The sequence below is a fragment of the Nothobranchius furzeri genome, chromosome 9 (assembly GCF_043380555.1).
Source record: "Nothobranchius furzeri strain GRZ-AD chromosome 9, NfurGRZ-RIMD1, whole genome shotgun sequence".
NCBI lineage: Eukaryota > Metazoa > Chordata > Actinopteri > Cyprinodontiformes > Nothobranchiidae > Nothobranchius > Nothobranchius furzeri.
Genome location: NC_091749.1, coordinates 22,179,184 through 22,251,272, shown reverse-complemented (window position 1 = coordinate 22,251,272; position 72,089 = coordinate 22,179,184).

Sequence of the window (72,089 nt, the reverse complement as noted above, 5' to 3'; positions counted from 1 at the left end):
CACCTGGGACATTGAGAGACAGATCCACAAGGCCCAGGAGACTGAACCAGACCCGGGTGGGGGTCCCCCTAACCGACTCTATGTCCCCGCAAGTGTCCGGTCCCAGGTCATCCGGTGGTCGCACTGCTCCAGGTTCTCCTGCCACCCAGGGGTGAGTCGTACCATAGCCTTTGTTCGCCGTTACTTCTGGTGGCCTGGCCTGAATAAGGATGTCACGAGCTATGTTACTGCCTGCACTACTTGCATTCGTAGTAAGAACTCTCACCGTCCACCTGCTGGGCTCCTGCAGCCTCTTCCAGTTCCAGCCCGACCATGGTCCCACATCGCGCTGGATTTTGTAACAGGTCTCCCCATCTCCAAAGGCAAGTCAGTCGTCCTCACTATAGTAGATCGTTTTTCTAAGGCATGTCACCTGGTCCCGCTGTCCAAACTACCCTCAGCTGCTACTACCGCTCGACTTTTGTTTCTCCACGTGGTCCGACTACATGGCATCCCATCTGAGATCCTTTCAGACCGCGGACCCCAATTCATCGCCAAAGTGTGGAAGGACTTCTGTCGCTCCATTGGGGCTGAACCCTGTTTGTCTTCTGGCTTTCATCCCCAGACAAACGGCCAATGTGAGAGGCTCAACCAGGAAGTCGAGGACACCCTCCGTTGCCTCTGTGCCGATAACCCTACATCATGGAGCCTCCACCTTCCTTGGGTTGAGTACTCTCACAATACTCACGTCTCTGCCGCCTCAGGTCTGTCTCCATTTGAGGCCTCACTCGGGTATCAACCACCTCTCCTTCCTGGCACCTTCCCCGATTCCATCACTCCCTCTGTCCGTTCTCACATGATGGCCTGCAAACGAGTTTGGAACCATACTCGGTCCGCCCTGCAGCGCACCTCAGCCCAAAACAAGAGGTATGCTGACCGGCGTCGCATTTCAGCCCCCGCATACTCCGTTGGTCAGGAGGTCTGGCTGTCATCCCAGCATTTCCCGCTCAAGGGCGCTCCCAGGAAATTGTCTCCCCGGTTTCTGGGCCATTTCCCTATTGCTGCTATCATCAGCCCTTCAGCTGTCCGTCTGAGACTCCCTAGCCACCTTCGTGTTCACCCAGTTTTTCATGTTTCCCAGATCAGACCGGTATCCTCGAGCCCCCTGTTCCCTCCTGCCGATCCCCCTCCGCCCGCCCGGGTTGTTGATGGCCATCCCGCCTTCTCTGTGTCCCGGATCCTGGACGTCCGACCTCGGGGACGTGGTCGCCAATACTTGGTCGACTGGCTGGGTTATGGTCCTGAGGAACGCTCCTGGGTTCCTCGTTCTGCTATCCTGGATCCGTCCCTCATCCGTGACTTTGAGCGGTCTGTTGCCTCGACCTCTCGGGGTCGGCCGCCGGGTGGCGTCCGTTGAGGGGGGGGTACTGTGAGGTTCTGTGTGTGTGTGTGTGTGTGTGTGTGTGTGTGTGTGTGTGTGTGTGTGTGTGTGTGTGTGTGTGTGTGTGTGTGTGTGTGTGTGTGTGTGTGTGTGTGTGTGTGTGTGTGTGTGTGTGTGTGTGTGTGTGTGTGTGGTTCCTCACCTCTTCTCCTCAGGTGTGACAGGCAGGCCGCACCAGGTGCCATTGATCAGAGGCAATCAAGGTGGAGCACTTAAAGCTGGCCGGAGGAGGAAAGCAGATGCCAGATGATTAAGCCACACAGCTTGGTAATCAGGTCAGCTCTGTGTTTCCTTGCGCTTCCCAGTGTTTCGCTCACAAGTAATGTTTTGTCTCGCAGTAGTCCCGACCTTCTGAGTTCCCAGGATCTCCCAGCGTCTTCCCTGAACCGTGGTGTCTGCTTCACCCAGTGCTCCTCCTGGCTGCGGTGCTTCAGCCTTTTCATCCACGCCCTGTTGGATCCTCCTCTTCTCCACCTGCCTGTCCACCCTCGAGCCTCCAGCAAAATCTCAACCTCAGCCTGCCACACTCCCACACTGGACCTCACCTCCTCTCCAAACACTCCTCGCCACGCAGACCAGTAAGCTCACCCCCTTCAATTCTTTTATCGGAACAGTCTCCTTGCTCCTCGACTCACCTTCTGTTTCCCCTTCAGAACCGCCTCTGCAAACCCGTCCAGAGTTCCTGCACCATTTTGAGAACCCGCTGAACTTTTCAATAAAACTGTTAAACTTTCTCCTGTGTCCGGGTGTGTTCGCTCCAGAGTCTCCTAGAATCATGACAAGTAATGGCGAAAGGTCAAAGTTTGAGGCTTAGCCACGCCCACACCTTTCAACTTTTGAAAAATCCGACGGTTGAATTTTTTCCCCTATGTCTTAAGAGTACATAGCAGAAGCTTGAAAGCGATTGGTGAAAAGGGTGACGGAGCATCACTCTTTAAACAACGTGTGCGAAAACCACTAAATCGCGTACTTGGACCAAAATGGCCGACTTCCTGTGCAACTTTGCACTTGGCTCCAAGAGACTTTTTTGTAGGTCCTGAGACACCACATTAGTGTACCAAATTTCGTAATCCTCAGTCAAAGCATGGCTTGGGGCTGGCAGTTTTAATGGTCCTAGGGGGCGCTATTTCAGAAAATAGGCCACTCCCACAAACGTCAGCTGTCCATTTCTATTGGGGGTCAGACTAGGATCACTCACAACAAATTTCGAGGTGATATCTCGATAACTGAAGAAATGAGAGGCAAACGTATTTCCATGGCGTGATGGCGATTTTCGCCATGCTCCCGAAGCCCCGCCTTTTTTCGAAACCTGCCAGTACTGGAGACCAAGTAACCTCAAGTTGTCTACTGCTATTTGCCAGAGATTCCTGGTGATTGGGTAAAAGGAGTCCAATAGGGAGCTGTGAAAAAAAGAGTGGCATGGCGAAAGGTCAAAGTTTGAGGCTTAGCCACGCCCACACCTTTCAACTTTTGAAAAATCCGACGGTTGAATTTTTTTCCCCTATCTCTTAAGAGTATATAGCAGAAGTTTGAAGGCGATTGGTGAAAAGGGCGACGGAGCATCACTCTCCAAACAATGTGTGCGAAAACCACTAAATCGCGTACTTGGACCAAAATGGCCGACTTCCTGTGCAACTTTGCACTTGGCTCCAAGAGACTTTTTTGTAGGTCCTGAGACACCGCATTAGTGTACCAAATTTCGTACTCCTCAGTCAAAGTGTGGCTTGGGGCTGACAGTTTTAATGGTCCTAGGGGGCGCTATTTCAGAAAATAGGCCACAACCACCGGATGTTCGCATCAGTTTTTATGGGAGGCTGGACTAGGATCACTCACAAGAAGTTTCGTGACGATATCTTTAGAAATGACGAAATGGGAGGCAAACGTAAGGCCACGGTGGTACGCCTGATTTCGCCGTGCAGCCGCAGCACCGCCCTCTGGCGAAAACTCCCATAAAGTGACGCCAAGCAACCCCCACTTGTCTTGAGTTACCAGCTACAAATTTGTGGTGATTAAGTGAAATGGGGCAATTTGGGACCTTTCACAGTAAAACTTGACCTTTTTGGTCCTGAGGGGGCGGGGCTTGTGTGATGTCATCATCCGACCATTCAATTTACTTTGTGGGTGGATGACGAATGACCACAAAGAGTTTGGTAACTCTATTCCATTCATTTATGAAGTTATAGCAATTTAAAATTTTTTGGCGAGTAGTCAAACTTCGAGGCCTGGCCCCGCCCCTTCAGTATTTACGAAAAGTCAATTTTATTGTCTCATTTTGTTCGCCCATCTCTTCTGAGCAATTTTACTAAATTTTTGAGATGATCGTGCGAAAAATGATCGAGCAATCCAATCAGAAACGGACCCTAAAAACGGCCAAAACGGCTAAAAATCGCCATTTCAATCCAAAATGGCCGACTTCCTGTTTGATATTGACCATGCTTGCAAGAGACTTTTCTGTGCGGACTGTTGAGGACTACAAGTGTCCCAAATTTCATAACTGTACGATAAACTAAGCTTTATAGAGAGGGGTTTTTTTCACTTTGTAGGGGGCGCTGTTCAGCCATTTTCATAGCAATTTTTTTGGGACCTTTAAAATATCAAATTTTTCACCAGGCCTGACAAGTGTGCAAAGTATTGTGAGTTTTGGGGTATGTTAAGGTCCCCAAAAAGCCGTTCAAAGGGGCACGAGAATAATAAAAAAAGAATAATAATTAAAGCTGCAAGCAGCGTCGTTCGGCCCTCGCAGCTCCGCGCCGCTCCGGCCTGGCCGGCAGCCCGGGGCACCAGGGCACGTCCGCAGAACACAAACGTCGACCACCCCAACACCAGAAACTGCTAACGGCCACCTTGTCCGCAACTCACCCTGACTCAGCATCCCCTTTGAGCCCACCATTATATTTTATGTCTCACCACTAGGGAATCCTCTATCTTTACCACACTGGTGGTGTGATGACAGTGACCAACTTTAATGCTATTCTGACCATGTTTTTTAAAGTTATCGAAGGATAACGTTATCTAGGTGGCGCTGTGACCAACTACAGAAAAGTCCCATTGAGGTCAGCTTTGGTGACATTATATAACATTCACCAACCGTTTGTGCCTCATTGGCTAAAGGGCATGATTGTTCATTGCCATATTCAGTTTCGGGCAAATCGGAGGCCGTTTGTGGAAGTTACAGTCAAATGTAAGGTCATGGCGTCACGCCAGCATTCACCATGGCATCAAAGCCCCTCCCTTTCTGGAAAGCTATCAGATCTGAATGGTCTTTAAAACATCATGAAGACACTGTATGACCTGAGTGTCATTTTCACTAAATTAGAGGGGACAAATATGGGCATTTCACCATAAAACAATAGACTTCCTGTTGTCAGGGGGCGGGGCTTAGGTGATGTCAGCTGTCCACATTGTCGTTGTCTTGAGATGTGGTCAGTGATCACACAGACAAAGTTTGAATTAGATCTGATCATGCACATGGGAGTTATTAAGTCAAGTAATGTCATGGCGAAAGGTCAAAGTTTGAGGCTTAGCCACGCCCACACCTTTATACTTATTTAAAATCCGACGGTTGAATTTTTTCCCCTTTGACTTAAAAGTACATAGCATAAGTTTGAAGGTGATCGGTGTAAAGGGCGACGGGCCATCAATGTCCAAACAACGTGTGCGAAAACCACTAAATCGAGTACTTGGACCAAAATGGCCGACCTCCTGTGCGAAATTGCGCTTGGCTCCAAGAGACTTTTTTGTAGGTCCAGAGACCCTACATGAGTGTACCAATTTTCGTAATCCTCAGTCAAACCTTGTCTTGGGGCTGACAGTTTTAATGGTCCTAGGGGGCGCTATTTCAGAATATAGGCCACGCCCACAAATCTCAGCTGCCCATTTCTATTGGGGGTCAGACTAGGATCACTCACCAGACATTTTGTGGCGATGTCACGATAATTGAAGAAATGAGAGGCAAACGTATTGCCATGGCGTGATGGCGAATTTCGCCATGCTCCCAAAGCCCCGCCTTTTTTCAAAACCTGCCAGTACTGTAGACCAAGTGACCTCAACTTGTCAGCTGCTATTTGCCAGAGATTGCTGGCGATTGGGTAAAAGGATTTCAATAGGGAGCTGTGAAAAAAAGAGTGGTGTGGCGACAGGTCAAAGTTTGAGGCTTAGCCACGCCCACACCTTTATACTTATTTAAAATCCGACGGTTGAATTTTTTACTTTATGTCTTAAGAGTATATAGCAGAAGTTTGAAGGCGATTGGTGAAAAGGGCGATGGAGCATCACTGTCCAAACAACGTGTGCGAAAACCAGTAAATCGCTTACTTGGACCAAAATGGCCGACTTCCTGTTCGAATTTGCACTTGGGTCCAAGAGACTTTTTTGTAGGTCCTGAGACACCACATTAGTGTACCAAATTTCGTAATCCTCAGTCAAAGCATGGCTTGGGGCTGACAGTTTTAATGATCCTAGGTGGCGCTATTTAAGAAAATAGGCCACGCCCACCGGATGTTCACATCATATTTTTTGGGGGGCCGGACTAGGATCACTCCCGAGAGGTTTTGTGGCGATATCTCAAGAAATGATGAAATGGGAGGCAAACGTAAGGCCACATCGGTACGCCTGACTTCGCCGCGCCGCCGCAGCCCCGCCTTCAGGAGAAAACTCCCATAAAGTGACGCCAAGCAATCCCAACTTGTCTTCAGTTACCTGCTACAAATATGGGGTGATTAGTTGAAAGGGCGAATTTTGGACAATTTCCCAGTAAAACTTGACCTTTTAAGTCCTGAGGGGGCGGGGCTTATGTGACATCATCAACCAACCATTCATTTTTCTTCGGGGGGTGATGACGATTGTCCATAGAAAATTACTTTAACTGTAATTCTTTCATTTATGAAATTATAGCAATTTGAATTTTTTTGGCGAGTGCTCGAACTTTGAGGCCTGGCCCCGCCCCTTCAGCATTTACGAAAAGTCAATTTTATTTTCTCATTTGATTCGTCCAACGCTTCTGTTCGATCGCACACTATTTTTGAGACAATCGTGCGAAAAATGACCAAACTGTTCAACCAAATATAGAGCCTAGAAATGGCCAAAACGGGGTAAAAATGGCCACTTTAGTCCAAAATGGCCGACTTCCTGTTTGATATTGGCCATGGGTGCAAGAGGCTTTTCTGTGCGTATTGTAGAGTTCTACAGGTGTACCAAATTTCATCACTCTACTATGAAAAAAGGTCAATGCGGAGGGGTATTTATAATTTTCCAGGGGGCGCTGTTGAAACATTTTTATACCAACTTTCACGTTGCCAGTGAAATACGTAAATTTCACGCACTTTCTATATTGGGCCAGAATTTGGTGAGTTTTTGGATATGCTAAGACCCCCTAAAGGCCGTCCAAAGACGCGGAAGAAAAAAAAAGAAAAAAGAATTAAAGCTGCAAGCAGCGTCGTTCGGCCCTCGCAGCTCCGCGCCGCTCCGGCCTGGCCGGCAGCCCGGGGCAATAGGGCACGTCCACGGAACAGAAACGTCGACCACCCCGACACCAGAAACCGCAAACGATCACCTCGTCCGCACCTGACCCTGACTCAGCATCCCCTCTGAGGACACCATTATATTACACGTCTCACAACTAGGGCATACTCTACCTTTACGACTCTCGTGGATCTGATGACACAGACCAACTGTAATGCTTTTCTGACCACGTTGTTTGAAGTTATTGTAGGTTAAACTTATCTAGGGCCGCTGGAAAGCTTTCAGATCATGACAAATATGGGCATTTCACCATAAAACAATAGACTTCCTGTAGTAGAGGGCGGGACTTAGGGGATGTCAGCTGTCCACATTGGCATTGTCTTCAGATGTGGTCAGTGATCACACAGACAAAGTTTGATATAGATTAGATCATGCACATGGGAGTTATTAAGCCAAGAAATGTAATGGCGAAAGGTCAAAGTTTGAGGGTTAGCCACGCCCACACCTTTCAACTTTTGAAAAATCCGACGGTTGAATTTTTTCCCCTATGTCTTAAGAGGATATAGCAGGAGTTTGAAGGCAATTGGTGAAAAGGACGATGGGGCATAATACTCCAAACAATGTCTGCGAAAACCACTAAATTGAGTACTTGGACCAAAATGGCCGACTTCCTGTACGATTTTGCACTTGGCTCCAAGAGACTTTTTTTCCTGAGACAACACATTAGTGTACAGAATTTCGTAATCCTCAGTCAAAGCATGGCTTGGGGCTATTAGTTTAAAAGGTCCTAGGGGGCGCTATTTAAGGAAATAGGCCACGCCCACAAACTTCAGCTGTCTATTTCTCTTGGGGTCAGACTAGGATCACTCACCAGAAGTTTCGTAGTGATATCACGATAACTGAAGAAATGAGAGGCAAACGTATTTCCATGGCGTGATGGCGATTTTCGCCATGCTCCCAAAGCCCCGCCTTTTTTTGAAACCTGCCAGTACTGGAGACCAAGTGACCTCACGTTGTCTACTGCTATTTGCCAGAGATTCCTGCTGATTGGGTAAAAGGAGTCCAGTAGGGAGCTGTGAAAAAAGAGTGGCGTGGCGACAGGTCAAAGTTTGAGGCTTAGCCACGCCCACACCTTTCAACTTTTGAAAAATCCGACGGTTGAATTTTTTCCCCTACGTCTTAAGAGTATATAGCAGAAGTGTGAAAGCGATTGGTGAAAAAAGCAACGGAGCATCACTCTCCAAACAACGTGTACCAAAACAACTAAATCGCGTACTTGTACCAAAATGGCCGACTTCCTGTGCGACTTTGGACTTGGCTCCAAGAGACTTTTTTGTAGGTCCTGAGACTCCACATTAGTTTACCAAATTTCGTAATCCTCAGTCAAAGCATGGCTAGGGGCTGGCAGTTTTAATGGTCCTAGAGGGCGCTATTTCAGAAAATTGGCCACGCCCACAAATTTTAGCTGTCCATTTCTATTGGGGGTCAGACTAGGATCACTCACAACAAATTTCGAGGTGATATCTCGATAACTTAAGGAATGAGAGGCAAACGTATTTCCATGGCGTGATGGTGATTTTCGCCATGCTCCCAAAGCCCCGCCTTTTTTCAAAACCTGCCAGTACTGGAGACCAAGTAACCTCAAGTTGTCTACTGCTGTTTGCCACAGAATCCTGGTGTTTGGGTAAAAGGAGTCCAGTAGGGAGCTGTGAAAAAAAGAGTGGCGTGGCGACAGTTCAAAGTTTGAGGCTTAGCCACGCCCACACCTTTCAACTTTTGAAAAATCCGACGGTTGAATTTTTTCCTCTATGTCTTAAGAGTATATAGCAGAAGTTTGAAGGAGATTGGTGAAAAGGGCGACGGAGCATCACTCTCCAAACAACGTGTGCGAAAACAACTAAATCGCGCACTTGGACCAAAATGGCCGACTTCCTGTGCGACTTTGCACTTGGCTCCAAGAGACTTTTTTGTAGGTCCTGAGACACCACATTAGTGTACCAAATTTCGTAATCCTCAGTCAAAGCATGGCTTGGGGCTGACAGTTTTAATGGTCCTAGGGGGCGCTATTTCAGAAAATTGGCCACGCCCACCGGATTTTCACGTCAGATTTTTTGGGGGGCCAGACTAGGATCACTCACAAGAAGTTTCGTGACGACATCTTTAGAAATAAAGAAATGGGAGGCAAACGTAAGGCCACGGCGGTACGCCTTACTTCGCCGCGCCGCCACAGCCCCGCCCTCTGCCGAAAACTCCCATAAAGTGACGCCAAGCAACCCCCACTTGCCTTGAGTTACCAGCTCCAAATTTGTGGTGATTAAGTGAAATGGGGCAATTTGGGACCTTTCACAGTAAAACTTGACCTTTTTGGTCCTGAGGGGGCGGGGCTTGTGTGATGTCATCAACCGACCATTCAATTTACTTTGTGGGTCGATGACAAATGACCACAGAAAGTTTGGTAACGCTATTCCATTCAATTATGAAGTTATAGCAATTTAAATTTTTTTGGCGAGTAGTCAAACTTTGAGGCCTGGCTCCGCCCCTTCAACATATACGAAAACTCAGAATCCTTATCTCATTTTGTTCGCCCATCCCTTCTGAGCAATTTTACACAATTTTTGAGACGATCGTGCGAAAAATGATCGAGCAATCCAATAAGAGACGGACCCTAAAAACGGCAAAAACGGCAAAAAATCGCCATTTCAACCCAAAATGGCCGACTTCCTGTTTGATATTGACCATGGTTGCAAGAGACTTTTCTGTGCGGACTGTTGAGTACTACAAGTGTACCAAATTTCATAACTGTACGATAAACTAAGCTTTATGGAGAGGGTTTTTTTTTCACTTTGTAGGGGGCGCTGTTCAGCCATTTTCTTTGCGATTTTTTTGGGACCTTTAAAATATCAAATTTTTCACCAGGCCTGACAAGTGTGCAAAATATTGTGAGTTTTGGGGTATGTTAAGGTCCCCAAAAAGCTGTTCAAAGGGGGCACGGAATAACAAAAAATAATAATAATCAGAGCAAAAACAAGAGGCCTTCGCAGCGCTTTCGCTGCTCGGGCCTAATTAAAGCTGCAAGCAGCGTCGTTCGGCCCTCGCAGCTCCGCGCCGCTCCGGCCTGGCCGGCAGCCCGGGGCACCAGGGCACGTCTGGCAGAACAGAAACGTCAACCACCCCGACACCAGAAACCGCAAATGGCCTCCTCGTCCGCACCTCACCCTGACTCAGCATCCCCTCTGAGCTCACCATTAAATTGAATTGTAAGGTTACGGCGTTACGCCAGAATTCGCCATGGCATCAAAGCCCCTCCCTATCTGGAAAGCTATCAGATCTGAATGGTCATTACAGCATCATGAAGACCGTGCATGACCTTAGTGTCATGTTGACTAAATTAGAGGGGACAAATATGGGCATTTCAGCATAAAACAATAGACTTCCTGTATTCAGGGGGCGGGGCTTAGGTGATGTCAGCTGTCCACATTGTCATTGTTTAAAGATATGGTCAATGATCACACAGACAAAGTTCGAAAAAGATCTGATCATGCACATGGGAGTTATTAAGTCAAGTAAAGTAATGGCGAAAGGTCAAAGTTTGAGACTTAGCCACGCCCACACCTTTCAACTTTTGAAAAATCCGACGGTTGAATTTTTTCTCCTATGTCTTAAGAGTAAATAGCAGAAGTTTGAAGGCGATTGGTGAAAAGGGCAACGGAGCATCACTCTCCAAACAACGTGTGCCAAAACAACTAAATCGCGTACTTGGACCAAAATGCCCGACTTCCTGTGCGACTTTGCACTTGGCTCCAAGAGACTTTTTTGTAGGACCGGAGACACCTCATTAGTGTACCAAATTTCGTAATCCTCAGTCAAAGAATGGCTAGGGGCTGACAGTTTTAATGGTCCTAGGGGGCGCTATTTCAGAAAAATGGCCACGCCCACAAATTTTAGCTGTCCATTTCTATTGGGGGTCAGACTAGGATCACTCACAACAAATTTCGAGGTGATATCTCGATAACTTAAGAAATGAGAGGCAAACGTATTTCCATGGCGTGATGGCGATTTTCGCCATGCTCCCAAAGCCCCGCCTTTTTTCAAAACCTGCCAGTACTGGAGACAAAGTAACCTCAACTTGTCTACTGCTGTTTGCCACAGAATCCTGGTGTTTGGGTAAAAGGAGTCCAGTAGGGAGCTGTGAAAAAAAGAGTGGCGTGGCGACAGGTCAAAGTTTGAGGCTTAGCCACGCCCACATCTTTCAACTTTTGAAAAATCCGACGGTTGAATTTTTTCCCCTATGTCTTAAGAGTATATAGCAGAAGTTTGAAGGAGATTGGTGAAAAGGGCGACGGAGCATCACTCTCCAAACAACGTGTGCGAAAACCACTAAATCGCGCACTTGGACCAAAATGGCCGACTTCCTGTGCGACTTTGCGCTTGGCTCCAAGAGACTTTTTTGTAGGTCCTGAGACACCACATTAGTGTACCAAATTTCGTAATCCTCAGTCAAAGCATAGCTTGGGGCTATTAGTTTAAATGGTCCTAGGGGGCGCTATTTAAGAAAATAGGCCACGCCCACTAAATTCAGATATCTATGTCGCTTGGGGGTCAGACTAGGATCACGCACCAGAAGTTTCGTAGCAATATCACGATAACTGAAGAAATGAGAGGCAAACATACTTCCATGGCGTGATGGCGATTTTCGCCATGCTCCTGAAGCCCCGCCTTTTTTTGAAACCTGCCAGTACTGGATACCAAGTGACCTCAAGTTGTCTACTGCTGTTTGCCAGAGATTCCTGCTGATTGGGTAAAAGGAGTCCAGTAGGGAGCTGTGAAAAAATGAGTGGCGTGGCGACAGGTCAAAGTTTGAGGCTTAGCCACGCCCACACCGTTAAACTTTTGAAAAATCCGACGGTTGAATTTTTTCCTCTTTGTCTTAAGAGTATATAGCAGACGTTTCAAGGAGATTGGTGAAAAGGGCGACGGAGCATCACTCTCCAAACAAGGTGTGCGAAAACCAGTAAATCGCGTACTTGGACCAAAATGGCCGACTTCCTGTGCGACTTTGCACTTGGGTCCAAGAGACTTTTTTGTAGGTCCTGAGACACCACATTAGTGTACCAAATTTCGTAATCCTCAGTCAAAGCATGGCTTGGGGCTGACAGTTTTAATGGTCCTAGGGGGCGCTATTTCAGAAAATAGGCCACGCCCACCGGATGTTCACATCAGATCTTTTGGGGGGCCAGACTAGGATCACTCACAAGAAGTTTCGTGATGATATCTTTAGAAATGACGAAATGGGAGGCAAACGTAAGGCCACGGCGGTACGCCTGACTTCGCCACGCCGCCACAGCCCCGCCCTCTGCCGAAAACTCACATAATGTGACACCAAGCAACCCCCACTTGTCTTGAGTTACCAGCTACAAATTTGTGGTGATTTAGTGAAATGGGGCAATTTGGGACCTTTCACAGTAAAACCTAACCTTTTTGGTCCTGAGGGGGCGGGGCTTGTGTGATGTCATCATGCGACCATTCAATTTACTTTGTGAGGTGATGACGAATGACCACAGAAAGTTTGGTAACTCTATTCCATTCAGTTATGAAGTTATAGCAATTTAAAAAATTTTGAAGAGTAGTCAAACTTCGAGGCCTGGCCCCGCCCCTTCAGTATTTACGAAAAGTCAATTTTATTGTCTCATTTTGTTCGCCCATCTCTTCTGAGCAATTTTACAGAATTTTTGAGATGATCGTGCAAAAAATGATCGAGCAATCCAATCAGAAACGGACCCTAAAAACGGCCAAAACGGCAAAAAATCGCCATTTCAACCCAAAATGGCCGACTTCCTGTTTGATATTGACCATGCTTGCAAGAGACTTTTCTGTGCGGACTATTGAGTACTATAAGTGTACCAAATTTCATAACGGTACGATAAACTAAGCTTTATGGAGAGGGTTTTTTTTTCATTTTCTAGGGGGCGCTGTTCAGCCAATTTCTTTGCGATTTTTTTGGGACCTTTAAAATATCAAATTTTTCACCAGGCCTGACAAGTATGCAAAATATTGTGAGTTTTGGGGTATGTTAAGGTCCCCAAAAAGCCATTCAAAGCGGCACCGGAATAATAAATAAAAAAAATAATAATTAAAGCTGCAAGCAGCGTCGTTCGGCCCTCGCAGCTCCGCGCCGCTCCGGCCTGGCCGGCAGCCCGGGGCACCAGGGCACGTCTGGCAGAACAGAAACGTCAACCACCCCGACACCAGAAACCGCAAATGGCCTCCTCGTCCGCACCTCACCCTGACTCAGCATCCCCTCTGAGCTCACCATTAAATTGAATTGTAAGGTTACGGCGTTACGCCAGAATTCGCCATGGCATCAAAGCCCCTCCCTATCTGGAAAGCTATCAGATCTGAATGGTCATTACAGCATCATGAAGACCGTGCATGACCTTAGTGTCATGTTGACTAAATTAGAGGGGACAAATATGGGCATTTCAGCATAAAACAATAGACTTCCTGTATTCAGGGGGCGGGGCTTAGGTGATGTCAGCTGTCCACATTGTCATTGTTTAAAGATATGGTCAATGATCACACAGACAAAGTTCGAAAAAGATCTGATCATGCACATGGGAGTTATTAAGTCAAGTAAAGTAATGGCGAAAGGTCAAAGTTTGAGACTTAGCCACGCCCACACCTTTCAACTTTTGAAAAATCCGACGGTTGAATTTTTTCTCCTATGTCTTAAGAGTAAATAGCAGAAGTTTGAAGGCGATTGGTGAAAAGGGCAACGGAGCATCACTCTCCAAACAACGTGTGCCAAAACAACTAAATCGCGTACTTGGACCAAAATGCCCGACTTCCTGTGCGACTTTGCACTTGGCTCCAAGAGACTTTTTTGTAGGTCCGGAGACACCTCATTATTGTACCAAATTTCGTAATCCTCAGTCAAAGAATGGCTAGGGGCTGACAGTTTTAATGGTCCTAGGGGGCGCTATTTCAGAAAAATGGCCACGCCCACAAATTTTAGCTGTCCATTTCTATTGGGGGTCAGACTAGGATCACTCACAACAAATTTCGAGGTGATATCTCGATAACTTAAGAAATGAGAGGCAAACGTATTTCCATGGCGTGATGGCGATTTTCGCCATGCTCCCAAAGCCCCGCCTTTTTTCAAAACCTGCCAGTACTGGAGACAAAGTAACCTCAACTTGTCTACTGCTGTTTGCCACAGAATCCTGGTGTTTGGGTAAAAGGAGTCCAGTAGGGAGCTGTGAAAAAAAGAGTGGCGTGGCGACAGGTCAAAGTTTGAGGCTTAGCCACGCCCACATCTTTCAACTTTTGAAAAAACCGACGGTTGAATTTTTTCCCCTATGTCTTAAGAGTATATAGCACAAGTTTGAAGGAGATTGGTGAAAAGGGCGACGGAGCATCACTCTCCAAACAACGTGTGCGAAAACCACTAAATCGCGCACTTGGACCAAAATGGCCGACTTCCTGTGCGACTTTGCGCTTGGCTCCAAGAGACTTTTTTGTAGGTCCTGAGACACCACATTAGTGTACCAAATTTCGTAATCCTCAGTCAAAGCATAGCTTGGGGCTATTAGTTTAAATGGTCCTAGGGGGCGCTATTTAAGAAAATAGGCCACGCCCACTAAATTCAGATATCTATGTCGCTTGGGGGTCAGACTAGGATCACGCACCAGAAGTTTCGTAGCAATATCACGATAACTGAAGAAATGAGAGGCAAACATACTTCCATGGCGTGATGGCGATTTTCGCCATGCTCCTGAAGCCCCGCCTTTTTTTGAAACCTGCCAGTACTGGATACCAAGTGACCTCAAGTTGTCTACTGCTGTTTGCCAGAGATTCCTGCTGATTGGGTAAAAGGAGTCCAGTAGGGAGCTGTGAAAAAATGAGTGGCGTGGCGACAGGTCAAAGTTTGAGGCTTAGCCACGCCCACACCGTTAAACTTTTGAAAAATCCGACGGTTGAATTTTTTCCTCTTTGTCTTAAGAGTATATAGCAGACGTTTCAAGGAGATTGGTGAAAAGGGCGACGGAGCATCACTCTCCAAACAAGGTGTGCGAAAACCAGTAAATCGCGTACTTGGACCAAAATGGCCAACTTCCTGTGCGACTTTGCACTTGGGTCCAAGAGACTTTTTTGTAGGTCCTGAGACACCACATTAGTGTACCAAATTTCGTAATCCTCAGTCAAAGCATGGCTTGGGGCTGACAGTTTTAATGGTCCTAGGGGGCGCTATTTCAGAAAATAGGCCACGCCCACCGGATGTTCACATCAGATCTTTTGGGGGGCCAGACTAGGATCACTCACAAGAAGTTTCGTGATGATATCTTTAGAAATGACGAAATGGGAGGCAAACGTAAGGCCACGGCGGTACGCCTGACTTCGCCGCGCCGCCACAGCCCCGCCCTCTGCCGAAAACTCACATAATGTGACACCAAGCAACCCCCACTTGTCTTGAGTTACCAGCTACAAATTTGTGGTGATTTAGTGAAATGGGGCAATTTGGGACCTTTCACAGTAAAACTTAACCTTTTTGGTCCTGAGGGGGCGGGGCTTGTGTGATGTCATCATGCGACCATTCAATTTACTTTGTGAGGTGATGACGAATGACCACAGAAAGTTTGGTAACTCTATTCCATTCAGTTATGAAGTTATAGCAATTTAAAAATTTTTGGCGAGTAGTCAAACTTCGAGGCCTGGCCCCGCCCCTTCAGTATTTACGAAAAGTCAATTTTATTGTCTCATTTTGTTCGCCCATCTCTTCTGAGCAATTTTACAGAATTTTTGAGATGATCGTGCAAAAAATGATCGAGCAATCCAATCAGAAACGGACCCTAAAAACGGCCAAAACGGCAAAAAATCGCCATTTCAACCCAAAATGGCCGACTTCCTGTTTGATATTGACCATGCTTGCAAGAGACTTTTCTGTGCGGACTATTGAGTACTATAAGTGTACCAAATTTCATAACGGTACGATAAACTAAGCTTTATGGAGAGGGTTTTTTTTTATTTTCTAGGGGGCGCTGTTCAGCCAATTTCTTTGCGATTTTTTTGGGACCTTTAAAATATCAAATTTTTCACCAGGCCTGACAAGTATGCAAAATATTGTGAGTTTTGGGGTATGTTAAGGTCCCCAAAAAGCCATTCAAAGCGGCACCGGAATAATAAATAAAAAAAATAATAATAAACAGAGCAAAAACAAGAGGCCTTCGCAGCGCTTTCGCTGCTCGGGCCTAATAAACAGAGCAAAAACAAGAGGCCTTCGCAGCGCTTTCGCTGCTCGGGCCTAATTAAAGCTGCAAGCAGCGTCGTTCGGCCCTCGCAGCGAAGCTGCTTGCCTTCCTTCCGCTCCCCCTCCGCTCCATCCCCGACGCTCTCCAAACCCAGCTCCGTGCTTCTCCATCCTGGCCGGCAGCCGGGGGCACCATGGCACGTCTGGCAGAACAGAAAGTCAACCACCCCGACACCAGAAACCGTGAACGGCCTCCTCGTCCACATCTCACCCTGACTCAGCATCCCCTCTGAGCCCAGCATTACACGTCTCACCACTAGGAGATACTCTATCTTTACCACACTGGTGATGTGATGTTCAGTCTCGGGCAAATCGGAGGCTGTTTGTGGAAGTTACAGTCAAACGTAAGGTCACAGCGTCACGCCAGAATTCGCCATGGCATCAAAGCCCCTCCCTTTCTGAAAAGCTATCAGATCTGAATGGTCATTACAACATCATGAAGATAGTGCATGACCTTAGTGTCATGGTGACTAAATTAGAGGGGACAAATATGGGCATTTCACCATAAAACAGTAGACTTCCTGTAGTCAGGGGGCGGGGCTTAGGTGATGTCTGCTGTCCACATTGTCACTGTCTTCAGATGTTGTCAGTGATCACACAGACAAAGTTTGAAACTGATCTGATCATGCACATGGGAGTTATTCAGTCAAGTAATTTTGAGGCTTAGCCACGCCCACACCTTTATACTTATTTAAAATCCGACGGTTGAATTTTTTCCTCTATGTCTTAATACTATATAGCAGGAGTTTGAAGGTTATCGGTGGAAAGGGCGACGAGACATCATTCTCCTAATAACGTGTGCGAAAACCACTAAATCGAGTACTTGGACCAAAATGGCCGACCTCCTGTGCGACATTGCGCTTGGCTCCAAGAGACTTTTTTGTAGGTCCTGAGACACTACATTAATGTGCCAAATTTCGTGATCCTCAGTCAAAGCATGGCTTGGGGCTGACAGTTTTAATGGTCCTAGGGGGCGCTATTTCAGAAAATAGGCCACGCCCACAAACTTCAGCTGTCCAATTCTATTAGGGGTCAGAGTAAGATCACTCATCAGAAATTGTGTGGCGATGTCACAATGATTGAAGAAATGAGAGACAATCGTATTTCCATGGAGTGATGGCGAATTTCGCCATGCTCCCAAAGCCCCGCCTTTATTCAAAACCTGCCAGTACTATAGACCAAGTGACCTCAACTTGTCTGCTGCTATTTGCCAGTGATTTCTGGTGATTGGTTAAAAGGAGTCCAATAGGGAGCTGTGAAAAAAAAGAGTGGCGTGGCGACAGGTCAAAGTTTGAGGCTTAGCCACGCCCAAACCTTTATACTTATTTAAAATCCGACAGTTGAATTTTTTCCCCTTTGTCTTAAGAGTACATAGCAGAATTTTGAAGGCGATTGGTGAAAAGGGCGACGGAGCATCACTCTCCAAACAACGTGTGCAAAAACCACTAAATCGAGTACTTGGACCAAAATGGCCGACTTCCTGTGCGACTTTGCAATTAGCTCCAAGAGACTTTTTTGTAGGTCCTGAGACACCACATAAGTGTGTAAAATTTCGTAATCCTCAGTCAAAGCAGGGCTTGGGGCAGACAGTTTTAATGGTCCTAGGGGGCGCTATTTGAGAAAATAGGCCACGCCCACCGGATGTTCACATCAGATTCTTTTGGGGGCCGGACTAGGATCACTCCCAAGAAGTGTCGTGGCGATATCTCTAGAAATGACGAAATGGGAGGCAAACGTAAGGCCTAAGCGGTACGCCTGACTTCGCCGCACCGCCACAGCCCCGCCTTCTGCAGAAAACTCCCATAAAGTGACGCCAAGCAACCCCAACTTGTCTTCAGTTACCTGCTACAAATCTGGGATGATTATTTGAAAGGGCGAATTTAGGAAAATTTCCCAGTAAAACTTGACCTTTTAAGTCCTGAGGGGGCGGGGCTTATGTGACATCATCAATCGACCATTCATTTGTCTTTGGGGGGCGATGACAATTGTCCATAGAAAGTTACTTTAACTGTAGTCCTTTCATTTATGAAATTATAGCAATTTGAATTTTTTAGGCGAGTGCTCGAACTTTGAGGCCTGGCCCCGCCCCTTCAGTATTCACGAAAAGTCAATTTTATTTTCTCATTTTAATCGTCCATCGCTTCTGTTTGATCGTACACTATTTTTGAGACGATAGTGCAAAAAATGACCAAACTGTTCAACCAAATATAGACCCTAGAAATGGCCAAAACGGGGTCAAAATGGCCACTTTAGTCCAAAATGGCCGACTTCCTGTTTGATATTGACCATGGGTGCAAGAGGCTTTTCTGTGCGTATTGTTGAGTTCTACAAGTGTACCAAATTTCATCACTCTACTATGAAAAAAGGTCAAAGCGGAGGGGTATTTTTAATTTTCCAGGGGGCGCTGTCGAAACATTTTTTTACCAACTTTCACATTGCCAGCGAAATACGTAAATTTCACGCACTTTCTGTATTGGGCCAGAGTTTGGTGACTTTTTGGATATGCTAAGACCCCCTAAAGGCCACCCAAAGACGCGGAAGAAAAAAAAAGAAAAATAATAAATAATAATAATAAACGGAGCAGATACAATAGGCCTTCGCAGCGCTTCGCTGCTCGGGCCTAATTAAAGCTGCAAGCAGCGTCGTTCGGCCCTCGCAGCTCCGCGCCGCTCCGGCCTGGCCGGCAGCCCGGGGCACCAGGGCATGTCTGGCAGAACAGAAACGTCAATCATCCCGTCACCGGAAACAGCAAATGGCCTCCTAGTCCGCACCTCACCCTGACTAAGCATCCCCTCTGAGCTCACCATTAAATTGAATTGTAAGGTTACGGCGTTACGCCAGAATTCGCCATGGCATCAAAGCCCCTCCCTTTCTGGAAAGCTATCAGATTTGAATGGCCATTACAGCATCATGAAGACAGTGCATGACCTAGGTGTCATGTTGACTAAATTAGAGGGGACAAATATGGGCATTTCAGCATAAAATAACTTCCTTTAGTCAGGGGGCGGGGCTTAGATGATGTCAGCTGTCCACATTGTCATTGTTTACAGATATGGTCAATGATCACACAGACAAAGTTCGAAAAAGATCTGATCATGCACATGGGAGTTATTAAGTCAAGTAATGGCGAAAGGTCAAAGTTTGAGGCTTAGCCACGCCCACACCTTTCAACTTTTGAAAAATCCGACGGTTGAATTTTTTCCCCTATGCCTTAAGAGTATATAGCAGAAGTTTGAAGGCGATTGGTGAAAAGGGCAACGGAGCATCACTCTCCAAACAACGTGTGCGAAAACCACTAAATCGCGTACTTGGACCAAAATGGCCGACTTCCTGTGCAATTTTGTGATTGGCTCCAAGAGACTTTTTTGTAGGTCCTGGGACACCACATTAGTATACCAAATTTCGTAATCCTCAGTCAAAGCATGGCTTGGGGCTATTAGTTTAAATGGTCCTAGGGGGCGCTATTTCAGAAATTAGGCCACGCCCACATATTTCAGCTGTCTATGTCTCTTTGTGGTCAGACTAGGATCACTCACAAGAAGTCTCGTAACGATATCACGATAAATGAAGAAATGAGAGGCAAACGTATTTCCATGGCGTGATGGCGATTTTCGCCATGCTCCCAAAGCCCTGCCTTTTTTTGAAACCTTCCAGTACTGGATACCAAGTGACCTCAAGTTGTCTACTGCTATTTGCCAGAGACTCCTGCTGATTGGGTAAAAGGAGTCCAGTAGGGAGCTGTGAAAAAAAGAGTGGTGCGGCGACAGGTCAAAGTTTGAGGCTTAGCCACGCCCACACCTTTCAACTTTTGAAAAATCCAACGGTTGAATTTTTTCCTCTATGTCTTAAGAGCAGATGGCAGAAGTTTGAAGGAGATTGGTGAAAATGGCGACGGAGCATCACTCTCCAAACAACGTGTGCAAAAACCACTAAATTGCGTACTTGGACCAAAATGGCCGACTTCCTGTGCAACTTTGCACTTGGCTCCAAGAGACTTTTTTGTAGGTCCTGAGACACCACATTAGTGTACCAAATTTCGTACTCCTCAGTCAAAGCATGGCTTGGGGCTGACAGTTTTAATGGTCCTAGGGGGCGCTATTTCAGAAAATAGGCCACGCCCACCGGATGTTCACATCAGATCTTTTGAGGGGCCGGACTAGGATCACTCACAACAAGTTTCGTGACGATATCTTTAGAAATGACGAAATGGAAGGCAAACGTAAGGCCAAGGCGGTACGCCTGACTTTGCCGCGCCGCCACAGCCCCGCCTTCTGCCGAAAACTCCCATAAAGTGACGCCAAGCAACCTCCACTTGTCTTGAGTTACCAGCTACAAGTTTGTGGTGATTAAGTGAAATGGGGCAATTTGGGACTTTTCACAGTAAAACTTGACCTTTTTGGTCCTGAGGGGGCGGGGCTAGTGTGATGTCATCATCCGACCATTCAAATTACTTTGTGGCAGGATGACGAATGACCACAGAAAGTTTGGTAATTATATTCCTTTCAGTTATTAAGTTATAGCAATTTAAAATTTTTTGGCGAGTAGTCAAACTTCGAGGCCTGGCCCCGCCCCTTCAACATATACGAAAAGTCAGAATCCTTGTCTCATTTTGTTCGCCCATCCCTTCTGAGCAATTTTACACAATTTTTGAGACGATCGTGCGAAAAATGATCGAGCAATCCAATCAGAAACGGACCCTAAAAACGGCAAAAACGGCAAAAAATCGCCATTTCAACCCAAAATGGCCGACTTCCTGTTTCATATTGACCATGCTTGCAAGAGACTTTTCTGTGCGGACTGTTGAGTACTACAAGTTTACCAAATTTCATAACTGTACGATAAACTAAGCTTTATGGGGAGGTTTTTTTTTCACTTTGTAGGGGGCGCTGTTCAGCCATTTTCTTTGCGATTTTTTTGGGACCTTTAAAATATCAAATTTTTCACCAGGCCTGACAAGTTTGCAAAATATTGTGAGTTTTGGGGTATGTTAAGGTCCCCATAAAGCCGTTCAAAGCGGGCTAAGAATAATAAAGAAAGAAAGAATAATTAAAGCTGCAAGCAGCGTCGTTCGGCCCTCGCAGCTCCGCGCCGCTCCGGCCTGGCCGGCAGCCCGGGGCACCAGGGCACGTCTGGCAGAACAGAAACGTCAACCACCCCGACACCAGAAACCGCAAATGGCCTCCTAGTCCGCACCTCACCCTGACTCAGCATCCCCTCTGAGCTCACCATTAAATTGAATTGTAAGGTTACGGCGTTACGCCAGAATTCGCCATGGCATCAAAGCCCCTCCCTATCTGGAAAGCTATCAGATCTGAATGGTCATTACAGCATCATGAAGACCGTGCATGACCTTAGTGTCATGTTGACTAAATTAGAGGGGACAAATATGGGCATTTCATTATAAAACAATAGACTTCCTGTATTCAGGGGGCGGGGCTTAGGTGATGTCAGCTGTCCACATTGTCATTGTTTAAAGATATGGTCAATGATCACACAGACAAAGTTCGAAAAAGATCTGATCATGCACATGGGAGTTATTAAGTCAAGTAAAGTAATGGCGAAAGGTCAAAGTTTGAGACTTAGCCACGCCCACACCTTTCAACTTTTGAAAAATCCGACGGTTGAATTTTTTCTCCTATGTCTTAAGAGTAAATAGCAGAAGTTTGAAGGCGATTGGTGAAAAGGGCAACGGAGCATCACTCTCCAAACAACGTGTGCCAAAACAACTAAATCGCGTACTTGGACCAAAATGGCCGACTTCCTGTGCGACTTTGCACTTGGCTCCAAGAGACTTTTTTGTAGGTCCGGAGACACCTCATTAGTGTACCAAATTTCGTAATCCTCAGTCAAAGAATGGCTAGGGGCTGACAGTTTTAATGGTCCTAGGGGGCGCTATTTCAGAAAAATGGCCACGCCCACAAATTTTAGCTGTCCATTTCTATTGGGGGTCAGACTAGGATCACTCACAACAAATTTCGAGGTGATATCTCGATAACTTAAGAAATGAGAGGCAAACGTATTTCCATGGCGTGATGGCGATTTTCGCCATGCTCCCAAAGCCCCGCCTTTTTTCAAAACCTGCCAGTACTGGAGACAAAGTAACCTCAACTTGTCTACTGCTGTTTGCCACAGAATCCTGGTGTTTGGGTAAAAGGAGTCCAGTAGGGAGCTGTGAAAAAAAGAGTGGCGTGGCGACAGGTCAAAGTTTGAGGCTTAGCCACGCCCACATCTTTCAACTTTTGAAAAATCCGACGGTTGAATTTTTTCCCCTATGTCTTAAGAGTATATAGCAGAAGTTTGAAGGAGATTGGTGAAAAGGGCGACGGAGCATCACTCTCCAAACAACGTGTGCGAAAACCACTAAATCGCGCACTTGGACCAAAATGGCCGACTTCCTGTGCGACTTTGCGCTTGGCTCCAAGAGACTTTTTTGTAGGTCCTGAGACACCACATTAGTGTACCAAATTTCGTAATCCTCAGTCAAAGCATAGCTTGGGGCTATTAGTTTAAATGGTCCTAGGGGGCGCTATTTAAGAAAATAGGCCACGCCCACTAATTTCAGATATCTATGTCGCTTGGGGGTCAGACTAGGATCACGCACCAGAAGTTTCGTAGCAATATCACGATAACTGAAGAAATGAGAGGCAAACATACTTCCATGGCGTGATGGCGATTTTCGCCATGCTCCTGAAGCCCCGCCTTTTTTTGAAACCTGCCAGTACTGGATACCAAGTGACCTCAAGTTGTCTACTGCTGTTTGCCAGAGATTCCTGCTTATTGGGTAAAAGGAGTCCAGTAGGGAGCTGTGAAAAAATGAGTGGCGTGGCGACAGGTCAAAGTTTGAGGCTTAGCCACGCCCACACCGTTAAACTTTTGAAAAATCCGACGGTTGAATTTTTTCCTCTTTGTCTTAAGAGTATATAGCAGACGTTTCAAGGAGATTGGTGAAAAGGGCGACGGAGCATCACTCTCCAAACAAGGTGTGCGAAAACCAGTAAATCGCGTACTTGGACCAAAATGGCCGACTTCCTGTGCGACTTTGCACTTGGGTCCAAGAGACTTTTTTGTAGGTCCTGAGACACCACATTAGTGTACCAAATTTCGTAATTCTCAGTCAAAGCATGGCTTGGGGCTGACAGTTTTAATGGTCCTAGGGGGCGCTATTTCAGAAAATAGGCCACGCCCACCGGATGTTCACATCAGATCTTTTGGGGGGCCAGACTAGGATCACTCACAAGAAGTTTCGTGATGATATCTTTAGAAATGACGAAATGGGAGGCAAACGTAAGGCCACGGCGGTACGCCTGACTTCGCTGCGCCGCCACAGCCCCGCCCTCTGCCGAAAACTCACATAATGTGACACCAAGCAACCCCCACTTGTCTTGAGTTACCAGCTACAAATTTGTGGTGATTTAGTGAAATGGGGCAATTTGGGACCTTTCACAGTAAAACTTAACCTTTTTGGTCCTGAGGGGGCGGGGCTTGTGTGATGTCATCATGCGACCATTCAATTTACTTTGTGAGGTGATGACGAATGACCACAGAAAGTTTGGTAACTCTATTCCATTCAGTTATGAAGTTATAGCAATTTAAAAATTTTTGGCGAGTAGTCAAACTTCGAGGCCTGGCCCCGCCCCCTCAGTATTTACGAAAAGTCAATTTTATTGTCTCATTTTGTTCGCCCATCTCTTCTGAGAAATTTTACAGAATTTTTGAGATGATCGTGCAAAAAATGATCGAGCAATCCAATCAGAAACGGACCCTAAAAACGGCCAAAACGGCAAAAAATCGCCATTTCAACCCAAAATGGCCGACTTCCTGTTTGATATTGACCATGCTTGCAAGAGACTTTTCTGTGCGGACTATTGAGTACTATAAGTGTACCAAATTTCATAACGGTACGATAAACTAAGCTTTATGGAGAGGGTTTTTTTTTTCATTTTCTAGGGGGCGCTGTTCAGCCAATTTCTTTGCGATTTTTTTGGGACCTTTAAAATATCAAATTTTTCACCAGGCCTGACAAGTATGCAAAATATTGTGAGTTTTGGGGTATGTTAAGGTCCCCAAAAAGCCATTCAAAGCGGCACCGGAATAATAAATAAAAAAAATAATAATAAACAGAGCAAAAACAAGAGGCCTTCGCAGCGCTTTCGCTGCTCGGGCCTAATTAAAGCTGCAAGCAGCGTCGTTCGGCCCTCGCAGCTCCGCGCCGCTCCGGCCTGGCCGGCAGCCCGGGGCACCAGGGCACGTCCGCAGAACACAAACGTCGACCACCCCAACACCAGAAACTGCTAACGGCCACCTTGTCCGCAACTCACCCTGACTCAGCATCCCCTTTGAGCCCACCATTATATTTTATGTCTCACCACTAGGGAATCCTCTATCTTTACCACACTGGTGGTGTGATGACAGTGACCAACTTTAATGCTATTCTGACCATGTTTTTTAAAGTTATCGAAGGATAACGTTATCTAGGTGGCGCTGTGACCAACTACAGAAAAGTCCCATTGAGGTCAGCTTTGGTGACATTATATAACATTCACCAACCGTTTGTGCCTCATTGGCTAAAGGGCATGATTGTTCATTGCCATATTCAGTTTCGGGCAAATCGGAGGCCGTTTGTGGAAGTTACAGTCAAATGTAAGGTCATGGCGTCACGCCAGCATTCACCATGGCATCAAAGCCCCTCCCTTTCTGGAAAGCTATCAGATCTGAATGGTCTTTAAAACATCATGAAGACACTGTATGACCTGAGTGTCATTTTCATTAAATTAGAGGGGACAAATATGGGCATTTCACCATAAAACAATAGACTTCCTGTTGTCAGGGGGCGGGGCTTAGGTGATGTCAGCTGTCCACATTGTCGTTGTCTTGAGATGTGGTCAGTGATCACACAGACAAAGTTTGAATTAGATCTGATCATGCACATGGGAGTTATTAAGTCAAGTAATGTCATGGCGAAAGGTCAAAGTTTGAGGCTTAGCCACGCCCACACCTTTATACTTATTTAAAATCCGACGGTTGAATTTTTTCCCCTTTGACTTAAAAGTACATAGCATAAGTTTGAAGGTGATCGGTGTAAAGGGCAACAGCCCATCAATGTCCAAACAACGTGTGCGAAAACCAACTAAATCGAGTACTTGGACCAAAATGGCCGACCTCCTGTGCGAAATTGCGCTTGGCTCCAAGAGACTTTTTTGTAGGGCCAGAGACCCTACATGAGTGTACCAATTTTCGTAATCCTCAGTCAAACCTTGTCTTGGGGCTGACAGTTTTAATGGTCCTAGGGGGCGCTATTTCAGAATATAGGCCACGCCCACAAATCTCAGATGCCCATTTCTATTGGGGGTCAGACTAGGATCACTCACCAGACATTTTGTGGCGATGTCACGATAATTGAAGAAATGAGAGGCAAACGTATTGCCATGGCGTGATGGCGAATTTCGCCATGCTCCCAAAGCCCCGCCTTTTTTCAAAACCTGCCAGTACTGTAGACCAAGTGACCTCAACTTGTCAGCTGCTATTTACCAGAGATTCCAGGTGATTGGGTAAAAGGAGTCCAATAGGGAGCTGTGAAAAAAAGAGTGGCGTGGCGAAAGGTCAAAGTTTGAGGCTTAGCCACGCCCACACCTTTATACTTATTTAAAATCCGACGGTTGAATTTTTTCCTCTATGTCTTAAGAGTATATAGCAGAAGCTCGAAGGCGATTGGTGAAAAGGGCGACGGAGCATCACTCTCCAAACAACGTGTGTGAAAACCACTAAATCGCGCACTTGGACCAAAATGGCCGACTTCCTGTGCGACTTTGCACTTGGCTCCAAGAGACTTTTTTGTAGGTCCTGAGACACCACATTAGTGTACCAAATTTCGTAATCCTCAGTCAAAGCATGGCTTGGGGCTGACAGTTTTAATGGTCCTAGGGGGCGCTAATACAGAAAATAGGCCACGCCCACAAACTTAAGCTGACCTTTTCTATTGGGGGTCAGACTAGGATCACTCACAACAATGGTCGAGGTGATATCACGATAAATGAAGAAATGAGAGGCAAACGTATTTCCATGGCGTGATGGCGAATTTCGCCATGCTCCCAAAGCCCCGCCTTTTTTCAAAACCTTCCAGTACTGGAGACCAAGTGACCTCAACTTGCCTGCTGCTATTTACCAGAGATTCCTGGTGATTGGGTAAAAGGAGTCCAATAAGGAGCTGTGAAAAAAAGAGTGGCGTGGCGAAAGGTCAAAGTTTGAGGCTTAGCCACGCCCACACCTTTATACTTATTTAAAATCCGACGGTTGAATTTTTTCCTCTATGTCTTAAGACTATATAGCAGAAGTTTGAAAGTGATTGGTGAAAAGGGCGACGGAGTATCACTCTCCAAACAACGTGTGTGAAAACCACTAAATCGCGCACTTCGACCAAAATGGCCGACTTCCTGTGCGACTTTGCACTTGGCTCCAAGAGACTTTTTTGTAGGTCCTGAGACACCACATTAGTGTACCAAATTTCGTAATCCTCAGTCAAAGCATGGCTTGGGGCTGACAGTTTTAATGGTCCTAGGGGGCGCTATTTCAGAAAATAGGCCACGCCCACCAGATGTTCACATTAGATCTTTTGGGGGGCCGGACTAGGATCACTCACAAGAAGTTTCGTGACGATATCTTTGGAAATGACGAAATGGGAGGCAAACGTAAGGCCACGGCGGTACGCCTGAATTCGCCGCGCCGCCACAGCCCCGCCCTCTGCCGAAAACTCCCATAAAGTGACGCCAAGCAACCCCCACTTGTCTTGAGTTACCAGCTACAAATTTGTGGTGATTAAGTGAAATGGGGCAATTTGGGACCTTTCACAGTAAAACTTGATCTTTTTGGTCCTGAGGGGGCGGGGCTTGTGTGATGTCATCATCCGACCATCCAATTAACTTTGTGGGTGGATGACGAATGACCACAGAAAGTTTGGTAACTCTATTCTATTCAGTTATGAAGTTATAGCAATTTAAATATTTTTGGCGAGTAGTCAAACTTCGAGGCCTGGCCCCGCCCCTTCAACATATACGAAAACTCAGAATTCTCATCTCATTTTGTTCGCCCATCCCTTCTTAGCAATTTTACACAATTTTTGAGATGATCGTGCGAAAAATGATCGAGCAATCCAATCAGAAACGGACCCTAAAAACGGCAAAAACGGCGAGAAATCGCCATTTCAACCCAAAATGGCCGACTTCCTGTTTGATATTGACCATGCTTGCAAGAGACTTTTCTGTGCGGACTGTTGAGTACTACAAGCGTACCAAATTTCATAACTGTACGGTAAACTAAGCTTTATGGAGAGGGCTTTTTTTCACTTTCTAGGGGGCGCTGTTCAGCCAATTTCTTTGCGATTTTTTTGGGACCTTTAAAATATCAAATTTTTCACCAGGCCTGACAAGTTTGCAAAATATTGTGAGTTTTGGGGTATGTTAAGGTCCCAAAAAAGCCATTCGTTTCGCGCACGGAATAATAAATAATAATAATAATCAGAGCAAAAACAAGAGGCCTTCGCAGCGCTTTCGCTGCTCGGGCCTAATAAACAGAGCAAAAACAAGAGGCCTTCGCAGCGCTTTCGCTGCTCGGGCCTAATTAAAGCTGCAAGCAGCGTCGTTCGGCCCTCGCAGCTCCGCGCCGCTCCGGCCTGGCCGGCAGCCCGGGGCACCAGGCTACGTCTGCGAAACAGAAACATCGACCACCCCGACACCCGAAACTGCTAACGGCCACCTCGTCTGCACCTCACCCTGACTCAGCATCCCCTTTGAGCCCACCATTATATTTTATGTCTCACCACTAGGGAATCCTCTATCTTAACCACACTGGTGATGTGATGACAGTGACCAACTTTAATGCTATTCTGACCATGTTTTTTAAAGTTATTGAAGGATAACGTTATCTAGGGGGCGCTGTGACCAACTACAGAAAAGTCCCATTGAGGTCAGCTTTGGTGACATTATATAACATTCACCAACCGTTTGTGCCTCATTGGCTAAAGGGCATGATTGTTCATTGCCATGTTCAGTCTCGGGCAAATCGGAGGCCGTTTGTGGAAGTTACAGTCAAATGTAAGGTCATGGCGTCATGCCAGCATTCACCATGGCATCAAATCCCCTCCCTTTCTGGAAAGCTATCAGATCTGAATGGTCATTACAACATCATGAAGACAGTGTATGACCTTAGTGTCATGTTCACTAAATTAGAGGGGACAAATATGGGTATTTCACCATAAAACAATATACTTCCTGTTGTCAGGGGGCGTGGCTTAGGTGATGTCAGCTATCCACATTGTCGTTGTCTTGAGATGTGGTCAGTGATCACACAGACAAAGTTTGAAATAGATCTGATCATGCACTTGGGAGTTATTAAGTCATGTAATGTAATGGCGAAAGGTTAAAGTTTGAAGCTTAGCCACGCCCACACCTTTCAACTTTTGAAAAATCCGACGTTTGAATTTTTTCCTCTATGTCTTAAGAGTATATAGCAGAAATTTGAAGGAGATTGGTGAAAAGGACGAACGAGCATCACTGTCCAAACAATGTGTGAGAAAACCACTAAATGGAGTATTTGGACCAAAATGGCCGACTTCCTGTGCAACTTTGCGCTTGGCTCCAAGAGACTTTTTTGTAGGTCCTGAGACACCACATTAGTGTACCAAATTTCGTAATCCTCAGTCAAAGCTTGGCTTGGGGCTGACAGTTTTAATGGCTCTAGTGGGCGCTATTTGAGAAAATAGGCCACGCCCACAAATTTCAGCTGTGAATTTCTTTTGGGGGTCAGAATAGGATCACTCACCAGAAGTTTAGTAGCAATATCACGATAACTGAAGAAATGAGAGGCAAACGTATTGCCATGGCGTGATGGCGATTTTCGCCATGCTCCCAAAGCCCCGCCTTTTTTCGAAACCTGCCAGTACTGCATACCAAGTGATCTCAAGTGGTCTACTGCTATTTGCCTGAGATTCCTGGTGATTGGGTAAAAGGAGTCCAATAGGGAGCTGTGAAAATAAGAGTGGCATGGCGAAAGGTCAAAGTTTGAGGCTTAGCCACGCCCACACCTTTCAACTTTTGAAAAATCCGACAGTTGAATTTTTTTCCCCTACGTCTTAAGAGTATATAGCAGAAGCTTGAAGGCGATTGGTGAAAAGGACGACGGAGCATCACTCTCCAAACAACATGTGCAAAAACCACTAAATCACGTACTTGGACCAAAATGGCCGACTTCCTGTGCGACTTTGCACTTGGCTCCAAGAGACTTTTTTGTAGGTCCTGAGACACCACATTAGTGTACCAAATTTCGTAATCCTCAGTCAAAGCATGGCTTGGAGCTATTGGTTTAAATGGTCCTAGGGGGCGCTATTTAAGAGAATAGGCCACGCCCACAAACTTCATGCTGTCTATTTCTCTTGGGGGTCAGACTAGGATCACTCACCAGAAGTTTCGGAGCGATATCACGATAACTGAATAAATGAGAGGCAAACGTATTTCCATGGCGTGATGGCGATTTTCGCCATGCTCCCAAAGCCCCGCCTTTTTTCAAAACCTGCCAGTACTGGAGACAAAGTAACCTCAAGTTTTCTACTGCTGTTTCCCACAGAATCCTGGTGATTGGGTAAAAGGAGTCCAGTAGGGAGCTGTGAAAAAGAGTGGTGTGGCGACAGTTCAAAGTTTGAGGCTTAGCCACGCCCACACCTTTCAACTTTTGAAAAATCCGACGGTTGAATTTTTCCCCCTATGACTTAAGAGTATATAGCAGAAGTTTGAAGGAGATTGGTGAAAAGGGCGACGGAGCATCACTCTCCAAACAACGTGTGCGAAAACCACTAAATCGCGCACTTGGACCAAAATGGCCGACTTCCTGTGCGTTTTTGCCCTTGGCTCCAAGAGACTTTTTTGTAGGTCCTGAGACACCACATTAGTGTACCAAATTTCGTAATCCTCAGTCAAAGCATGGCTTGGGGCTGACAGTTTTAATGGTCCTAGGGGGCGCTATTTCAGAAAATTGGCCACGCCCACAAATTTTAGCTGTCCATTTCTATTGGGGGTCAGACTAGGATCACTCACAACAAATTTCGAGGTGATATCTCGATAACTTAAGAAATGAGAGGCAAACGTATTTCCATGGCGTGATGGCGATTTTCGCCATGCTCCCAAAGCCCCGCCTTTTTTCGAAACCTGCCAGTACTGGAGACAAAGTAACCTCAACTTGTCTACTGCTGTTTGCCACAGAATCCTGGTGTTTGGGTAAAAGGAGTCCAGTAGGGAGCTGTGAAAAAAAGAGTGGCGTGGCGACAGGTCAAAGTTTGAGGCTTAGCCACGCCCACATCTTTCAACTTTTGAAAAATCCGACGGTTGAATTTTTTCCCCTATGTCTTAAGAGTATATAGCAGAAGTTTGAAGGAGATTGGTGAAAAGGGCGACGGAGCATCACTCTCCAAACAACGTGTGCGAAAACCACTAAATCGCGCACTTGGACCAAAATGGCCGACTTCCTGTGCGACTTTGTACTTGGCTCCAAGAGACTTTTTTGTAGGTCCTGAGATACCACATTAGTGTACCAAATTTCGTAATCCTCAGTCAAAGCATGGCTTGGGGCTGACAGTTTTAATGGTCCTAGGGGGCGCTATTTCAGAAAATAGGCCACGCCCACCGGATGTTGACATCAAATTGTTTGAGGGGCCAGACTAGGATCACTCACAAGAAGTTTCGTGACGATATCTTTAGGGGGCGCTAATTCAGAAAATAGGCCACGCCCACAAACTTAAGCTGACCATGTCTATTGGGGGTCAGACTAGGATCACTCGCAACAAATGTCGAGGTGATATCACGATAAATGAAGAAATGAGAGGCAAACGTATTTCCATGGCGTGATGGCGAATTTCGCCATGCTCCCAAAGCCCCGCATTTTTTCAAAACCTTCCAGTACTGGAGACCAAGTGACCTCAACGTGTCTGCTGCTATTTACCAGAGATTCCTGGTGATTGGGTAAAAGGAGTCCAATAGGGAGCTGTGAAAAAAAGAGTGGCCTGGAGAAAGGTCAAAGTTTGAGGCTTAGCCACGCCCACACCTTTATACTTATTTAAAATCCGACGGTTGAATTTTTTCCTCTATGTCTTAAGAATATATAGCAGAAGTTTGAAGGCGATTGGTGAAAAGGGCGACGGAGCATCACTCTCCTAACAACGTGTGCGAAAACCACTAAATTGCGCACTTGGACCAAAATGGCCGACTTCCTGTGCGACTTTGCACTTGGCTCCAAGAGACTTTTTTGTAGGTCCTGAGACACCACATTAGTGTACCAAATTTCGTAATCCTCAGTCAAAGCATGGCTTGGGGCTGACAGTTTTAATGGTCCTAGGGGGCGCTATTTCAGAAAATAGGCCACGCCCACCGGATGTTGATATCAGATCTTTTGGGTGGCCGGACTAGGATCACTCACAAGAAGTTTCGTGACGATATCTCTAGAAATGACGAAATGGGAGGCAAACGTAAGGCCACGGCGGTACGCCTGAATTCGCTGCGCCGCCAAAGCCCCGCCCTCTGCCGAAAACTCCCATAAAGTGACGCCAAGCAACTCCCACTTGTCTTGAGTTACCAGCTACAAATGCGTGATGATTAAGTGAAATGGGGCAATTTGGGACCTTTCACAGTAAAACTTGATCTTTTTGGTCCTGAGGGGGCGGGGCTTGTGTAATGTCATAATCCGACCATTCAATTTACTTTGTGGGTGGATGACGAATGACCACAGAAAGTTTGGTAACTCTATTCCTTTCAGTTTTGAAGTTATAGCAATTTAAATATTTTTGGCGAGTAGTCAAACTTTGAGGCCTGGCCCCGCCCCTTCAACATATACGAAAACTCAGAATCCTCATCTCATTTTGTTCGCCCATCCCTTCTGAGCAATTTTACACAATTTTTGAGACGATCGTGCGTAAAATGATCGAGCAATCCAATCAGAAACGGACCCTAAAAACGGCAAAAACGGCAAAAAATCGCCATTTCAACCCAAAATGGCCGACTTCCTGTTTGATATTGACCATGCTTGCAAGAGACTTTTCTGTGCAGACTGTTGAGTACTACAAGTGTACCAAATTTCATAACTGTACGATAAACTAAGCTTTATGGAGAGGGTTTTTTTTCACATTCTAGGGGGCGCTGTTCAGTCATTTTCTGTGCGATTTTTTTGGGACCTTTAAAATATCAAATTTTTCACCAGGCCTGACAGGTTTGCAAAATATTGTGAGTTTTGGGGTATGTTAAGGTCCCCAAAAAGCCGTTCAAAGGGGCACGAGAATAATAAAAAAGAAAGAATAATAAACAGAGCAAAAACAAGAGGCCTTCGCAGCGCTTTCGCTGCTCGGGCCTAATAATAAACAGAGCAAAAACAAGAGGCCTTCGCAGCGCTTTCGCTGCTCGGGCCTAATTAAAGCTGCAAGCAGCGTCGTTCGGCCCTCGCAGCTCCGCGCCGCTCCGGCCTGGCCGGCAGCCCGGGGCACCAGGGCATGTCTGGCAGAACAGAAACGTCAATCATCCCGTCACCGGAAACAGCAAATGGCCTCCTAGTCCGCACCTCACCCTGACTAAGCATCCCCTCTGAGCTCAGCATTAAATTGAATTGTAAGGTTACGGCGTTTCGCCAGAATTCGCCATGGCATCAAAGCCCCTCCCTTTCTGGAAAGCTATCAGATTTGACTGGCCATTACAGCATCATGAAGAAAGTGCATGACCTAGGTGTCATGTTGACTAAATTAGAGGGGACAAATATGGGCATTTCAGCATAAAATAATAACTTCCTTTAGTCAGGGGGCGGGGCTTAGATGATGTCAGCTGTCCACATTGTCATTGTTTACAGATATGGTCAATGATCACACAGACAATGTTCGAAAAAGATCTGATCATGCACATGGGAGTTATTAAGTCAAGTAATGGCGAAAGGTCAAAGTTTGAGGCTTAGCCACGCCCACACCTTTCAACTTTTGAAAAATCCGACGGTTGAATTTTTTCCCCTATGCCTTAAGAGTATATAGCAGAAGTTTGAAGGCGATTGGTGAAAAGGGCGACGGAGCATCACTCTCCAAACAACGTGTGCGAAAACCACTAAATCGCGTACTTGGACCAAAATGGCCGACTTCCTGTGCAAGTTTGTGCTTGGCTCCAAGAGACTTTTTTGTAGGTCCTGGGACACCACATTAGTGTACCAAATTTCGTAATCCTCAGTGAAAGCATGGCTTGGGGCTATTAGTTTAAATGGTCCTAGGGGGCGCTATTTCAGAAATTAGGCCACGCCCACATATTTCAGCTGTCTATGTCTCTTTGGGGTCAGACTAGGATCACTCACCAGAAGTTTCGTAACGATATCACGATAAATGAAGAAATGAGAGGCAAACGTATTTCCATGGCGTGATGGCGATTTTCGCCATGCTCCCAAAGCCCCGCCTTTTTTTGAAACCTTCCAGTACTGGATACCAAGTGACCTCAAGTTGTCTACTGCTATTTGCCAGAGACTCCTGCTGATTGGGTAAAAGGAGTCCAGTAGGGAGCTGTGAAAAAAAGAGTGGTGCGGCGACAGGTCAAAGTTTGAGGCTTAGCCACGCCCACACCTTTCAACTTTTGAAAAATCCGACGGTTGAATTTTTCCCCTATGCCTTAAGAGTATATAGCAGAAGTTTGAAGGCGATTGGTGAAAAGGGCGACGGAGCATCACTCTCCAAACAACGTGTGCGAAAACCACTAAATCGCGTACTTGGACCAAAATGGCCGACTTCCTGTGCAATTTTGTGCTTGGCTCCAAGAGACTTTTTTGTAGGTCCTGGGACTCCACATTAGTGTACCAAATTTCGTAATCCTCAGTCAAAGCATGGCTTGGGGCTATTAGTTTAAATGGTCCTAGGGGACGCTATTTCAGAAATTAGGCCACGCCCACATATTTCAGCTGTCTATGTCTCTTTGGGGTCAGACTAGGATCACTCACCAGAAGTTTTGTAATGATATCACGATAAATGAAGAAATGAGAGGCAAACGTATTTCCATGGCGTGATGGCGATTTTCGCTATGCTCCCAAAGCCCTGCCTTTTTTTGAAACCTTCCAGTACTGGACACCAAGTGACCTCAAGTTGTCTACTGCTATTTGCCAGAGACTCCTGCTGATTGGGTAAAAGGAGTCCAGTAGGGAGCTGTGAAAAAAAGAGTGGCGCGGCGACAGGTCAAAGTTTGAGGCTTAGCCACGCCCACACCTTTCAACTTTTGAAAAATCCGATGGTTGAATTTTTTCCTCTATGTCTTAAGAGCAGATGGCAGAAGTTTGAAGGAGATTGGTGAAAATGGCGACGGAGCATCACTCTCCAAACAACGTGTGCGAAAACCACTAAATTGCGTACTTGGACTAAAATGGCCGACTTCCTGTGCAACTTTGCACTTGGCTCCAAGAGACTTTTTTGTAGGTCCTGAGAGACCACATTAGTGTACCAAATTTCGTACTCCTCAGTCAAAGCATGGCTTGGGGCTGACAGTTTTAATGGTCCTAGGGGGCGCTATTTCAGAAAATAGGCCACGCCCACCGGAAGTTCACATCAGATCTTTTGAGGGGCCGGACTAGGATCACTCACAACAAGTTTCATGACGATATCTTTAGAAATGACGACATGGAAGGCAAACGTAAGGCCATGGCGGTACGCCTGACTTCGCCGCTCCGCCACAGCCCCACCTTCTGCCGAAAACTCCCATAAAGTGACGCCAAGCAACCTCCACTTGTCTTGAGTTACCAGCTACAAGTTTGTGGTGATTAAGTGAAATGGGGCAATTTGGGTGTACTACAAGTGTACCAAATTTCATAACTGTACGATAAACTAAGCTTTATGGAGAGGGTTTTTTTTCACTTTGTAGGGGGCGCTGTTCAGCCATTTTCTTTGAGATTTTTTTGGGACCTTTAAAATATCAAAATTTTCACTAGGCCTGACAAGTTTGCAAAATATTGTGAGTTTTGGGGTATGTTAAGGTCCCCAAAAAGCCGTTCAAAGCGGGCTAAGAATAATAAAAAAAGAAGAATAAACAGAGCAAAAACAAGAGGCCTTCGCAGCGCTTTCGCTGCTCGGGCCTAATTAAAGCTGCAAGCAGCGTCGTTCGGCCCTCGCAGCTCCGCACCGCTCCGGCCTGGCCGGCAGCCCGGGGCACTAGGGCACGTCCGCGGAACAGAAACGTCGACCACCCCGACACCAGAAACCGCAAACGATCACCTCGTCCGCACCTCACCCTGACTCAGCATCCCCTCTGAGGACACCATTATATTACACGTCTCACAACTAGGGCATACTCTACCTTTACGACTCTCGTGGATCTGATGACACAGACCAACTGTAATGCTTTTCTGACCACGTTGTTTGAAGTTATTGTAGGTTAAACTTATCTAGGGCCGCTGGAAAGCTTTCAGATCATGACAAATATGGGCATTTCACCATAAAACAATAGACTTCCTGTAGTAGAGGGCGGGACTTAGGGGATGTCAGCTGTCCACATTGGCATTGTCTTCAGATGTGGTCAGTGATCACACAGACAAAGTTTGATATAGATTAGATCATGCACATGGGAGTTATTAAGCCAAGAAATGTAATGGCGAAAGGTCAAAGTTTGAGGGTTAGCCAAGCCCACACCTTTCAACTTTTGAAAAATCCGACTGTTGAATTTTTCCCCCTATGTCTTAAGAGGATATAGCAGGAGTTTGAAGGCAATTGGTGAAAAGGACGATGGGGCATAATACTCCAAACAATGTCTGCGAAAACCACTAAATTGAGTACTTGGACCAAAATGGCCGACTTCCTGTACGACTTTGCACTTGGCTCCAAGAGACTTTTTTACCTGAGACAACACATTAGTGTACCAAATTTCGTAATCCTCAGTCAAAGCATGGCTTGGGGCTATTAGTTTAAAAGGTCCTAGGGGGCGCTATTTAAGGAAATAGGCCACGCCCACAAACTTCAGCTGTCTATTTCTCTTGGGGTCGAACTAGGATCACTCACCAGAATTTTCGTAGTGATATCACGATAACTGAAGAAATGAGAGGCAAACGTATTTCCATGGCGTGATGGCGATTTTCGCCATGCTCCCAAAGCCCCGCCTTTTTTTGAAACCTGCCAGTACTGGAGACCAAGTGACCTCACGTTGTCTACTGCTATTTGCCAGAGATTCCTGCTGATTGGGTAAAAGGAGTCCAGTAGGGAGCTGTGAAAAAAAGAGTGGCGTGGCGACAGGTCAAAGTTTGAGGCTTAGCCACGCCCACACCTTTCAACTTTTGAAAAATCCGACGGTTGAATTTTTTCCCCTACAACTTAAGAGTATATAGCAGAAGTGTGAAAGCGATTGGTGAAAAGAGCAACGGAGCATCACTCTCCAAACAACGTGTACCAAAACAACTAAATCGCGTACTTGGACCAAAATGGCCGACTTCCTGTGCGACTTTGGACTTGGCTCCAAGAGACTTTTTTGTAGGTCCTGAGACTCCACATTAGTGTACCAAATTTCGTAATCCTCAGTCAAAGCATGGCTAGGGGCTGGCAGTTTTAATGGTCCTAGAGGGCGCTATTTCAGAAAATTGGCCACGCCCACAAATTTTAGCTGTCCATTTCTATTGGGGGTCAGACTAGGATCACTCACAACAAATTTCGAGGTGATATCTTGATAACTTAAGGAATGAGAGGCAAACGTATTTCCATGGCGTGATGGTGATTTTCGCCATGCTCCCAAAGCCCCGCCTTTTTTCAAAACCTGCCAGTACTGGAGACCAAGTAACCTCAAGTTGTCTACTGCTGTTTGCCACAGAATCCTGGTGTTTGGGTAAAAGGAGTCCAGTAGGGAGCTGTGAAAAAAAGAGTGGCGTGGCGACAGTTCAAAGTTTGAGGCTTAGCCACGCCCACACCTTTCAACTTTTGAAAAATCCGACGGTTGAATTTTTTCCCCTATGTCTTAAGAGTATATAGCAGAAGTTTGAAGGAGATTGGTGAAAAGGGCGACGGAGCATCACTCTCCAAACAACGTGTGCGAAAACAACTAAATCGCGCACTTGGACCAAAATGGCCGACTTCCTGTGCGACTTTGCACTTGGCTCCAAGAGACTTTTTTGTAGGTCCTGAGACACCACATTAGTGTACCAAATTTCGTAATCCTCAGTCAAAGCATGGCTTGGGGCTGACAGTTTTAATGTTCCTAGGGGGCGCTATTTCAGAAAATTGGCCACGCCCACAAATTTTAGCTGTCCATTTCTATTGGGAGTCAGACTAGGATCACTCACAACAAATTTCGAGGTGATATCTCGATAACTTAAGAAATGAGAGGCAAACGTATTTCCATGGCGTGATGGCGATTTTCGCCATACTCCCAAAGCCCCGCCTTTTTACGAAACCTGCCAGTACTGGAGACGAAGTAACCTCAAGTTGTCTACTGCTGTTTGCCACAGAATCCTGGTGTTTGGGTAAAAGGAGTCCAGTAGGGAGCTGTGAAAAAAAGAGTGGCGTGGCGACAGGTCAAAGTTTGAGGCTTAGCCACGCCCACAGCTTTCAACTTTTGAAAAATCCGACGGTTGAATTTTTTCCCCTATGTCTTAAGAGTATATAGCAGAAGTTTGAAGGAGATTGGTGAAAAGGGCGACGGAGCATCACTCTCCAAACAACGTGTGCGAAAACCACTAAATCGCGCACTTGGACCAAAATGGCCGATTTCCTGTGCGACTTTGGACTTGGCTCCAAGAGACTTTTTTGTAGGTCCTGAGACACCACATTAGTGTACCAAATTTCGTAATCCTCAGTCAAAGCATGGCTTGGGGCTGACAGTTTTAATGGTCCTAGGGGGCGCTATTTCAGAAAATAGGCCACGCCCACCTGATATTCGCATCAGATCTTTTGGGGGGCCGGACTAGGATCACTCACAAGAAGTTTCGTGACGATATCTTTAGAAATGACGAAATGGGAGGCAAACGTAAGGCCACGGCGGTACGCCTGACTTCGCCGCACCGCCACAGCCCTGCCCTCTGCCGAAAACTCCCATAAAGTGATGCCAAGCAACCTCCACTTGTCTTGAGTTATCAGCTACAAATTTGTGGTGATTAAGTGAAATGAGGCAATTTGGGACCTTTCACAGTAAAACTTGTCCTTTTTGGTCCTGAGCAGCGTCGTTCGGCCCTCGCAGCTCCGCACCGCTCCGGCCTGGCCGGCAGCCCGGGGCACTAGGGCACGTCCGCGGAACAGAAACGTCGACCACCCCGACACCAGAAACCGCAAACGATCACCTCGTCCGCACCTCACCCTGACTCAGCATCCCCTCTGAGAACACCATTATATTACACGTCTCACAACTAGGGCATACTCTACCTTTACGACTCTCGTGGATCTGATGACACAGACCAACTGTAATGCTTTTCTGACCACGTTGTTTGAAGTTATTGTAGGTTAAACTCATCTAGGGCCGCTGGAAAGCTTTCAGATCATGACAAATATGGGCATTTCACCATAAAACAATAGACTTCCTGTAGTAGAGGGCGGGACTTAGGGGATGTCAGCTGTCCACATTGGCATTGTCTTCAGATGTGGTCAGTGATCACACAGACAAAGTTTGATATAGATTAGATCATGCACATGGGAGTTATTAAGCCAAGAAATGTAATGGCAAAAGGTCAAAGTTTGAGGGTTAGCCACGCCCACACCTTTCAACTTTTGAAAAATCCGACGGTTGAATTTTTTTCCCCTATGTCTTAAGAGGATATAGCAGGAGTTTGAAGGCAATTGGTGAAAAGGACGATGGGGCATAATACTCCAAACAATGTCTGCGAAAACCACTAAATTGAGTACTTGGACCAAAATGGCCGACTTCCTGTACGACTTTGCACTTGGCTCCAAGAGACTTTTTTTCCTGAGACAACACATTAGTGTACCAAATTTCGTAATCCTCAGTCAAAGCATGGCTTGGGGCTATTAGTTTAAAAGGTCCTAGGGGGCGCTATTTAAGGAAATAGGCCACGCCCACAAAATTCAGCTGTCTATTTCTCTTGGGGTCAGACTAGGATCACTCACCAGAAGTTTCGTAGTGATATCTCGATAACTTAAGGAATGAGAGGCAAACGTATTTCCATGGCGTGATGGTGATTTTCGCCATGCTCCCAAAGCCCCGCCTTTTTTCAAAACCTGCCAGTACTGGAGACCAAGTAACCTCACGTTGTCTACTGCTGTTTGCCACAGAATCCTGGTGTTTGGGTAAAAGGAGTCCAGTAGGGAGCTGTGAAAAAAAGAGTGGCGTGGCGACAGTTCAAAGTTTGAGGCTTAGCCACGCCCACACCTTTCAACTTTTGAAAAATCCGACGGTTGAATTTTTTCCCCTATGTCTTAAGAGTATATAGCAGAAGTTTGAAGGAGATTGGTGAAAAGGGCGACGGAGCATCACTCTCCAAACAACGTGTGCGAAAACAACTAAATCGCGCACTTGGACCAAAATGGCCGACTTCCTGTGCGACTTTGCACTTGGCTCCAAGAGACTTTTTTGTAGGTCCTGAGACACCACATTAGTGTACCAAATTCGTAATCCTCAGTCAAAGCATGGCTTGGGGCTGACAGTTTTAATGTTCCTAGGGGGCGCTATTTCAGAAAATTGGCCACGCCCACAAATTTTAGCTGTCCATTTCTATTGGGGGTCAGACTAGGATCACTCACAACAAATTTCGAGGTGATATCTCGATAACTTAAGAAATGAGAGGCAAACGTATTTCCATGGCGTGATGGCGATTTTCGCCATACTCCCAAAGCCCCGCCTTTTTACGAAACCTGCCAGTACTGGAGACGAAGTAACCTCAAGTTGTCTACTGCTGTTTGCCACAGAATCCTGGTGTTTGGGTAAAAGGAGTCCAGTAGGGAGCTCTGAAAAAAAGAGTGGCGTGGCGACAGGTCAAAGTTTGAGGCTTAGCCACGCCCACACCTTTCAACTTTTGAAAAATCCGACGGTTGAATTTTTTCCCCTATGTCTTAAGAGTATATAGCAGAAGTTTGAAGGAGATTGGTGAAAAGGGCGACGGAGCATCACTCTCCAAACAACGTGTGCGAAAACAACTAAATCGCGCACTTGGACCAAAATGGCCGACTTCCTGTGCGACTTTGTACTTGGCTCCAAGAGACTTTTTTGTAGGTCCTGAGACACCACATTAGTGTACCAAATTTCGTAATCCTCAGTCAAAGCATGGCTTGGGGCTGACAGTTTTAATGTTCCTAGGGGGCGCTATTTCAGAAAATTGGCCACGCCCACAAATTTTAGCTGTCCATTTCTATTGGGGGTCAGACTAGGATCACTCACAACAAATTTCGAGGTGATATCTCGATAACTTAAGAAATGAGAGGCAAACGTATTTCCATGGCGTGATGGCGATTTTCGCCATACTCCCAAAGCCCCGCCTTTTTACGAAACCTGCCAGTACTGGAGACGAAGTAACCTCAAGTTGTCTACTGCTGTTTGCCACAGAATCCTGGTGTTTGGGTAAAAGGAGTCCAGTAGGGAGCTGTGAAAAAAAGAGTGGCGTGGCGACAGGTCAAAGTTTGAGGCTTAGCCACGCCCACACCTTTCAACTTTTGAAAAATCCGACGGTTGAATTTTTCCCCTATGTCTTAAGAGTATATAGCAGAAGTTTGAAGGAGATTGGTGAAAAGGGCGACGGAGCATCACTCTCCAAACAACGTGTGCGAAAACCACTAAATCGAGCACTTGGACCAAAATGGCCGACTTCCTGTGCGACTTTGCACTTGGCTCCAAGAGACTTTTTTGTAGGTCCTGAGACACCACATTAGTGTACCAAATTTCGTAATCCTCAGTCAAAGCATGGCTTGGGGCTGAGAGTTTTAATGGTCCTAGGGGGCGCTATTTCAGAAAATAGGCCTTGCCCACCTGATTTTCACATCAGATCTTTTGGGGGGCCTGACTAGGATCACTCACAAGAAGTTTCGTGACGATATCTTTAGAAATGACGAAATGGGAGGCAATTGTAAGGCCACGGCGGTACGCCTGACTTCGCCGCACCGCCACAGCCCTGCCCTCTGCCGAAAACTCCCATAAAGTGATGCCAAGCAACCTCCACTTGTCTTGAGTTATCAGCTACACATTTGTGGTGATTAAGTGAAATGAGGCAATTTGGGACCTTTCACAGTAAAACTTGACCTTTTTGGTCCTGAGGGGGCGGGGCTTGTGTGATGTCATTACCCAACCATTCAATTTACTTTGTGGGTGGATGACAAATGACCACAGAAAGTTTGGTAACTCTATTCTATTCAGTTATGAAGTTATTACAAGTTAAACTTTTTTGGCGAGTAGTCAAACTTCGAGGCCTGGCCCCGCCCCTTCAACATATACGAAAAGTCAGAATCCTTGTCTCATTTTGTTCGCCCATCCCTTCTGAGCAATTGTACACAATTTTTGAGACGATCGTGCGAAAAATGATCGAGCAATCCAATCAGAAACGGACCCTAAAAACGGCAAAAACGTCAAAAAATCGCCATTTCAACCCAAAATGGCCGACTTCCTGTTTCATATTGACCATGCTTGCAAGAGACTTTTCTGTGCGGACTGTTGAGTACTACAAGGGTACCAAATTTCATAACTGTACGATAAACTAAGCTTTATGGGGAGGGTTTTTTTTCACTTTGTAGGGGGCGCTGTTCAGCCATTTTCTTTGCGATTTTTTTGGGACCTTTAAAATATCAAATTTTTCACGAGGCCTGACAAGTTTGCAAAATATTGTGAGTTTTGGGGTATGTTAAGGTCCCCATAAAGCCGTTCAAAGCGGGCTAAGAATAATAAAGAAAGAAAGAATAATTAAAGCTGCAAGCAGCGTCGTTCGGCCCTCGCAGCTCTGCGCCGCTCCGGCCTGGCCGGCAGCCCGGGGCACCAGGGCACGTCTGGCAGAACAGAAACGTCAACCACCCCGACACCAGAAACCGCAAATGGCCTCCTCGTCCGCACCTCACCCTGACTCAGCATCCCCTCTGAGCTCACCATTAAATTGAATTGTAAGGTTATGGCGTTACGCCAGAATTCGCCATGGCATCAAAGCCCCTCCCTATCTGGAAAGCTATCAGATCTGAATGGTCATTACAGCATCATGAAGACCGTGCATGACCTTAGTGTCATGTTGACTAAATTAGAGGGGACAAATATGGGCATTTCAGCATAAAACAATAGACTTCCTGTATTCAGGGGGCGGGGCTTAGGTGATGTCAGCTGTCCACATTGTCATTGTTTAAAGATATGGTCAATGATCACACAGACAAAGTTCGAAAAAGATCTGATCATGCACATGGGAGTTATTGAGTCAAGTAAAGTAATGGCGAAAGGTCAAAGTTTGAGACTTAGCCACGCCCACACCTTTCAACTTTTGAAAAATCCGACGGTTGAATTTTTTCTCCTATGTCTTAAGAGTAAATAGCAGAAGTTTGAAGGCGATTGGTGAAAAGGGCAACGGAGCATCACTCTCCAAACAACGTGTGCCAAAACAACTAAATCGCGTACTTGGACCAAAATGCCCGACTTCCTGTGCGACTTTGCACTTGGCTCCAAGAGACTTTTTTGTAGGTCCGGAGACACCTCATTAGTGTACCAAATTTCGTAATCCTCAGTCAAAGAATGGCTAGGGGCTGACAGTTTTAATGGTCCTAGGGGGCGCTATTTCAGAAAAATGGCCACGCCCACAAATTTTAGCTGTCCATTTCTATTGGGGGTCAGACTAGGATCACTCACAACAAATTTCGAGGTGATATCTCGATAACTTAAGAAATGAGAGGCAAACGTATTTCCATGGCGTGATGGCGATTTTCGCCATGCTCCCAAAGCCCCGCCTTTTTTCAAAACCTGCCAGTACTGGAGACAAAGTAACCTCAACTTGTCTACTGCTGTTTGCCACAGAATCCTGGTGTTTGGGTAAAAGGAGTCCAGTAGGGAGCTGTGAAAAAAAGAGTGGCGTGGCGACAGGTCAAAGTTTGAGGCTTAGCCACGCCCACATCTTTCAACTTTTGAAAAATCCGACGGTTGAATTTTTTCCCCTATGTCTTAAGAGTATATAGCAGAAGTTTGAAGGAGATTGGTGAAAAGGGCGACGGAGCATCACTCTCCAAACAACGTGTGCGAAAACCACTAAATCGCGCACTTGGACCAAAATGGCCGACTTCCTGTGCGACTTTGCGCTTGGCTCCAAGAGACTTTTTTGTAGGTCCTGAGACACCACATTAGTGTACCAAATTTCGTAATCCTCAGTCAAAGCATAGCTTGGGGCTATTAGTTTAAATGGTCCTAGGGGGCGCTATTTAAGAAAATAGGCCACGCCCACTAAATTCAGATATCTATGTCGCTTGGGGGTCAGACTAGGATCACGCACCAGAAGTTTCGTAGCAATATCACGATAACTGAAGAAATGAGAGGCAAACATACTTCCATGGCGTGATGGCGATTTTCGCCATGCTCCTGAAGCCCCGCCTTTTTTTGAAACCTGCCAGTACTGGATACCAAGTGACCTCAAGTTGTCTACTGCTGTTTGCCAGAGATTCCTGCTGATTGGGTAAAAGAAGTCCAGTAGGGAGCTGTGAAAAAATGAGTGGCGTGGCGACAGGTCAAAGTTTGAGGCTTAGCCACGCCCACACCGTTAAACTTTTGAAAAATCCGACGGTTGAATTTTTTCCTCTTTGTCTTAAGAGTATATAGCAGACGTTTCAAGGAGATTGGTGAAAAGGGCGACGGAGCATCACTCTCCAAACAAGGTGTGCGAAAACCAGTAAATCGCGTACTTGGACCAAAATGGCCGACTTCCTGTGCGACTTTGCACTTGGGTCCAAGAGACTTTTTTGTAGGTCCTGAGACACCACATTAGTGTACCAAATTTCGTAATCTTCAGTCAAAGCATGGCTTGGGGCTGACAGTTTTAATGGTCCTAGGGGGCGCTATTTCAGAAAATAGGCCACGCCCACCGGATGTTCACATCAGATCTTTTGGGGGGCCAGACTAGGATCACTCACAAGAAGTTTCGTGATGATATCTTTAGAAATGACGAAATGGGAGGCAAACGTAAGGCCACGGCGGTACGCCTGACTTCGCCGCGCCGCCACAGCCCCGCCCTCTGCCGAAAACTCACATAATGTGACACCAAGCAACCCCCACTTGTCTTGAGTTACCAGCTACAAATTTGTGGTGATTTAGTGAAATGGGGCAATTTGGGACCTTTCACAGTAAAACTTAACCTTTTTGGTCCTGAGGGGGCGGGGCTTGTGTGATGTCATCATGCGACCATTCAATTTACTTTGTGAGGTGATGACGAATGACCACAGAAAGTTTGGTAACTCTATTCCATTCAGTTATGAAGTTATAGCAATTTAAAAATGTTTGGCGAGTAGTCAAACTTCGAGGCCTGGCCCCGCCCCTTCAGTATTTACGAAAAGTCAATTTTATTGTCTCATTTTGTTCGCCCATCACTTCTGAGCAATTTTACAGAATTTTTGAGATGATCGTGCAAAAAATGATCGAGCAATCCAATCAGAAACGGACCCTAAAAACGGCCAAAACGGCAAAAAATCGCCATTTCAACCCAAAATGGCCGACTTCCTGTTTGATATTGACCATGCTTGCAAGAGACTTTTCTGTGCGGACTATTGAGTACTATAAGTGTACCAAATTTCATAACGGTACGATAAACTAAGCTTTATGGAGAGGGTTTTCTTTCATTTTCTAGGGGGCGCTGTTCAGCCAATTTCTTAGCGATTTTTTTGGGACCTTTAAAATATCAAATTTTTCACCAGGCCTGACAAGTATGCAAAATATTGTGAGTTTTGGGGTATGTTAAGGTCCCCAAAAAGCCATTCAAAGCGGCACCGGAATAATAAATAAAATTAAAGCTGCAAGCAGCGTCGTTCGGCCCTCGCAGCTCCGCGCCGCTCCGGCCTGGCCGGCAGCCCGGGGCAATAGGGCACGTCCACGGAACAGAAACGTCGACCACCCCGACACCAGAAACCGCAAACGATCACCTCGTCCGCACCTCACCCTGACTCAGCATCCCCTCTGAGGACACCATTATATTACACGTCTCACAACTAGGGCATACTCTACCTTTACGACTCTCGTGGATCTGATGACACAGACCAACTGTAATGCTTTTCTGACCACGTTGTTTGAAGTTATTGTAGGTTAAACTTATCTAGGGCCGCTGGAAAGCTTTCAGATCATGACAAATATGGGCATTTCACCATAAAACAATAGACTTCCTGTAGTAGAGGGCGGGACTTAGGGGATGTCAGCTGTCCACATTGGCATTGTCTTCAGATGTGGTCAGTGATCACACAGACAAAGTTTGATATAGATTAGATCATGCACATGGGAGTTATTAAGCCAAGAAATGTAATGGCGAAAGGTCAAAGTTTGAGGGTTAGCCACGCCCACACCTTTCAACTTTTGAAAAATCCGACGGTTGAATTTTTTCCCCTATGTCTTAAGAGGATATAGCAGGAGTTTGAAGGCAATTGGTGAAAAGAACGATGGGGCATAATACTCCAAACAATGTCTGCGAAAACCACTAAATTGAGTACTTGGACCAAAATGGCCGACTTCCTGTACGATTTTGCACTTGGCTCCAAGAGACTTTTTTTCCTGAGACAACACATTAGTGTACCAAATTTCGTAATCCTCAGTCAAAGCATGGCTTGGGGCTATTAGTTTAAAAGGTCCTAGGGGGCGCTATTTAAGGAAATAGGCCACGCCCACAAACTTCAGCTGTCTATTTCTCTTGGGGTCAGACTAGGATCACTCACCAGAAGTTTCGTAGTGATATCACGATAACTGAAGAAATGAGAGGCAAACGTATTTCCATGGCGTGATGGCGATTTTCGCCATGCTCCCAAAGCCCCGCCTTTTTTTGAAACCTGCCAGTACTGGAGACCAAGTGACCTCACGTTGTCTACTGCTATTTGCCAGAGATTCCTGCTGATTGGGTAAAAGGAGTCCAGTAGGGAGCTGTGAAAAAAGAGTGGCGTGGCGACAGGTCAAAGTTTGAGGCTTAGCCACGCCCACACCTTTCAACTTTTGAAAAATCCGACGGTTGAATTTTTTCCCCTACGTCTTAAGAGTATATAGCAGAAGTGTGAAAGCGATTGGTGAAAAAAGCAACGGAGCATCACTCTCCAAACAACGTGTACCAAAACAACTAAATCGCGTACTTGTACCAAAATGGCCGACTTCCTGTGCGACTTTGGACTTGGCTCCAAGAGACTTTTTTGTAGGTCCTGAGACTCCACATTAGTTTACCAAATTTCGTAATCCTCAGTCAAAGCATGGCTAGGGGCTGGCAGTTTTAATGGTCCTAGAGGGCGCTATTTCAGAAAATTGGCCACGCCCACAAATTTTAGCTGTCCATTTCTATTGGGGGTCAGACTAGGATCACTCACAACAAATTTCGAGGTGATATCTCGATAACTTAAGGAATGAGAGGCAAACGTATTTCCATGGCGTGATGGTGATTTTCGCCATGCTCCCAAAGCCCCGCCTTTTTTCAAAACCTGCCAGTACTGGAGACCAAGTAACCTCAAGTTGTCTACTGCTGTTTGCCACAGAATCCTGGTGTTTGGGTAAAAGGAGTCCAGTAGGGAGCTGTGAAAAAAAGAGTGGCGTGGCGACAGTTCAAAGTTTGAGGCTTAGCCACGCCCACACCTTTCAACTTTTGAAAAATCCGACGGTTGAATTTTTTCCCCTATGTCTTAAGAGTATATAGCAGAAGTTTGAAGGAGATTGGTGAAAAGGGCGACGGAGCATCACTCTCCAAACAACGTGTGCGAAAACAACTAAATCGCGCACTTGGACCAAAATGGCCGACTTCCTGTGCGACTTTGCACTTGGCTCCAAGAGACTTTTTTGTAGGTCCTGAGACACCACATTAGTGTACCAAATTTCGTAATCCTCAGTCAAAGCATGGCTTGGGGCTGACAGTTTTAATGGTCCTAGGGGGCGCTATTTCAGAAAATTGGCCACGCCCACCGGATTTTCACGTCAGATTTTTTGGGGGGCCAGACTAGGATCACTCACAAGAAGTTTCGTGACGACATCTTTAGAAATAAAGAAATGGGAGGCAAACGTAAGGCCACGGCGGTACGCCTTTCTTCGCCGCGCCGCCACAGCCCCGCCCTCTGCCGAAAACTCCCATAAAGTGACGCCAAGCAACCCCCACTTGCCTTGAGTTACCAGCTCCAAATTTGTGGTGATTAAGTGAAATGGGGCAATTTGGGACCTTTCACAGTAAAACTTGACCTTTTTGGTCCTGAGGGGGCGGGGCTTGTGTGATGTCATCAACCGACCATTCAATTTACTTTGTGGGTCGATGACAAATGACCACAGAAAGTTTGGTAACGCTATTCCATTCAATTATGAAGTTATAGCAATTTAAATTTTTTTGGCGAGTAGTCAAACTTTGAGGCCTGGCTCCGCCCCTTCAACATATACGAAAACTCAGAATCCTTATCTCATTTTGTTCGCCCATCCCTTCTGAGAAATTTTACACAATTTTTGAGACGATCGTGCGAAAAATGATCGAGCAATCCAATCAGAGACGGACCCTAAAAACGGCAAAAACGGCAAAAAATCGCCATTTCAACCCAAAATGGCCGACTTCCTGTTTGATATTGACCATGGTTGCAAGAGACTTTTCTGTGCGGACTGTTGAGTACTACAAGTGTACCAAATTTCATAACTGTACGATAAACTAAGCTTTATGGAGAGGGTTTTTTTTCACTTTGTAGGGGGCGCTGTTCAGCCATTTTCTTTGCGATTTTTTTGGGACCTTTAAAATATCAAATTTTTCACCAGGCCTGACAAGTGTGCAAAATATTGTGAGTTTTGGGGTATGTTAAGGTCCCCAAAAAGCTGTTCAAAGGGGGCACGGAATAACAAAAAATAATAATAATCAGAGCAAAAACAAGAGGCCTTCGCAGCGCTTTCGCTGCTCGGGCCTAAAAAATAATTAAAGCTGCAAGCAGCGTCGTTCGGCCCTCGCAGCGAAGCTGCTCGCCCTCCTTCCGCACCCCCTCCGCTCCATCCCCGACGCTCTCCAAACCCAGCTCCGCGCTTGTCCATCCTGGACGGCAGCCGGGGGCACCAGGGCACGTCTGGCAGAACAGAAAGTCAACCACCCCGACACCAGAAACCGTGAACGGCCTCCTCGTCCACACCTCACCCTGATTCAGCATCCCCTCTGAGCCCAGCATTACACGTCTCACCACTAGGAGATACTCTATCTTTACCACACTGGTGATGTGATGTTCAGTCTCTGGCAAATCGGAGGCTGTTTGTGGAAGTTACAGTCAAACGTAAGGTCACAGCGTCACGCCAGAAATCGCCATGGCATCAAAGCTCCTCCCTTTCTGAAAAGCTATCAGATCTGAATAGTCATTAGAACATCATGAAGACAGTGCATGACCTTAGTGTCATGTTGACTAAATTAGAGGGGACAAATATGGGCATTTCACCATAAAACAGAAGACTTCCTGTAGTCAGGGGGCGGGGCTTAGGTGATGCCAGCTGTCCACATTGTCACTGTCTTCAGATGTGGTCAGTGATCACACGGACAAAGTTTGAAATTGATCTGATCATGCACAAGGGAGTTATTGAGTCAAGTAACGTAATGGCGACTGGTCAAAGTTTGAGGCTTAGCCACGCCCACACCTTTATACTTATTTAAAATCCGACGGTTGAATCTTTTCCTCTATGTCTTAAGAGTATATAGCAAGAGTTTGAAGGTGATCGGTGGAAAGGGCGACGAGACATCATTCTCCTAATAACGTGTGCGAAAACCACTAAATCGAGTACTTGGACCAAAATGGCCGACCTCCTGTGCGACATTGCGCTTGGCTCCAAGAGACTTTTTTGTAGGTCCTGAGACACTACATTAGTGTGCCAAATTTCGTGATCCTCAGTCAAAGCACGGCTTGGGGCTGACAGTTTTAATGGTCCTAGGGGGCGCTATTTCAGAAAATAGGCCACGCCCACAAACTTCAGCTGTCCAATTCTATTAGGGGTCAGAGTAGGATCACTCATCAGAAATTGTGTGGCGATGTCACAATGATTGAAGAAATGAGAGACAAACGTATTTCCATGGCGTGATGGCGAATTTCGCCATGCTCCCAAAGCCCCGCCTTTATTCGAAAGCTGCCAGTACTATAGACCAAGTGACCTCAACTTGTCTGCTGCTATTTGCCAGTGATTGCTGGTGATTGGTTAAAAGGAGTCCAATAGGGAGCTGTGAAAAAAAGAGTGGCGTGGCGACAGGTCAAAGTTTGAGGCTTAGCCACGCCCACACCTTTATACTTATTTAAAATCCGTAGGTTGAATTTTTTCCCCTTTGTCTTAAGAGTCTATAGCAGAAGTTTGAAGGTGATTGGTGAAAAGGGCAATGGTGTAACACTCTCCAAACAACGTGTGCGAAAACCACTAAATCGACTACTTGGACCAAAATGGCCGACTTCCTGTGCGACTTTGCACTTGGCTCCAAGAGACTTTTTTGTAGGACCGGAGACACCACATTAGTGTACCAGATTTCGTACTCCTCAGTCAAAGCATGGCTAGGGGCTGACAGTTTTAATGGTCCTAGAGGGCGCCATTTCAGAAAATAGGCCACGCCCACAAACTACAGCTGTCCAAATCTATTGGGGGTCAGACTAGGATCACTCACCAGACATTTTGTGGTGATGGCACGATAATTGAAGAAATGAGAGGCAAACGTATTGCCATGGCGTGATGGTGAATTTTGCCATGCTCCCAAAGCCCCGCCTTTTTTCAAAACCTGCCAGTACTGGAGACTAAGTGACCTCAACTTGTCAGCTGCTATTCGCCAGAGATTGCTGGCGATTGGGTAAAAGGAGTCCAATAGGTAGCTGTGAAAAAAAGAGTGGCGTGGTGACAGGTCAAAGTTTGAGGCTTAGCCACGCCCACACCTTTATACTTATTTAAAATCCGACGGTTGAATTTTTTCCTTTATGTCTTAAGAGTCTATAGCAGAAGTTTGAAGGCGATTGGTGAAAAGGGCGATGGAGCATCACTCTCCAAACAACGTGTGCGAAAACCACTAAATCGAGTACTTGGACCAAAATGGCCGACTTCCTGTGCGACTTTGCACTTGGCTCCAAGAGACTTTTTTGTAGGTCCTGAGACACCACATTAGTGTGCCAAATTTCATAATCCTCAGTCAAAGCATGACTTGGGGCTGAAAGTTTTAATGGTCCTAGGGGGCGCTATTTCAGAAAATAGGCCACGCCCACCGGATGTTCACATCACATTTTGTGGGGGGCTGAACTAGGATCACTCCCAAGAGGTTTTGTGGCGATATCTCTAGAAATGACGAAATGGGAGGCAAACGTAAGGCCTAAGCGGTACGCCTGACTTCGCCGCGCCGCCACAGCCCCGCCTTCTGGAGAAAACTCCCATAAAGTGACGCCAAGCAACCCCAACTTGTCTTCAGTTACCCGCTACAAATTTGGGGTGGTTATTGGAAAGGGCGAATTTTGGAAAATTTCCCAGTAAATCTTGACCTTTTAAGTCCTGAGGGGGCGGGGCTTATGTGACATCATCAATCGACCATTCATTTGTCTTCGGAGGTCGACGACGATTGTCCTTAGAACATTTCTTTAACTGTAATTCTTTCATTTATGAATCTATAGCAATTTGAATTTTTTTGGCGAGTGCTCGAACTTTGAGGCCTGGTCCCGCCCCTTCAGTATTTACGAAAAGTCAATTTTATTGTCTCATTTTAATCGTCCATCGCTTCTGTTCGATCGCACACTATTTTTGAGACGATCGTGCGAAAAATGACCAAACTGTTAAACCAAATATAGACCCTAGAAATGGCCAAAACGGGGTCAAAATGGCCACTTTAGTCCAAAATGGCCGACTTCCTGTTTGATATTGACCATGGGTGCAAGAGGCTTTTCTGTGCGTATTGTTGAGTTCAACAAGTGTACCAAATTTCATCACTCTACTATGAAAAAAGGTCAAAGCGGAGGGGTATTTTTACTTTTCCAGGGGGCGCTGTTGAAACATTTTTTTACCAACTTTCACGTTGCCAGTGAAATACGTAAATTTCACGCACTTTCTATATTGGGCCAGAATTTGGTGACTTTTTGGATATGCTAAGACCCCCTAAAGGCGATCCAAAGACGCGGAAGAAAAAAAAAGAAAAAAAAAAAAAAAAATAATAATAATAATAAACGGAGCAGATACAATAGGCCTTCGCAGCTTCACTGCTCGGGCCTAATAATAAACAGAGCAAAAACAAGAGGCCTTCGCAGCGCTTTCGCTGCTCGGGCCTAATAAACTGAGCAAAAACAAGAGGCCTTCGCAGCGCTTTCGCTGCTCGGGCCTAATAATAAACAGAGCAAAAACAAGAGGCCTTTGCAGCGCTTTCGCTGCTCGGGCCTAATAAACAGAGCAAAAACGAGGCCTTCGCAGCGCTTTCGCTGCTCGGGCCTAATAAACGGAGCAAAAACAAGAGGCCTTCGCAGCGCTTTCGCTGCTCGGGCCTAAGACACCAAGTGACCTCAATGGTCTAATAATACTTGCCAGAGAATCCTGGTGATTGGGTAAAAGGACTCTAATAGGGAACTGTGAAAAAGAGTGGCAAGGCGAAAGGTCAAAGTTTGAGGCTTAGCCACGCCCACACCTTTCAACTTTTGAAAAATCCGACGGTTGAATTTTTTCCCCTATGACTTGAGAGTATATAGCAGAAGTTTGAAGGCGATTGGTGAAAAGGGCGACGGAGCATCACTCTCCAAACGTCTGCGAAAACCACTAAATCGCGTATTTGGACCAAAATGGCCGACTTCCTTTGCGACTTGGCACTTGTCTCCAAGAGACTTTTTTGTAGGTCCTGAGACACCACATTAGTGTACCAAATTTCGTAATCCTCAGTCAAAGCATGGCTTGGGGCTGACAGTTTTAATGGACCTAGGGGGCGCTATTTCAAAACTTAGGCCACGCCCACATTATTCAGCTATCTATGTCTCTTGGGGGTCAGACTAGGATCACTCACCAGAAGTTCCGTAGCGATATCACGATAAATGAAGAAATGAGAGGCAAACGTATTTCCATGGCGTGATAGCGATTTTCGCCATGCTCCCAAAGCCCCGCCTTTTTTTAAAACCTGCCAGTACTGGAGACCAAGTGACCTCAAGTTGTCTACTGCTATTTGCCAGAGATTCCTGCTGATTAGGTAAAAGGAGTCCAGTTGGGAGCTCTGAAAAAGAGTGGTGTGGCGACAGGTCAAAGTTTGAGGCTTAGCCACGCCCACACCTTTCAACTTTTGAAAAATCCGACGGTTGAATTTTTTCCCCTATGTCTTAAGAGTATATAGCAGACGTTTGAAGGCGATTGGTGAAAAGGGCGACGGAGCATCACTCTCCAAACAACGTGTGCGAAAACCACTAAATCGAGTACTTGGACCAAAATGGCCGACTTCCTGTTTGAATTTGCACTTGGCTCCAAGAGACTTTTTTGTAGGTACTGAGACACCACATTAGTGTACCAAATTTCGTAATCCTCAGTCAAAGCTTGGCTTGGGGCTGACAGTTTTAATGGTCCTAGTGGGCGCTATTTCAGAAAATAGGCCACGCCCACCGGATGTTCACATCAGATCTTTTGGGGGGCTGGACTAGGATTACTCACAAGAAGTTTCGTGACGATATCTTTAGAAATGACTAAATGGGAGGCAAACGTAAGGCCACGGCGGTACGCCTGACTTCGCCGCGCCGCCACAGCCCCGCCCTCTGCTGAAAACTCCCATAAAGTGACGCCAAGCAACCCCCACTTGTCTTGAGTTACCAGCTACAAATTTGTGGTGATTAAGTGTAATGGGGCAATTTGGGACCTTTCACAGTAAAACTTGACCTTTTTGGTCCTGAGGGGGCGGGGCTTGTGTGATGTCATCATCCGACCATTCAATTTACTTTGTGGATGGATGTCGAATGACCACAGAACGTTTGGTAACTCTATTCCATTCAGTTATGAAGTTATAGCAATTTAAATTTTTTTGGCGAGTAGTCAAACTTCGAGGCCTGGCTCCGCCCCTTCAACATATACGAAAACTCAGAATCCTTATCTCATTTTGTTCGCTCATCCCTTCTGAGCAATTTTACACAATTTTTGAGACGATCTTGCGAAAAATGATCGATCAATCCAATCAGAAACGGACCCTAAAAACGGCAAAAACGGCTAAAAATCGCCATTTTAACCCAAAATGGCCGACTTCCTGTTTGATATTGACCATAGTTGCAAGAGACTTTTCTGTGCGGACTGTTGAGGACTACAAGTGTACCAAATTTAATAACTGTACGATAAACTAAGCTTTATGGAGGAGGGTTTTTTTCACTTTGTAGGGGGCGCTGTTCAGCCATTTTCATAGCGATTTTTTTGGGACCTTTAAAATATCAAATTTTTCACCAGGCCTGACAAGTGTGCAAAGTATTGTGAGTTTTGGGGTATGTTAAGGTCCCCAAAAAGCCGTTCAAAGGGGCACGAGAATAATAAAAAAAGAATTAAAGCTGCAAGCAGCGTCGTTCGGCCCTCGCAGCTCTGCGCCGCTCCGGCCTGGCCAGCAGCCCGGGGCACCAGGGCACGTCTGGCAGAACAGAATCGTCAACCACCCCGACGCCAGAATCCGCAAATGGCCTCCTAGTCCGCACCTCACCCTGACTCAGCATCCCCTCTGAGCTCACCATTAAATTGAATTGTAAGGTTACGGCGTTACGCCAGAATTCGCCATGGCATAAAAGCCCCTCCCTTTCTGGAAAGCTATCAGATCTGAATGGTCATTACAACATCATGAAGACAGTGTATGACCTTAGTGTCATGTTCACTAAATTAGAGGGGACAAATATGGGTATTTCAGCATAAAAAATAGACTTCCTGTAGTCAGGGGGCGGGGCTTAGGTGATGTCAGCTGTCCACATTGTCATTTTTTACAGATATGGTCAATGATCACACAGACAAAGTTTGAAAAAGATCTGATCATGCACATGGGAGTTATTAAGTCAAGTAAAGTAATGGCGAAAGGTCAAAGTTTGAGGCTTAGCCACGCCCACACCTTTCAACTTTTGAAAAATCCGACGGTTGAAATTTTTCCCCTACGTCGTAAGAGTATACAGCAGAAGTTTGAAAGTGATTGGTGAAAAGGGCGACGGAGCATCACTCTCCAAACAACGTGTGCGAAAACCACTAAATCGCGTACTTGGACCAAAATGGCCGACTTCCTGTGCGACTTTGTCCTTGGCTCCAAGAGACTTTTTTGTAGGTCCTGTGACACCACATTAGTGTACCAAATTTCGTAATCCTCAGTCAAAGCATGGCTTGGGGCTATTAGTTTAAATGGTCCTAGGGGGCGCTATTTAAGAGAATAGGCCACGCCCACAAACTTCAGCTGTCTATTTCTCTTGGGGGTCAGACTAGGATCACTCACCAGAAGTTTCGTAGCGATATCACGATAACTGAAGAAATGAGAGGCAAACGTATTTCCATGGCGTGATGGCGATTTTCGCCATGCTCCCAAAGCCCCGCCTTTTTTCAAAACCTGACAGTACTGGAGACTAAGTAACCTCAAGTTGTCTACTGCTGTTTCCCACAGAATCCTGGTGATTGGGTAAAAGGAGTCCAGTAGGGAGCTGTGAAAAAAAGGTCAAAGTTTGAGGCTTAGCCACGCCCACACCTTTCAACTTTTGAAAAATCCGACGGTTGAATTTTTTCCCCTATGTCTTAAGAGTATATAGCAGAAGTTTGAAGGAGATTGGTGAAAAGGGCGACGGAGCATCACTCTCCAAACAACGTGTGCGAAAACCACTAAATCGCGTACTTGGACCAAAATGGCCGACTTCCTGTGCGACTTTGCACTTGGCTCCAAGAGACTTTTTTGTAGGTCCTGAGACACCACATTAGTGTACCAAATTTCGCAATCCTCAGTCAAAGCTTGGCTTGGGGCTATTAGTTTAAATGGTCCTAGGGGGCGCTATTTAAGAGAATAGGCCACGCCCACAAACTTCAGCTGTCTATTTCTCTTGGGGGTCAGACTAGGATCACTCACCAGAAGTGTCGGAGCGATATCACGATAACTGAAGAAATGAGAGGCAAACGTATTTCAATGGCGTGATGGCGATTTTCGCCATGCTCCCAAAGCCCCGCCTTTTTTCAAAACCTGCCAGTACTGGAGACCAAGTAACCTCAAGTTGTCTACTGCTGTTTCCCACAGAATCCTGGTGATTGGGTAAAAGGAGTCCAGTAGGGAGCTGTGAAAAAAAGAGTGGCGTGGCGGCAGGTCAAAGTTTGAGGCTTAGCCACGCCCACACCTTTCAACTTTTGAAAAATCCGACGGTTGAATTTTTTTCCCTATGTCTTACGAGTACATAGCAGAAGTTTGAAGGAGAATGGTGAAAAGGGCGACGGAGCATCACTCTCCAAACAACGTGTGCGAAAACCACTAAATCGCGTACTTGGACCAAAATGGCCGACTTCCTGTGCGACTTTGCACTAGGCTCCAAGAGACTTTTTTGTAGGTCCTGAGACACCACATTAGTGTACCAAATTTCGTAATCCTCAGTCAAAGCAAGGCTTGGGGCTGACAGTTTTAATGGTCCTAGGGGGCGCTATTTCAGAAAATAGGCCACGCCCACCGGATGTTGACATCAGATTGTTTGAGGGGCCAGACTAGGATTACTCACAAAAAGTTTCGTGACGATATCTTTAGAAATGACGAAATGGGAGGCAAACGTAAGGCCACGGCGGTACGTCTGACTTCGCCGCGCCGCCACAGCCCCGCCCTCTGCCGAAAACTCCCATAAAGTGACGCCAAGCAACCCCCACTTGTCTTGAGTTACCAGCTACAAATTTGTGGTGATTAAGTGAAATGGGGCAATTTGGGACCTTTCACAGTAAAACTTGACCTTTTTGGTCCTGAGCGGGCGGGGCTTGTGTGATGTCATCATCCAACCATTCATATTACTTTGTGGGTGGATGATGAATGACCACAGAAAGTTTGGTAACTTTATTCTATTCAGTTATGAAGTTATAGCAATTAAAAAAAAATTGGCGAGTAGTCAAACTTCAAGGCCTGGCCCCGCCCCTTCAACATATACGAAAACTCAGAATCCTCATCTCATTTTGTTTGCCCATCCCTTCTGAGCATTTTTACACAATTTTTGAGACGATCGTGCGAAAAATGATCGAGCAATCCAATCAGAAACGGACCCTAAAAACTGCAAAAACGGCTAAAAATCGCCATTTCAACCCAAAATGGCCGACTTCCTGTTTGATATTGACCATGCTTGCAAGAGACTTTTCTGTGCGGACTGTTGAGTACTACAAGTGTCCCAAATTTCATAACTGTACGATAAACTAAGCTTTATGGAGAGGGGCTTTTTCACATTGTAGGGGGCGCTGTTCAGCCATTTTCTTTGCGATTTTTTTGGGACCTTTAAAATATCAAATTTTTCACCAGGCCTGACAAGTTTGCAAAATATTGTGAGTTTTGGGGTATGTTAAGGTCCCCAAAAAGCCATTCAAAGGGGGCACGGAATAACAAAAAAAGAAAGAATAATAATCGGAGCAAAAACAAGAGGCCTTCGCAGCGCTTTCGCTGCTCGGGCCTAATAATAATTAAAGCTGCAAGCAGCATCGTTCGGCCCTCGCAGCTCCGCGCCGCTCCGGCCTGGCCGGCAGCCCGGGGCAACAGGGCACGTCCGCAGAACAGAAACGTCGGCCACCCCGACACCAGAAACCGCTAACGGTCACCTCGTCCGCACCTCACCCTGACTCAGCATACCCTCTGAGCCCACCATTATATTACACGTCTCACCACTAGGGCAAACTCTATCTTTACCACACTGGTGGTGTGATGACACAGATCACCTGTAATGCTTTTCTGACCACTTTTTTTGAAGTTATTGTAGGTTAAAGTTATCTAGAGGGCGCTGTGACCAACTACAGAAAAATCCCATTGAGGTCAGCTTTGGTTGACAAGATGTTTTTCTGTTAATTTGGCATCAATCGGACAAAGCATGGCTTGGGGCTGACAGTTTTAATGACTCTAGGGGGCGCTAGTTCAGAAATAAGGCCACGCCCACAATCTTCAGCTGTCTATTTCTCTTGGGAGTCAGACTAGGATCACTCACCAGAAGTTTCGTAGCGATATCACGAAAACTGAAGAAATGGGACGCAAACGTATTTCCTTGGCGTGATGGCGATTTTCGCCATGCTCCCAAAGCCCCGCCCTTTTTCTAAACCTACCTGTACTGGATAGCAAGTGACCTCAACTTGTCTACTGCTATTTGCCAGAGATTCCTATTGATTGGGTAAAGAGTGGCGTGGCGAAAGGTCAAAGTTTGAGGCATAGCCACGCCCACACCTTTCAACTTTTGAAAAATCCGACGGTTGAGTTTTTTCCCCTATGTCTTAAGAGTATATCGCAGAAGTTTGAAGGCGATTGGTGAAAAGGGCGACGGAGCATCACTCTCCAAACAACGTGTGCGAAAACCACTAAATCGAGTACTTGGACCAAAATGGCCGACTTCCTGTGTGACTTTGTGCTTGGGTCCGAGAGACTTTTTTGTAGGTCCCTAAACACCACATTAGTGTACCAAATTTCGTAATCCTCAGTCAAAGCATGGCTTGGGGCTGACAGTTTTAATGGTCCTAGGGGGCGCTATTTAAGAGAATAGGCCACGCCCACAAACTTCACCTGTCTATTTCTCTTGGGGGTCAGACTAGGATCACTCACCAGAAGTTTTGTTTCGATATCACGATAACTGAAGAAATGAGAGGCAAAAGTATTTCCATGGCGTGATGGCGATTTTCGCCATGCTCCCGAAGCCCCGCCTTTTTTCGGAACCTGCCAGTTCTGGAGACCAAGTAACCTCAAGTTGTCTACTGCTATTTGCCAGGGAATCCTGGTGATTGGGTAAAAGGAGTCCAATAGGGAGCTGTGAAAAAAAGAGTCGCATGGCGAAAGGTCAAAGTTTGAGGCATAGCCACGCCCACACCTTTCAACTTTTGAAAAATCCGACTGTTGAATTTTTTCCCCTATGTCTTAAGAGTACATAGCAGAAGCTTGAAGGCGATTGGTGAAAAGGGTGACGGAGCATCACTCTTCAAACAACGTGTGCGAAAACCACTAAATCGCGTACTTGGACCAAAATGGCCGACTTCCTGTGCAACTTTGCACTTGGCTCCAAGAGACTTTTTTGTAGGTCCTGAGACACCACATTAGTGTACCAAATTTCATAATCCTCAGTCAAAGCATGGCTTGGGGCTGGCAGTTTTAATGGTCCTAGGGGGCGCTATTTCAGAAAATAGGCCACTCCCACAAACGTCAGCTGTCCATTTCTATTGGGGGTCAGACTAGGATCACTCACAACAAATTTCGAGGTGATATCTCGATAACTGAAGAAATGAGAGGCAAACGTATTTCCATGGCGTGATGGCGATTTTCGCCATGCTCCCGAAGCCCCGCCTTTTTTCGAAACCTGCCAGTACTGGAGACCAAGTAACCTCAAGTTGTCTACTGCTATTTGCCAGAGATTCCTGGTGATTGGGTAAAAGGAGTCCAATAGGGAGCTGTGAAAAAAAGAGTGGCATGGCGAAAGGTCAAAGTTTGAGGCTTAGCCACGCCCACACCTTTCAACTTTTGAAAAATCCGACGGTTGAATTTTTTCCCCTATCTCTTAAGAGTATATAGCCGAAGTTTGAAGGCGATTGGTGAAAAGGGCGACGGAGCATCACTCTCCAAACAACGTGTGCGAAAACCACTAAATCGCGTACCTGGACCAAAATGGCCGACTTCCTGTGCAACTTTGCACTTGGCTCCAAGAGACTTTTTTGTAGGTCCTGAGACACCACATTAGTGTACCAAATTTCGTAATCCTCAGTCAAAGTGTGGCTTGGGGCTGACAGTTTTAATGGTCCTAGGGGGCGCTATTTCAGAAAATAGGCCACACCCACCGGATGTTCGCATCATTTTTTTTGGGGGGCTGGACTAGGATCACTCACAAGAAGTTTCGTGACGATATCTTTAGAAATGACGAAATGGGAGGCAAACGTAAGGCCACGGCGGTACGCCTGACTTCGCCGCGCCGCCGCAGCCCCGCCCTCTGCCGAAAACTCCCATAAAGTGACACAAAGCAACCTCCACTTGTCTTGAGTTACCAGCTACAAGTTTGTGGTGATTAAGTGAAATGGGGCAATTTGGGACCTTTCACAGTAAAACTTGACCTTTTTGGTCCTAAGGGGGCGGGGCTTGTGTGATGTCATCATGCGACCACTCAATTTACTTTGTGAGTGGATGACGAATGACCACAGAAAGTTTAATAACTCTATTCCATTCATTTATGAAGTTATAGCAATTTAAAAAATGTTGGCGAGTAGTCAAACTTTGAGGCTTGGCCCCGCCCCTTCAGTATTTACGAAAAGTCAATTTTATTGTCTCATTTTGTTTGCCCATCTCTTCTGAGCAATTTTACACAATTTTTTAGACGATCGTGCAAAAAATGATCGAGCAATCCAATCAGAAACGGACCCTAAAAAGGGCCAAAACTGCAAAAAATCGCCAATTCAACCCAAAATGGCCGACTTCCTGTTTGATATTGACCATGCTTGCAAGAGACTTTTCTGTGCAGACTGTTGAGTACTATAAGTGTACCAAATTTCATAACTGTACGATAAACTAAGCTTTATGGAGAGGGTTTTTTTTCATTTTGTAGGGGGCGCTGTTCAGCCATTTTCTTTGCGATTTTTTTGGGACCTTTAAAATATCAAATTTTTCACCAGGCCTGACAAGTTTGCAAAATATTGTGAGTTTTGGGGTATGCTAAGGTCCCCAAAAAGCCGTTCAAAGGGGGCACGGAATAACAAAAAATAATCAGAGCAAAAACAAGAGGCCTTCGCAGCGCTTTCGCTGCTCGGGCCTAATTAAAGCTGCAAGCAGCGTCGTTCGGCCCTCGCAGCGAAGCTGCTCGCCCTCCTTCCGCACCCCCTCCGCTCCATCCCCGACGCTCTCCAAACCCAGCTCCGCGCTTGTCCATCCTGGCCGGCAGCCGGGGGCACCAGGGCACGTCTGGCAGAACAGAAAGTCAACCACCCCGACACCAGAAACCGTGAACGGCCTCCTCGTCCACACCTCACCCTGATTCAGCATCCCCTCTGAGCCCAGCATTACACGTCTCACCACTAGGAGATACTCTATCTTTACCACACTGGTGATGTGATGTTCAGTCTCTGGCAAATCGAAGGCTGTTTGTGGAAGTTACAGTCAAACGTAAGGTCACAGCGTCACGCCAGAAATCGCCATGGCATCAAAGCTCCTCCCTTTCTGAAAAGCTATCAGATCTGAATAGTCATTACAACATCATGAAGACAGTGCATGACCTTAGTGTCATGTTGACTAAATTAGAGGGGACAAATATGGGCATTCACCATAAAACAGAAGACTTCCTGTAGTCAGGGGGCGGGGCTTAGGTGATGCCAGCTGTCCACATTGTCACTGTCTTCAGATGTGGTCAGTGATCACACGGACAAAGTTTGAAATTGATCTGATCATGCACAAGGGAGTTATTGAGTCAAGTAACGTAATGGCGACTGGTCAAAGTTTGAGGCTTAGCCACGCCCACACCTTTATACTTATTTAAAATCCGACGGTTGAATCTTTTCCTCTATGTCTTAAGAGTATATAGCAAGAGTTTGAAGGTGATCGGTGGAAAGGGCGACTAGACATCATTCTCCTAATAACGTGTGCGAAAACCACTAAATCGAGTACTTGGACCAAAATGGCCGACCTCCTGTGCGACATTGCGCTTGGCTCCAAGAGACTTTTTTGTAGGTCCTGAGACACTACATTAGTGTGCCAAATTTCGTGATCCTCAGTCAAAGCACGGCTTGGGGCTGACAGTTTTAATGGTCCTAGGGGGCGCTATTTCAGAAAATAGGCCACGCCCACAAACTTCAGCTGTCCAATTCTATTAGGGGTCAGAGTAGGATCACTCATCAGAAATTGTGTGGCGATGTCACAATGATTGAAGAAATGAGAGACAAACGTATTTCCATGGCGTGATGGCGAATTTCGCCATGCTCCCAAAGCCCCGACTTTATTCGAAACCTGCCAGTACTATAGACCAAGTGACCTCAACTTGTCTGCTGCTATTTGCCAGTGATTGCTGGTGATTGGTTAAAAGGAGACCAATAGGGAGCTGTGAAAAAAAGAGTGGCGTGGCGACAGGTCAAAGTTTGAGGCTTAGCCACGCCCACACCTTTATACTTATTTAAAATCCGACGGTTGAATTTTTTCCCCTTTGTCTTAAGAGTCTATAGCAGAAGTTTGAAGGTGATTGGTGAAAAGGGCAATGGTGTAACACTCTCCAAACAACGTGTGCGAAAACCACTAAATCGAGCACTTGGACCAAAATGGCCGACTTCCTGTGCGACTTTGCACTTGGCTCCAAGAGACTTTTTTGTAGGTCCTGAGACACCACATTAGTGTACCAAATTTTGTACTCCTCAGTCAAAGCATGACTTGGGGCTGACAGTTTTAATGGTCCTAGGGGGCGCTATTTCTGAAAATAGGCCACGCCCACCGGATATTCACATCATATTCTTTTTGGGGCCGGACTAGGATCACTCCCAAAAAGTTTCGTGGCGATATCTCTAGAAATGACGAAATGGGAGGCAAACGTATGGCCTAAGCAGTACGCCTGACTTCGCCGCACCGCCACAGCCCCGCCTTCTGCAGAAAACTCCCATAAAGTGACGCCAAGCAACCCCAACTTGTCTTCAGTTAACTGCTACAAATCTGGGATGATTATTTGAAAGGGCGATTTTTGGAAAATTTCCCAGTAAAACTTGACATTTCAAGTCCTGAGGGGGCGGGGCTTTTGTGACATCACCAATCGACCATTCATTTGTCTTCAGAGGGCGATGTCAATTGTCCATAGAACATTTCTTTAACTGTAATTCTTTCATTTATGAAATTATATCAATTTGAATTTTTTTGGCGAGTGCTCGAACTTTGAGGCCTGGCCCCGCCCCTTCAGTATTTACGAAAAGTCAATTTTATTGTCTCATTTGAATCGTCCATCGCTTCTGTTCGATCTCGCACTATTTTTGAGACAATGGTGCGAAAAATGACCAAACTGTTCAACCAAATATAGACCCTAGAAATGGTCTACTCCGAGCCCCTCCCGAATGACCGACCTTCACATCCTATCACTAAGGGAGAGCCCAGCCAATCTTCAGAGAAAACTCATTTCAATCGCTTATATCCGCGATCTCACAGCTGCCTGCACCTCACCCTGACTCAGCATCCCCTCTGAGCTCACCATTGAATTACAAGTCTCACCACTATGGGATACTCTATCTTTACCACACTGGTTGTGTGATGACACAGACCAACTTTAATGCTTTTCTGACCATGTTTTTTAAAGTTATCGAAAGTTGAAGTTATTTAGGGGGCGTTGTGACCAACCACAGAAAAATCCCATTGAGGTCAGCTTTGGTTGACAAAGATGGTTTTCTGTTATTTTGACATCAATCAGACGTTGTGTGTTCTTTCTAGAGCCAGTGAGCTAAAAGGGGCAGAGTTACAGGGATTTGAACCAACAACCACATCAATGTGTTTGGTGCAGTCACATGATGTCACAAGCCAAGTATAATGCCATTCTGACTTTGTCTATAGAAGTTAATAAAGTTTGAACCCATCTAGGGGGCGCTGTGACCATTTACAACTAAATGCCATGGAGGTTATCTTTAGTCATCAAAGATGGTTTTCTGTTAATTTTGCATCAATCAAACGTTGCATGGGTCATCTAGAGACAAAAAGCTGTAAGTGGGCGAAGTTAAAGTGAATTGAACAAGTGATCACATACATGTGTTGATTGCAGTTGTGTGATGACTCCCACCAAGTTTGATATAGTTTGGAGTTTTTTTGCAGAAATTACAAAGGTTTTTTGTATCTAGGAGGCGCTGTCCCAAATTTAGGAATTATTCCATGAAGAAGTTTGTAGGTTGATAACAGTCATTTGTGTGCAGTTTGGTGTGAGTTGCATCATGCATGTGTTATTCAGGGCCTAATATCTGTCAGGGGGCGGAGCTAAAGCTATATCAACCAATTACCACAGGATTGTGTTGGGTGCCTTTGTGTGATGACACATAGCAAGTTTGGTGCAGTTACGACCTCGTCTGTAGGAATTATTACAGTTTTAATGGTGTGTAGGTGGTGCTGTGGTGACATTACACAACGTTCACCAACCGTTTGTGCCTCGTTGGCTAAAGGGCATGATTGTTCATTGCCATGTTCAGTCTCAGGCAAATTGGAGGCTGTTTGTGGAAGTTACAGTCAAACGTAAGGTCACGGCGTATTTCAGAATTCGCCATGGCATCAAAGCCCCTCCCTTTGTGAAAAGTTATCAGATCTGAATGGTCATTACAACATCATGAAGACAGTGCATGACGTTAGTGTCAGGTTGACTAAATTAGAGGGGACAAATATGGGTATTTCACCATAAAACAATAGACTTCCTGTAGTCAGGGGGCGGGGCTTAGGTGATGTCAGCTGTCCGCATTGTCATTGTCTTGAGATATGGTCAATGATCACACAGACACAGTTTGATATAGATCTGATCATGCACATGGGATTTGTTAAGTCAAGTAATGTAATGGCGAAAGGTCAAAGTTTGAGGCTTAGCCACGCCCACACCTTTATACTTACATAAAATCCGACGGTTGAATTTTTTCCCCTTTCTCTTAAGAGTATATAGCAGAAGTCTGAAGGCGATTGATGAAAAGGGCGATGGTGCAACACTCTCCGAACAACGTGTGCGAAAACCACGAAATCGAGTACTTGGACCAAAATGGCCGACCTCCTGTGCAACATTGCACTTGGCTTCAAGAGACTTTTTTGTAGGTCCTGAGACACTACATTAGTGTGCCAAATTTCGTTATCCTCAGTCAAAGCATGGCTTGGGGCTGACAGTTTTAATGGTCCTAGGGGGCGCTATTTCAGAAAATAGGCCACGCCCACAAACTTCAGCTGTCCAATTCTATTAGGGGTCAGAGTAGGATCACTCATCAGAAATTGTGTGGCGATGTCACAATAATTGAAGAAATGAGAGACAAACGTATTTCCATGGCGTGATGGCGAATTTCGCCATGCTCCCAAAGCCCCGCCTTTATTCGAAACCTGCCAGTACTATAGACCAAGTGACCTCAACTTGTCTGCTGCTATTTGCCAGTGATTGCTTGTGATTGGTTAAAAGGAGTCCAATAGGGAGCTGTGAAAAAAAGAGTGGCGTGGCGACAGGTCAAAGTTTGAGGCTTAGCCACGCCCACACCTTTATACTTATTTAAAATCCGACGGTTGAATTTTTTCATCTATGTCTTAAGAGTGTATAGCAGATGTTTGAAGGTGATTGGTGAAAAAGATGATGGAGCATCCTTCTCCAAACAACGTGTGCAAATACCACTAAATCGAGCACTTGGACCAAAATGGCCGACTTCCTGTGCGACTTTGCACTTGGCTCCAAGAGACTTTTTTGTAGGTCCTGAGACACCACATTAGTGTACCAAATTTTGTACTCCTCAGTCAAAGCATGGCTTGGGGCTGACAGTTTTAATGGTCCTAGGGGGCGCTATTTCTGAAAATAGGCCACGCCCACCGGATATTCACATCATATTCTTTTTGGGGCCGGACTAGGATCACTCCCAAGAAGTTTCGTGGCGATATCTCTAGAAATGACGAAATGGGAGGCAAACGTATGGCCTAAGCAGTACGCCTGACTTCGCCGCACCGCCACAGCCCCGCCTTCTGCAGAAAACTCCCATAAAGTGACGCCAAGCAACCCCAACTTGTCTTCAGTTAACTGCTACAAATCTGGGATGATTATTTGAAAGGGCGATTTTTGGAAAATTTCCCAGTAAAACTTGACATTTCAAGTCCTGAGGGGGCGGGGCTTTTGTGACATCACCAATCGACCATTCATTTGTCTTCGGAGGGCGATGTCAATTGTCCATATAACATTTCTTTAACTGTAATTCTTTCATTTATGAAATTATATCAATTTGAATTTTTTTGGCGAGTGCTCGAACTTTGAGGCCTGGCCCCGCCCCTTCAGTATTTACGAAAAGTCAATTTTATTGTCTCATTTGAATCGTCCATCGCTTCTGTTCGATCTCGCACTATTTTTGAGACAATGGTGCGAAAAATGACCAAACTGTTCAACCAAATATAGACCCTAGAAATGGCCAAAACGGGGTCAAAATGGCCATTTTAGTCCAAAATGGCAGACTTCCTGTTTGATATTGACCATGGGTGCAAGAGGCTTTTCTGTGCGTATTGTTGAGTTCTATAAGTGTACCAAATTTCATCACTCTACTATGAAAAAAGGTCAAAGCAGAGGGGTATTTTTAATTTTCCAGGGGGCGCTGTCGAAACACTTTTTTACTAACTTTCACATTGCCAGCGAAATACGTAAATTTCACGCACTTTCTATATTGGGCCAGAATTTGGTGAGTTTTTGGATATGCTAAGACCCCCTAAAGGCCATCCAAAGACGCGGAAGAAAAAGAAAAAAAAAAAAAAAAAAAAAAAGAATAAACGGAGCAGATACAATAGGCCTTCGCAGCTTCACTGCTCGGGCCTAATTAAAGCTGCAAGCAGCGTCGTTCGGCCCTCGCAGCTCCGCGCCGCTCCGGCCTGGCCGGCAGCCCAGGGCACCAGGGCACGTCCGCGGACCAGAGACGTTGACCACCCCGACACCAGAAACCGCTAACGATCACCTCGTCCTCACCTCACCCTGACTCAGCATCCCCTCTGAGCCCACCAAGTTTGATGCAGTTACGACCTCGTCTGTAGGAGTTATTACAGTTTTAATGGTGTGTAGGGGGTGCTGTGGTGACAATATACAAATCTCACCAACCATTTGTGTCTCATTCGATAAAGGGCATGATTGTTGATTGCCATGTTCAGTCTCGTGCAGATGGGAGGCTGTTTGTGGAAGTTACGATCAAACAAAAGGTCACGGCGTCATGCCAGAATTCGCCATGGCATCAAAGCCCCTCACTATCTGGAAAGCTATCAGATCTGAATGGTCATTACAACATCATGAAGACATTGCATGACCTTGTGTCATGTTGACTAAATTAGAGGGGACAAATATGGGCATTTCACCATTAAACAATAGACTTCCTGTATTCAGGGGGCGGGGCTTAGGTGATGTCACCTGTCCACAATGACGTTGTCTTGAGATGTGGTCAGTGATCACACAGACAAAGGTTGATATAGATCTGATCATGCACATTGGAGTTGTTAAGTCAAGTAATGTAATGGCGAAAGGTCAAAGTTTGAGGCTTAGCCACGCCCACACCTTGATACTTATTTAAAATCCGACGGTTGAATTTTTTCCCGTTTGTCTTAAGAGCACATAGCAGATGTTTGAAGGTGATCGGTAAAAAGAGCGACGGGGCATCAAGGTCCAAACAACATGTGCGAAAACCACTAAATCAAGTACTTGGACCAAAATGGCCGACCTCCTGTGCGACTTTGCGCTTGGCTCCAAGAGACTTTTTTGTAGGTCCTGAGACACCACATTAGTGTACCAAATTTCGTGATCCTCAGTCAAAGCTTGGCTTGGGGCTGACAGTTTTAATGGTCCTAGGGGGCGCTATTTCAGAAAATAGGCCACGCCCACAAACTTCAGCTGTCCAGTTCTATTGGGGGTCAGACTCGGATAACTCACCAGATATTTTGTGGCGATGTCACGATAATTGAAGAAATGAGAGGCAAACGTATTGCCATGGCGTGATGGCGAATTTTGCCATGCTCCCAAAGCCCCGCCTTTTTTCGAAACCTGCCAGTACTGTAGACCAAGTGACCTCAACTTGTCAGCTGCTATTTACCAGAGATTGCTGCTGATTGGGTAAAAGGAGTCCAATAGGGAGCTGTGAAAAAAAGAGTGGCGTGGCGAAAGGTCAAAGTTTGAGGCTTAGCCACGCCCACACCTTTATACTTATTTAAAATCCGACGGTTGAATTTTTTCCTCTATGTCTTAAGAGTATATAGCAGAAGCTCGAAGGCGATTGGTGAAAAGGGCGACGGAGCATCACTCTCCAAACAACGTGTGCGAAAACCACTAAATCGAGTACTTGGACCAAAATGGCCGACTTCCTGTGCGACTTTGCACTTGGCTCCAAGAGACTTTTTTGTAGGTCCTGAGACACCACATTAGTGTACCAAATTTCGTAATCCTCAGTCAAAGCATGGCTTGGGGCTGACAGTTTAAATGGTCCTAGGGGGCGCTAATACAGAAAATAGGCCACGCCCACAAACTTAAGCTGACCTTTTCTATTGGGGGTCAGACTAGGATCACTCACAACAATGGTCGAGGTGATATCACGATAAATGAAGAAATGAGAGGCAAACGTATTTCCATGGCGTGATGGCGAATTTCGCCATGCTCCCAAAGCCCCGCCTTTTTTCAAAACCTTCCAGTACTGGAGACCAAGTGACCTCAACTTGCCTGCTGCTATTTACCAGAGATTCCTGGTGATTGGGTAAAAGGAGTCCAATAAGGAGCTGTGAAAAAAAGAGTGGCGTGGCGAAAGGTCAAAGTTTGAGGCTTAGCCACGCCCACACCTTTATACTTATTTAAAATCCGACGGTTGAATTTTTTCCTCTATGTCTTAAGACTATATAGCAGAAGTTTGAAAGTGATTGGTGAAAAGGGCGACGGAGTATCACTCTCCAAACAACGTGTGTGAAAACCACTAAATCGCGCACTTGGACCAAAATGGCCGACTTCCTGTGCGACTTTGCACTTGGCTCCAAGAGACTTTTTTGTAGGTCCTGAGACACCACATTAGTGTACCAAATTTCGTAATCCTCAGTCAAAGCATGGCTTGGGGCTGACAGTTTTAATGGTCCTAGGGGGCGCTATTTCAGAAAATAGGCCACGCCCACCAGATGTTCACATCAGATCTTTTGGGGGGCCGGACTAGGATCACTCACAAGAAGTTTCGTGACGATATCTTTGGAAATGACGAAATGGGAGGCAAACGTAAGGCCACGGCGGTACGCCTGAATTCGCCGCGCCGCCACAGCCCCGCCCTCTGCCGAAAACTCCCATAAAGTGACGCCAAGCAACCCCCACTTGTCTTGAGTTACCAGCTACAAATTTGTGGTGATTAAGTGAAATGGGGCAATTTGGGACCTTTCACAGTAAAACTTGATCTTTTTGGTCCTGAGGGGGCGGGGCTTGTGTGATGTCATCATCCGACCATTCAATTTACTTTGTGGGTGGATGACGAATGACCACAGAAAGTTTGGTAACTCTATTCCATTCAGTTATGAAGTTATAGCAATTTAAATATTTTTGTCGAGTAGTCAAACTTCGAGGCCTGGCCCCGCCCCTTCAACATATACGAAAACTCAGAATTCTCATCTCATTTTGTTCGCCCATCCCTTCTTAGCAATTTTACACAATTTTTGAGACGATCGTGCGAAAAATGATCGAGCAATCCAATCAGGAACGGACCATAAAAACGGCAAAAACTGCAAAAAATCGCCATTTCAACCCAAAATGGCCGACTTCCTGTTTGATATTGACCATGGTTGCAAGAGACTTTTCTGTGCGGACTGTTGAGTACTACAAGTGTACCAAATTTCATAACTGTACGATAAACTAAGCTTTATGGAGAGGGTTTTTTTTCACTTTCTAGGGGGCGCTGTTCAGCCATTTTCTTTGTGATTTTTTTGGGACCTTTAAAATATCAAATTTTTCACCAGGCCTGACAAGTTTGCAAAATATTGTGAGTTTTGGGGTATGTTAAGGTCCCCAAAAAGCCGTTCAAAGGGGCACGAGAATAATAAAAAAAAAGAAAGAATAATAAACAGAGCAAAAACAAGAGGCCTTCGCAGCGCTTTCGCTGCTCGGGCCTAATTAAAGCTGCAAGCAGCGTCGTTCAGCCCTCGCAGCTCCGCGCCGCTCCAGCCTGGCCAGCAGCCCAGGGAACCAGGGCACGTCCGCGGAACAGAAATGTCGACCACCCCGACACCAGAAACCGCAAATGATCACCTCGTCCGCACCTCACCCTGACTCAGCATCCCCTCTGAGCCCACCAAGTTTGGTGCAGTTAAGACCTCGTCTGTAGGAGTTATTACAGTTTTAATGGTGTGTAGGGGGAGCTGTGGTGACATTATACAAATTTCACCAGCCGTTTGTGTCTCATTGGCTAAAGGGCATGATTGTTGATTGCCATGTTCAGTCTCCTGCAGATGGGAGGCTGTTTGTGGAAGTTACGATCAAACGTAAGGTCACGGCGTCATGCCAGAATTCGCCATGGCATCAAAGCCCCTCCCTATCTGGAAAGCTATCAGATCTGAATGGTCATTAAAACATCATGAAGACAGTGCATGACCTTAGTGTCATGTTGACTAAATTAGAGGGGACAAATATGGGCATTTCACCATAAAACAATATACTTCCTGTTCTCAGGGGGCGGGGCTTAGGTGATGTCAGCTGTCCACAATGACGTTGCCTTGAGATGTGGTCAGTGATCACACAGACACAGTTTGATATAAGATCTGATCCTGCACATGGGAGTTATTAAGTCAAGTAATGTAATGGCGAAAGGTCAAAGTTTGAGGCTTAGCCACGCCCACACCTTTATACTTATTTAAAATCCGACGGTTGAATTTTTTCCTCTATGTCTTAAGAGTATATAGCAGAAGCTTGAAGGCGATTGGTGAAAAGGGCGACGGAGCATCACTCTCCAAACAACGTGTGTGAAAACCACTAGATCGCGCACTTGGACCAAAATGGCCGACTTCCTGTGCGACTTTGCACTTGGCTCCCAGAGAGTTTTTTGTAGGTCCTGAGACACCACATTAGTGTACCAAATTTCGTAATCCTCAGTCAAAGCATGGCTTGGGGCTGACAAATTTAATGGTCCTAGGGGGCGCTAATTCAGAAAATAGGCCACGCCCACAAACTTAAGCTGACCATTTCTATTGGGGGTCAGACTAGGATCACTCACAACAAATTTCGAGGTGATATCACGATAAATGAAGAAATGAGAGGCAAACTTATTTCCATGGCGTGATGGTGAATTTCACCATGCTCCCAAAGCCCTGCCTTTTCTCAAAACCTTCCAGTACTGGAGACCAAGTGACCTCAACTTGTCTGCTGCTATTTACCAGAGATTATTGGTGATTGGGTAAAATGGGTCCAATAGGGAGCTGTGAAAAAAAGAGTGGCGTGGCGAAAGGTCAAAGTTTGAGGCTTAGCCACGCCCACACCTTTATACTTATTTAAAATCCGACGGTTGAATTTTTTCCTCTATGTTTTAAGAGTATATAGCAGAAGCTTGAAGGCGATTGGTGAAAAGGGCGACGGAGCATCACTCTCCAAACAACGTGTGTGAAAACCACTAAATCGCGCACTTGGACCAAAATGGCCGACTTCCTGTGCGACTTTGCACTTGGCTCCAAGAGACTTTTTTGTAGGTCCTTAGACACCACATTAGTGTACCAAATTTCGTAATCCTCAGTCAAAACATGGCTTGGGGCTGACAGTTTTAATGGTCCTAGGGGGCGCTATTTCAGAAAATAGGCCACGCCCACCGGATGTTCACATCAGATCTTTTGGGGGGCCGGACTAGGATCACTCACAAGAAGTTTCGTGACGATATCTTTAGAAATGACGAAATGGGAGGCAAACGTAAGGCCATGGCGGTACGCCTGACTTCGCCGCGCCGGCACAGCCCCGCCCTCTGCCGAAAACTCCCATAAAGTGACGCCAAGCAACCCCCACTTGTCTTGAGTTACCAGCTACAAATTCGTGGTTATTAAGTGAAATGGGGCAATTTGGGACCTTTCACAGTAAAACTTGATCTTTTTGGTCCTGAGGGGGCGTGGCTTGTGTGATGTCATCATCCGACCCTTCAATTTACCTTGTGGGTGGATGACGAATGACCACAGAACGTTTGGTAACTCTATTCCATTCATTTATGAAGTTATAGCAATTTAAAATTTTTTGGCGAGTAGTCAAACTTCGAGGCCTGGCCCCGCCCCTTCAGTATTTACGAAAAGTCAATTTTATTGTCTCATTTTGTTCGCCCATCCCTTCTGAGCAATTTTACACAATTTTTGAGATGATGGTGCGAAAAATTATCGAGCAATCCAATCAGAAACGGACCCTAAAAACGGCCAAAACGGCTAAAAATCGCTATTTCAACCCAAAATGGCCGACTTCCTGTTTGATATTGACCATGCTTGCAAGAGACTTTTCTGTGCGGACTGGTGAGTACTACAAGTGTACCAAATTTCATAACTGTACGATAAACTAAGCTTTATGGAGAGGTGTTTTTTTCACTTTCTAGGGGGCGCTGTTCAGCCATTTTCTTTGCAATTTTTTTGGGACCATTAAAATATTAAAATTTTCACCAGGCCTGACATCTTTGCAAAATATTGTGAGTTTTGGGGTATGATAAGGTCCCCAAAAAGCCATTCAAAGCGGGCTAAGAATAATAAATAAAAAATAAACAGAGCAAAAACAAGAGGCCTTCGCAGCGCTTTCGCTGCTCGGGCCTAATTAAAGCTGCAAGCAGCGTCGTTCGGCCCTCGCAGCTCCGCGCCGCTCCGGCCTAGCCGGCAGCCCGGGGCACCAGGGCACATCTGCGGAACAGAAACGTCGGCCACCCCGACACCAGAAACCGCAAACGATCACCTCATCCGCACCTCACCCTGACTCAGCATCACCTCTTATCCCGCCATTATATTACACGTCCCACAACTAGGGCATACTCTACCTTTACGACTCTGGTGGTGTGATGACACAGACCAACT